Source organism: Syngnathus typhle, linkage group LG5 (genome assembly GCF_033458585.1).
Source record: "Syngnathus typhle isolate RoL2023-S1 ecotype Sweden linkage group LG5, RoL_Styp_1.0, whole genome shotgun sequence".
NCBI classification, from domain to species: domain Eukaryota; kingdom Metazoa; phylum Chordata; class Actinopteri; order Syngnathiformes; family Syngnathidae; genus Syngnathus; species Syngnathus typhle.
This window is the reverse complement of record NC_083742.1, coordinates 18,414,841-18,486,172: the sequence shown is the minus strand read 5'-3', so window position 1 is coordinate 18,486,172 and position 71,332 is coordinate 18,414,841. Positions and strand designations below refer to the sequence as shown.

Genomic DNA, 71,332 nt, shown 5'->3' with positions numbered 1-71,332 from the left:
ATTCTGGCGATTATGTTTCATCTAAAAATAACAAGCCTGACTAAAAAGACAAGAAAAAGAAAGGCAGAGAGAGTCACACTCAAACAGTAAGAGGAAGACAAGCAGCGGAATGTACAGTAGAAAGACAGCTCACTTTAATTATACATAATCGGCAGACGCAGAAGGTATGGAACCCAAATATTCAAATACAGGCAGGTCTCTTTCTCTTCAGGGGACCATTGCATTGGGGATGTACATTTAGATTGTGAAATTGAAAAGTTGATGTGCTTTTGATTATATGCAATTTCAAAACATTAACAGCACCGCATGATGGGAATTGTGAAGTACATTGAGATTATTCGGATTATGACTGCGTGGTTTTGTAGTACAGTACATCAAATACACAGAGAGAGAGAGAGAGACAGAGAGAGAGACAGAGAGACAGAGAGACAGAGAGAGAGAGATAGATAGATAGATAGATAGATAGATAGATAGATAGATAGATAGATAGATAGATAGATAGATAGATAGATAGATAGATAGATAGATAGATAGATAGATAGATAGATAGATAGATAGATAGATAGATAGATAGATAGATAGATAGATAGATAGATAGATAGATAGATCCCTCCATCCAGCTTGTCCCCACGGGGGTCGCGGGCGTGCTGCAGCCTTTCTAAGCAGTCATCGGGCAGTGACTACGGACAAGTGGGAGGACACCAGATTGCCCGGAGCAAACCCACGGGGAACGTGTAGAGTCCACACGGGTGCAGAGGTGGAATCAAACCTGCACCCTCCGAACTATGAGGCGGCGTGCCCACCACCCTCCTTCTCTCTCTCTCTCTCTCTCTCTCTCTCTCTCTCTCTCTCTCTCTCTCTCTCTCTCTCTCTCTCTCTCTCTCTCTCTCTCTCTCTCTCTCTCCATCTCTGTCTCTCTCTCGTACTGTACATACCATTTGACAGGACATGCTTGTCAATAAAGAAAAAAAAAACACTCCTGTCTGCTTGGTCCTTAAACCCTACATAGCGCTACGGTTAAAGCCTGTTCAAATATTTACATTGCAATCAATCCTTGAGGTGTATTTGGATTAACAAAAAAAATATTATCAATATTTTATCAAAATATTATAAGATTCCATATAGAATAACTGTATATAAGAATAAATTCGGCCGGGTTTTCTACAATAAACGTTCAGGCATATCTTTAGACACCTGCTTACCCGGAGTTTCACCGTGACCTCTACTACTGTTGAAAATACTTGGTGGCGGCGCTGCAAACATTTTGACGATGTAAACCGCTCTGGTGGACGCGGTGCAACCTTATCGAAAATAACTCATTCATTTTGTACTTAAACGTCGCAAGAAGGGCTTATGTGCTCCTCGCCGTGTCATCTCCGATTCGGAGTGCTCTGTGTTGTCGGCGTTGAGCAGCCTGTTTCAGCTGCACTGCATCAACATGGTAAGTGTGACAGACAGCGAGCGAGCTATGTCCTGTACTGCTCATCTTTTCTTCTATTTGCTTCATTTAAAGATGATTTAGTTGTCATCGGACGCATTTGTCCTGACTGTCTTGAATAGTGATCCCATTCAATCCATTTTGCAGCAGTGCTACAGGTGTAGCTTCTTGCTCAGCTAACCGGTAGCTAGCTCTGAGGTGCACCTGATCACGATTTCATTCTTTTACGCTGGTGTAAACATTTTAAATAGCCTTTAGGTTTGGCTTCTAAACTTGCTTTCTTCCTGGTGTTTTATTTTGGACGATATTGTGCAATTTAAGTAGTCTGACTTGGTTACTGTGAGTGTTTTAGGGCAGCTAAGGTGTCTGCATACACCTGAAGCATCTTATTTGACCCCTGGATGCCCTTAGAGTGACTATGGTGAAATGTGTGTTAAGATTTTTTCGTGTGAGGTGTTAAATGCATTATCAGAGTCAGAGTCAGCATTATACGGCAAGTAACTGAAAAGCAACTTCATTTGAATGTTTCAGTGCTTTTTGCACAACCTCAGAAGATCCAAACGGTGGTCTGACACTTTGAAAGGCCATTTAAAAGCCAGCTAAGAGTTTAATTGTATTAGAATCTGGAATTTGACTTGTAATTTTTGTTGTTCATCAGGTCGTGCACTCATTCTGTGAATTCAAAAGTTTAGAGGTCAAATTGTGTTCACCTGTCATGTCAGAAATATTCATCCAAAAGCTGAATAAGATTGCACACGTTAGACTTTGTGTATGTGGCACACGGAGACGTAAACAAACACAAATGCCACCAGGTCCCAAACTGTTGACGACTTCATTTATTCATCCATCCAAACTCAAAAGCAGCTCACCTTGTTTGAAGCCCCTACTGACTAACGTAACCAATTTGCCATACAAATATTCCATAATGGCCTTTAAATTGTTTGTTCAGTTTTACAGTGAGAGAAGGGCTTGAACACACAAATTAAAAAATAATAATAAGGTTGGGAGCCGAGCTTCTTGGGTAGAACACCTTCCCCCGCCCACCCCCTACAGATTTCAATTGGTTGTCTGGTGAGGAAGGGGGTCAAGCAGTACGGGCAAGATAAGAGAAAGCATGCTGGCTCAATTTCCTCGAGGTGCGAGAGATCCTTGCAGGTTCCCTATGACCATATCTGCGTCCATCCAAGCAACCTGAGGTGGTGGGCTTTTGACCCACATAGCACACACTGGGATGATGTGAGGTTAGGGGGTCTTCTGTTTGGCCATCAGTCCCCTCTGAGGAAAGATAATTGCCACGTTATTGGCACTCTCTCCTCTCTGGTTGACTTGAGAAGAAGTATTGACATATGGTTTTGGAGCTTAGACCAGGTGAAGTGTGCGTGAGCCCTGTGACCAATTCCATATGTAGGTCTTGTGTGTTGCTCCAGTCTGTAATTCCCATTAAAATATATTTTGTGGGGTTATATTTGGAAGTACAACAGCAGTTTTATAAACTATTTTTAAACTTTTTTCCGAAGAACTGTGTCAGTTGAGTAGCTGTAAGCATTAACCAGTATTTTTTTTTTAAAGGTGATTTAAAGGTTTTCATTCATTGCTTCCCTGTGTGAAAAGCGATTGTGGTATCTGAAGGGTTGAGTCAATTTGCCGAGCTCACTAACAGCGATTGGATTAAAGCTCAGCTTGATGGTGATGATTGAGCCCCTAAGTACTAAGTGAATATTGATCTTTGATATTGAGCTGCTTGTGTTGCCAGCTTTTCGTTCTCTTCCATGCTTTAGTTGGCTGACATTTTTTTTCCGAATCCAATAGAAATAAAACAGTTGGGCAAAAAATCACGTTTTGAGATCGTCATCAAGCCCGTGCAGTCTAATGTTTTGCCAGTCGACAGAATAATATGCAGCTACGCTATGCTATGCTACCAAAACCACGACTCACTCCACCTACTTTAGGTGGAATGTTTGTTCCGTTTCACTGCCACTTAAAGCATTTTGTTTTCACAGGGTGTGATCGGTGTGCAGCTGGTGGTTACCATGGTAATGGCCAGTGTGATACAAAAAATCATACCTCATTATTCCTTTGCAAGATGGCTACTTTGCAGCGGGAGGTAATTTGCCCTATCGCGCCGCTTTGTTGAATGTCTTTTCTTGCGTTTGAAAATGTTTTTTCTCGCTAGTCTGCGGTGGTATCAGCACCCTACGGAAGATGAGTTGAGGAACCTTGCGGGGAAGCAGAAGGGACAGAAGAGGAAAGACAGGTAAGTGTGCCCATGCTGGAAAGATGCTACTCGGTGGAAGAGAAGATGCCATAGTTGGGCTTGGAATGAGATGTTTGGAGTCAAGAGACAAACCTGTTTTTGGTTCCGATCCGAAATTGTCGAAGGAGGCTTTCAGTTGTGACAGTGATCATTTCAGAGGCAACTCGGAATTCCCCCCCAAATTTGCCAAAAGACAATTTTGTCGTCATCGGGCGGGTGTCAAAAGCATCGGTGGCCCACATGAATTTAGTGCTTTATTTCTTAATAGGGGTTTAAATTGAAGTCACCACTGGAAGTTAATCCTCAAAGGGCGGGCGCTGGCTTCCACAATATTCCTTTTCTCTCACCCTGTATGAGGCAGGTCGGTGTTCGGCGGCACCTCATGTTCAGTAATCCCCCCCAAAAGAAAAAGATGGGCCACTGTCTTTTTTTTTTTTTTTTTGCCAGCCGCCCCCTTTTCCATTGTCGGCTCGCCGACTCCCTCGGTGGGGTGAAGCTGAGCCCCTCTTTTTTGGGGGGGCTGTCAGGTACCTCGGGAAAGAAATGTGACTCGGGTGTGTTTTGGCCCAGGACTCTTACAGTGGCATTGTCCTGTGAATGTAGTGCCCACACTGGGCTGAACAAACACAGGGCGGAACCGAGGAGGCCCATCAGATAGTCGTTGACGCTCAAAGGCTAGCTCGCCCTTACCTGCTGCGAGTGCTTTAGTTCTGCCTTTGCCGATAAACCGCACTTTCAAAGAAAAGTACTCATGCGCTCCGCTTTTAAGTATGACTCAAAAAAAAAATAATGAATGTAGAATTCAATTTGACTCATTTTTTTTTTGTTGCTCTTCAGGAAGTACAATGGTCACATAGACAGCAAGCCGCTAACGGTACCCAAGGACATCGATCTTCAACTCGAGACAAAATACATCACTGAGGTCGACACGTTAGGTACAAACAGCTTCTTTTTTTTCTTTTTAGCTTTGGATGTGCCTTCTAAATGTCTTTTTCCTGCGCCCTCAGCATTGCACTACTTCCCCGAGTTCCAGTGGCTGGTTGATTTCACGGTAGCGGCGACTGTGGTCTATCTAATAACGGAGCTCTACTACAGTGTGGCTCAACCCTCAGGAGAGATGAACATCAGTGTTGTCTGGTCCATGCTCGTGCTCGCCTTTGTGGTGTATCCTTCAATCGTCTCGTCAAACGGCCTCTGGAGCGACGGTGTATTCGAATCACATAGACGCTACTTTGTGAGTCATCTGGAAAGCAAAGAACATTTTGAAAGCATCTGCTTTGTGTCGCCGGGCTTTCGAAATGACACCAGAAGATCTTTTTTTTTTTTTTTTTTTCAAAAGCAGCCGCTACAAATCCCTCTCGTTGCCTCTCAGACGGCGAGCGGCTGTAAATAGAAACAACTATCGTGACGGTCCTGTCACAGCGCTGAACAAAATAACCTTTTAATATCAGACGGACGCTGTCCCTGCCAGAGCCACGAGAAAAATATTGTTTCCTCAAAACGCTGCTCTTTGGCTAACGGACAGTGTCTCGATTAGTCGTCGGGTGTCAGGAAGAACTAAACGCCTCTCCTAAAACCGCTTAAATGTGTTACGAGACAATAAACGGCTACAAAGGCTTCGTAAAAAGTGTGATGTCATAGCAGCGCGACTTCATCAATTCGCCGACGAAGCATGGGACGAATTTCCAAACGAGAAACTCGGGGTTGATTCCTCTCCCCTTCATAACGTAAAGCAAATGTGTCGTTACCGTGCGACCAAAAATGTTTTGTTCTCAAAGGAACGCGACTGTTTAAGCAAATGGACACAACTCTCTTTTTCAATCGCCTTTGTCTGTAAGAGAGGTCGAATCAATCCAGCGTGATTATGTCGACCCGAGCGGCAGCGGAGTCTCGGAAATGATGCGGGGGATCTCCTTCTCGCTCGGCCCAACTGCCAGCGGCACCTTTATGGTCCGCAGCTCTCCCGCTATTTTGCTACGCTGAATGATGGCCTAATAATATGCATTATCCGTGCCGCCAAGCACAGGAATCAATCTTTCCCAGCGCTCCTGGTCAACCTCGGCTCGCCGCGGTCAGATGGTGTGTCATTTCCCCGGCTACGTCCGAGATTGGAGACCTAAATTTCCCAGCGCCGGCACCCGACGTGCTCGGTGGGAAGGAATAGAGCAAGGAGCGGGTGACACGGGACTGTGAAGATGAGGGAGCGCGTTTCTTCAATATATGTGCTAATGGAGCACTTGATTTTCAGTTTGCCCGTTTCATTTGCGATGACAACGTTGAAGACGGTCGCGACCCGCGGCCGCCAATACGGTGCCGTTAGCCTTGGCCTAACTGCCGTGGGCTCCTAAAGCACTTTTATAAGATCACTTTGGTGTCTGAAGTCGATAGATACACTCGTCTGCAAAGAGAAATATTCGAGCGAGATGTATCAAAATACGTTGTTGGCTGTACGATCTTGTTTAAATGCAAAGCTTTTGTGATGTTAAAAAAAAAAAAGGATAAACCAGAGTACGCTTTCATACCTTTTATTTATTATTATTATTAGACCTCAAGCCTGTATAAATAAATTAATTATAATAAAACTAAATAATATATTATAATAAAATTTATAATAAATAAATGAAAAAAACAAGAAACAGTGGATGTTTTTGTTTTGTTCCCCAAAAACCTTTTTTTTTTTAATTACTGTCAGTCAGGGGCGGCGCTACATGGTGGCCACGGGGGGCCAGGGATCTCTGACCCTCCTCATCTCTGTATTCTTCGATCCCTTCAAACTCTTTCCTTGACTGTTTCCCTTCCAGCAAGATTCTCTTCTCTCTGACAACTCACTACTTTAAGCTGGAGGAAGGAGGCGAGCGCTCCCTCTGCATAACATTCGGCTTCTTCTTCTTCGTCAAAGCCATGGCCATTCTCATCGTTACGGAGAACTACCTGGAATTTGGTCTGGAAACCGGTGAATACTGCTCCGTCCTCAAGCCTCAACTTTCTGTCGTCCTCAAACTGAACTGTCTTTTTGTCTTCTCTCCGAGGTTTTGCCAACTTCTCTGATAGCGCACTGCAGTTCCTGGAACACCAAGGCTTGGAGTCGCAGTAAGTTTGCTTGAACTCATGTTTATTGCCTTGACAAAGTCTTCCTGACTCCACAATTTCTCCACTTTCCAGGGGTCCCATTTCAAAACTTACCTTCAAGCTAATCCTCGCCTTCCTCTGCGCTCTGATCGGAGCCTTTTTAACCTTCCCAGGTCTGCGATTGGCCCAGATGCACCTCGACGCCCTCAATGTGACCACTGCCAAATTTACGCAGTGAGGCACAGCATTTCATTATGTAGCTTTCAGCAGTTTTTTTTCTTCTTCCCAATATTCTACGCACATATTAACCTTTGACTCTCCTGCTCACTTCAGAACTTTGCTTCATATCAATTTCCTGTCGCCGCTCATCATGGTCCTGCTTTGGGTGAAGCCCATCACCAAGGACTACATCATGAACCCCACCCTGGGAAAGGACAGCTCGCCTTTGTGAGTGAACCAGATCGGAACGGAACAGCTCGTCTCGTTGTTGTCTCGTTGACTCAGCGCTGCTCCGTGTCTCCGTGCCAGGATGGCTGAGCAGACGTACGACACGCTGCGGTTATGGGCCATCATACTGATGTGCGCGCTGCGGCTGGCCATGATGAGGCATCATTTGCAGGCCTACCTCAACCTGGCGCAGAAGGCGGTGGAGCGGATGAAGAAGGAGGCGGGGCGAATAAGTACCGTCGACCTGCAGAAGATGGTGATTGGCGTCATCTGAGTCCCAAAAGCAGCGTTGGCAAACTTGTTTTCATCACCCCCCCCCCTCTCTCGCTCTTTTTTTTTTGTCTTTGTTCCTCAGGTTGCACGTGTTTTTTACTACTTATGTGTAATCGCACTACAGTATGTGACACCGCTGGTGATGTTGCTGCACACGACTTTGCTGCTAAAAACCTTAGGTGAGCCTTCTCGACGACCGTCCTAATAACTCCACAGACTTGAATAGAGGACCTGAAAAAATTCCAAAGAAAAGCCATTTTCAAATCACCCTGACGCCAGACACCCATCTCTTTTGTTCTTTGGAGACAATTTGATAGTGTGATGAAAGCAAACGTGTGAACGCTGACAGGTGTGGAAATCCAAAATTTGTTGAGTGATTGTGCTGCTGCTTAGCGTGATGGAACAAGCACAGGAGAGAAAAAAAAAAAAAAAGTCTTCATTTTTGATTATTTTTGATTATCATGCACACAAATACAAAGGAAAACTTTGACCTGTATATTAAATCAATATTTTTCATTGAAATAAATTGAAATGCCATAATCGGGTCCTCGTGAGCCCGCTTTGATGTAATATGTCGCTTGTTGTCAGGTGGACACTCATGGGGATTCCATGTTGAAGAAGAGCTGCCTTGCACCCATCAGATGGACTCTGCATCATGGGAAGCAACAATAGCGCCCCCGGTGGCGGAGGCGGGAGCGCGGTCCTCCGTCGCCCAACTCTCCGTAGCCCTGGGGGGACTGAAGACCGTCTTCAGCCCTTTACTTTTCCGGGGCCTCTTCTCTTTCTTCACGTGGTGGATCGCTGCCTGCCTGTTCTCCACCTCCCTCTTTGGCCTCTTCTACCATCAGTATCTAATGGCGGCGTAAAACATGACCCCCCCCCCGCCGCACTGACTCGCCATATCATCGGAACTATCGGTTTGACTCCCAGTGCTTCCTCCGCAGATGACAACTGTGTGGTTTTTCCATTCACTCCTTTTTATTCACATTACAAGATTCCTTACATTTCGTAACGATCACAAACACGTGACTGACAAAGTAACAACGGTGGTTAAAGACTGTATATCATGCTGGACATTTATTCTTTTTTATTTTTTTTCACACTCTCCTACAGTTAATTACAAGGAAGTATTTTTGTTTTTTTGACTGAGTTATGGCGGCGAACTTGTTGGGTGCAAGACACGCACCTAAAGAGACACTGAGCTGAGCTGCTCTGTCCAAAAGTGTTTGAAAGAGTCTTAAAGCGACGGCGTATGACGGAGGAGCCAATCGGCCGGCATTCGATCGCTTGAACGTGTCCAAAAGAAGTTCAAGACGTTGAAGACGTTCCAGAAGATGTTGAAAGAGGCAACGTGACCTCTTGTTTTTTTTTTAATAAATATGAAACTGAGCCATTTTGAAACAAGCGCGGAGCTCTTTTCAAGCAGTTTTCAAACTGTTTTCAGAAGGGGAGGGGCCGTGCTCAGATGAGCTGTTTGCATGCACGGAGGAGGGCAAGATGTGTCGCCTACTGTTGTTGATGCGAAAATGCCTTTTATGTTTTTCTTCCCTTGATTGTTTTGCTAACTCTAATCACTTTTTTTTTTCCTCCCCTGTTTGAGTTTTTCTAACAAATCAAGTTGATTGGTGCCAAGTGTTCCCATGCCTGTCTCAAACCACATCTCCACCTTAAGGGCCTTACAGTTCATGAAGAATTGTGTGTGTGTGTGTGTGTTTTTGTATGCACAAATCAAGACCGAAGTGTATTTCTTGACAAAGCTAATACAGATGTCCAAAGCTTTCGAAAAAACAGGGCACAATGTCTTTGTGTCCTTCGCTACCTTTGTTTCGTGGAACGTTCACTTTTCCCACGGGAGACAACTGAACATATTTTGACTTTGACAAATGGGGAAACAACGAATGTATCAAGCCTGCCTGAATTGGATGTGATTCGTTTTTCTTTTGAACCTCTCCACACTTCCTTTTAGTCATTCTGCTACAAACTTAATGCGGTCGCAATTTGATGTCCTAATGACTGTTTTACTGATCTTTTTGTTGTATTTATTAAAGACGTCTAGGCCTGTAAACATATTGACTTGAATCACTTTTGTACATGTTACGACAATTCAATTTCATCTTTTTCTTTTTGCGCGGCCTGTTCGGTTGGGAAGTAGCTGGGATAATTTCAGGCGTCGCTTTTCTTCTGTCCAGTGCCGCTAAAAATTTAGCTTTTATTCCATTTCATGGATTCATAAAGTAATGTACTGATGTTGCTCCCGTATGTATTTATTTCAGCATTGGAATTTCTCCTTCAATAAATTATGTTCTTTTCTTTGTGCATCTGTTCATCCTTCACACTTGACAAATATTGGAAAATGAAAAAAAAAAAACTGATTTGTTGAAATGTATTACAGATAAGAGTGCACAACTGCATTCAAGTAGCACCATTGTGATTTCCACCGCCCTTGTTCATGTCTTTAATACCTCAATAAGACCATTACCACTCCAGTTGAGATATGTGTCCTTGTGTAAACTACTATTGATTAAGATCAATTTAGCTCGCCTTGCCGCTGTGTCCTTGCTGCAAACAGCAAATACTTCCAAAGTCCTCTTAGCGCACGAAAATTACTTATGGCCTCAAGTGCCTTTGTCGGGCCGAGCGGCAAAACTGGACCAATGCATCGGTAGGTCTCGATCAATAAGAGATTATAAGCATTCCGAATAGACTCGACTCGTGAAGAGGTTTCCCCCACTCACTTGATTTAGCGCAGTGCTTCTCAAATAATGGGTATTCGCTCTACAGTGAAGAGCGCAGGGAACATACGCACACGCTAGTGATGTGCATTACAGTTCGTTTAAGTGAACTGAATCTTTGGAATAAGTGTGATTCGCTCGTTAAGTGCACGTTGTTAGGTACACTTGAGAATGGCGGTGTACCTAAAGGAGTGTCCGTGTGGTTCCCTCGTTAAGCGCACCTGCGTGAAAAGTTTTAGCTCCTGCGGAACGTGAAAGTGGCTAAAACTTTTCACGCAGGTGCGCTTAACGAGGGTCACTTGGAAAACATGTTGGAACGCGGCGCCCGCGGACTAGAGCTTGACACCTGTGACCTTTGACCATGATATTTCCCTAATAAAGTGGCCTGTTATTAGGTACACTTGAGAATGGCGGTGTACCTAATGGAGTGTCCGTGTGGTTCCCTCGTTAAGCGCACCTGCGTGAAAAGTTTTAGCTCCTGCAGAACGTGAAAGTGGCTAAAACTTTTCACGCAGGTGCGCTTAACGAGGGTCACTTGGAAAACATGTTGGAACGCGGCCCCCGCGGACTAGAGCTTGACACCTGTGACCTTTGACCATGATATTTCCCTAATAAAGTGGCCTGTTATTAGGTACACTTTGAGAATGGCGGTGTACCTAATGGAGTGTCCGTGTGATTCCCTCGTTAAGCGCACCTGCGTGAAAAGTTTTAGCTCCTGCGGAACGTGAAAGTGGCTAAAACTTTTCACGCAGGTGCGCTTAACGAGGGTCACTTGGAAAACATGTTGGAACGTGGCCCCCGAGGACTAGAGCTTGACACCTTTGACCATGATATTTCCCTAATAAAGTGGCCTGTTATTAGGTACACTTGAGAATGGCGGTGTACCTAATGGAGTGTCTGTGTGATTCCCTCGTTAAGCGCACCTGCGTGAAAAGTTTTAGCCCCTGCAGAACGTGAAAGTGGCTAAAACTTTTCACGCAGGTGTTTTTAACGAGGGTAACTTGGACAACATATTGGAACCCGGCCCCTCGAGGACTGGAGGTCGACACCCCTGGTTTAAGTGAAAAGTGCCACACCCGCCCTCACCCCCACTTTCTGATTGGCTGGTTGATCTGTGACATCACTCGGACACTCCATTAGGTACACCGCCATTTTTAGGTGTACCTAATAACAGGCCAGTTTATTAGGGAAAAATCATGGCCAAAGCTTAACTGAAAGTGAAAAGTGCCACACCCGCCCTCACCCCCACTTTCTGATTGGCTGGTTGATCTGTGACGTCACTCGGACACTCCATTAGGTACACCGCCATTTTTAGGTGTACCTAATAACAGGCCAGTTCATTAGGGAAAAATCATGGCCAAACCTTAACTGAAAGTGAAAAGTGCCACACCCGCCCTCACCCCCACTTTGTGATTGGCTGGTTGATCTGTGACATCACTCGGACACTCCATTAGGTACACCGCCATTTTTAGGTGTACCTAATAACAGGCCAGTTCATTAGGGAAAAATCATGGCCAAAGCTTAACTGAAAGTGAAAAGTGCCACACCCGCCCTCACCCCCACTTTCTGATTGGCTGGTTGATCTGTGACGTCACTCGGACACTCCATTAGGTACACCGCCATTTTTAGGTGTACCTAATAACAGGCCAGTTCATTAGGGAAAAATCATGGCCAAAGCTTAACTGAAAGTGAAAAGTGCCACACCCGCCCTCACCCCCACTTTCTGATTGGCTGGTTGATCTGTGACGTCACACGGACACTCCATTAGGTACACCATTATTTTCAGGTGTACCTAATAACTTTATGTATTTTTTATACGTGTCAAGAATGTGTATTTGACCACTTGCTCTTTATTTGGGGGTACACAAACACGTTACACAACGTAAAACACAAACATATTGTCATATAAAGCAGTTAACCAAATGTCAGATTTTTGTTTTTATGCACAAAAAAAAACAACACCAGACAAGTTTTAACAGGTTTTAATGTTTATTAAAATAATAATAATAGTACATTTCAAACCAGCAATCTAATGTGAAATTGCAGTAGATATATTGGATAACAATATTTAAGATTCAAGTTTTCATTCGCCATGTTTGAGCGTGCCAAAAAAGGAATTTGACTTTGGTACATCACAGCCATGTCTGTTCAACATTTAGGTGACCAACAACACTCAGGACATGTGAAAAATGACAAATATTCTCAAATATCCCCTGATCTTCAACTCCCAGGAGGGCAAGGAAAAACTCAAAACTCCAACTAGGGGAAATGAGAAACCTTGAGAAGAGACCACAAATGCGAGGGTCCCTCTTCCAGGATGACCAGGCTGCAATGGATGCAGAGAGGACACAGTACATAAAAAAGGTGTGGAGAGCAGGATGTTGTTGCACAGCAACGACTCTGAGACTCTAAGAGTGGTGTGAGTTCATCAGAGCAACAGTCTCTCTGTCTGCTGGTTTTGGCGTACAGAGCTCTATAACGCCGTCCGGAGGGGAGTAGTTCAAACCTGCGGAGAGATGGGTAGAATGTGCATACACGTTATTTTAAGTGTTATAAAATCAAGATGACCCAAAGTGAAGCATCATCTCCTGGTTGTTGCATAACGTCAGCCGTTAGCTTGGAGTAAACGTGCATAAAAGAAGTGGTGTTTTAGTGAGTGATCCTTTCTTTCCTTGGCGAATCGTAATACAGACTTCCATAGTTCACGCCAGGAGGGAGACGCAACACGTTCACTGAAGGAAGGCAGTTGACCCATTGACTCGTCCGCGAACGGGAAAGTCAGGATTCGTTCCCTCACTGATCCGTTCACGCGATGAACTGGAAATGCAAATCACTGACTGACTGACTCGTTCACTCACAGACCCGTTCGGTTGGTGAACGGGAAATGCAATTCACAACGTCAACAGGAAGTGACGTCATTGTCTTCTTTGTTTTGTTTTACGGTGAGGTGGCACCAGCTTCAATGCGCATTACTGACACCTACTGGTTGAACTCATATGAACTGAAAAAAAGAATTGGTTCACTTGTTCACTGAAAGGATTCGGTCTTTTGAGCGAATCGTTCACTCACGAGCCAACACTAGCACACAGCACAGACAGGCGCCATGGAAAAATATTGAACAAATACAACAATATAATATTATAATATTGATAATATTGAACTTTTTTATTTCTTTTTTGTTTTTTCTAATGTTAATAATATGGAGGGGGGGGCAAAATGTTTTCTTCTCCCTAAGGGGGGCATCACAGAAAATAATTGAGAAGCACTGATTTAGCGACAATTTTTGGACCATTCCAAACCTAAAGTCATTCAATAGAGATTATGTACACAGTCCTCAATAAAAATCCCCTTGTCGAATGTATTGACAACAATAAAAGCTCATTCTTGGCTGTTGATATTTTTCTGGTTTGATTGGCTCTTCCTTTAGTTGTCATTTAACAAAGCGTGTCCTTGGACAAGCAAGCACTGATTGAGACTGTCAATGGCCGCTTGGATGTAACCTTTTCTATCAAACATCAAAATTCACACATTTAGCGACCGGGCGGGTGTGTCATATATTGACATATTTGTAAGTTATAAGTTTTTATTCAACCAAACTGGGTGAAGCCAGAGGAATGCAAACTGCATGCAACGTTAGGCTCGGGCTAAGGTTAGGGTTAGAGCTAAAGTTAGGGTTTCAAACTAGGGTTAGGGTTTCAAACTAGGGTTTCATACTAAGGTTAGGGTTTCAAAGTAGGGTTTAAAGCAGATATGTGCATATGACATTTATCACACTCTAGCGAAGAAGTAACGTGTAATATAGAGATGAATATTTGTCATCCTGCTGTTGTTCCCATGATCAACCCCCTCCTTTACGCCAAGCATCAGAGTGGAGTGCCCCCTGGTGCCACCAAACAAGCGTGACATTCCAAATTCTCAGGCTCGCTACTCCCAAGGCTGCATTTTCTGACGTCACGCGGCCGAATAATGCGGCCTTCGAGGATGCAGCTTTAGAATATGGATAGAGCTTGAGTGTACGTTTTTTCCTGGCATCCAATCAGTGAGCACTTCAGCATTGCGCTCACAAATCAATTTGATGACTTGGCGGCGAATGCCATTGGTCAGAAATTTTAAGTCCATTTTACAAGGAGACTTTTCTTTACAAATGTTGTTACATTCAGATGATTATTCAAATGACGATGACATGATCCTGTCGGTAGAATTACTTTCCCATTGGCTTGCGTTTGAGAGGGTCACACACACCCGTGACCCCTTGACAGCAAATCGGCGGCATCCGCGACGTGCGCTGACCGGCGGGGTCACCGGCGTCATCTCAAATGAGTCTCTTGGGAGAAAATGAGCCAGAGACATTTGGGAGGGGTCCTTTCCTTTGCTGCGGAGACACTGCAGAAACACTGTAGGTCAAAAAATGTCTGAGAATTTCTTTTTGTCCTGCGATATTTGAGTCTACAACCGAAAATGTAGCAGTCTTTCATCATTATCAATTTAGCTCCTAATGAAAGGAGAGAATTATCTCCCACTTTTACCACATTAGTGAGTATAACATAAAATGTGCGGCTCCTTTTGAAGGCATTGCCTTTATTCTCGAGACAAAAAGACTTATTATCCGGCGTCGGCGGCCGCATATTAAATAAGAAAAGCAAGCATCGGTCACCGTGCACAATGCATGACGCCATTATCTCTGATGTCATAGAGGGAAGCAGGAGGACGTTTCGAATAAAGAAGACGTGACGTGGGGGTGGGAAAAGGCATGAGCACACCCCTTCTACTTGAAGCCAGTACGTAAGAGTTTCCAGTCCAAACTGCGACACAAATGAATATATTGAATTTCCCATCTGCATGTGCTGCTCCACCGTTTGTGGTCAAATATGCGTTATTTGAAGGCTTATAATGCCAACTTGTATTTTAAGGCTTCAATGTATTACGTTCGGAGTATTTCTGGATTCCACAATGGTTCCTATGAGTATTTTTTTTTAGAATGACAGTGGGTGGGATCAAACAGCGGGATGGATTTGGCCCACGGGCCGTAGGTTCCTCACTCATGCTGCATGGGATGGGTGCGGGGCGGGCTTGCATTGTTCAGCACGATGCCCCCCCCCCCACACACACACACACATTCTGAGGCACCCGTGCCACACCAGCCTGCGTGGTGTAACCTAGCAACTATTTAATTAAAACAGCATCAGCGCACATCAGGGCGTTTTCCAGCCTTTGCAAGGATTTCCTCCAATCCCGACGCCTGTGAGCAAATCCAAAGTGACGCCGTGTCTGCCGTGGCTTCGAACAAAACCTACGGCCTGCGTCGCCGACACCTGATTGGCCGGCGAGGCCCTGCTGCTATTTTTTTTCCCCTCTTTAAAGGGCTAGAGATTGAAAGCGGGACATTATTATGCCACAGAGGTGTGCAAACAAGGCCGTCACCTCTCTGTCCTTCAAGAATAATAAACGCGCAAACACGCAGCCATTCCTTCCTTGTCTTTGCGTGCGCCAAACGTACGTTGCCGACTAACTTAACATGCCGAACGTGCAAGGCTGGCGGAGCAATTAGAGGAAATGCGAAGCAGCTTCGTACGTCGCCGCGCATCACCCTCGCTGTCACTCACGCGACTCCGCTGCCTGCACAAACAAATAATGCGGAGCTATATTTCGCATCAAGGGTGTCAAAACAAAAGGCCCGATCGCTAGTTGGCTCTTCTTTTGAAATGTCTCTGTTGTGTCGCAGTGCAGTTGTATCTTAGGAAACCAAATGTATTTGTACTTGACTTGCCCACCACTGAGCAGTAGCTCTCCACACCGAGGCCATTTTGATTACATTTAAGTAACAGCGAGAAGCGACTTTAATGCCCCTTGCAAATGGCGACAAGTATTTCTCTTCCATCACGACCTCTCTTGACCTCTATTTTTCTTCACTCACATTGCAGCAGAGGCTACCATTGTAACATTCAAACCACGGTGAAAGTCAAGAAATGTAAAATAGGCATTTATCAGCACTGGGAAAAATCACTTTGAATCCAATTTGAAGTGCTGTTGACGTCTGACCGTTTAGTAAGATCTGCTCAATCAGTCAAGCAGCAGTGGTGAGAAATTCGCCTTATTTAAAGAAATGTATTCCAGTTTAGTCGAATGTGATTTTTGACATCTAATAATGTGGAAATTTTACAAATGTCAAAATAGGATGACTGTTAATGTTGATACTGTAAGATAAATGTGCTTTTTAAAATGTTGGTATTTTTATTTTATGATATTTAAATGGGTCATGTAATATGAATGAATACGTTTACTGAAAAAGATTATAACAGAATTCTGCAAATCTTCCTCACAATCAAGAAATTGTACATTTCATAAATGAGCACAGTCCATGCAAGGTTAGCAATCATGAAAATTCCCCGTGGCTAACAATAGAAATGTTGGCGAGAGTGTGTTCAAACATCATTTGCATAATGGCGCTTGATTTTGACAAGCAGGACGAGAGAGAGAAGAAGCCCTTGACTTTTGTAAAGGCACTTTAAAGGGTGGGGGTGGGGGGGCAAGGTCAGGTGGGGGGAGGGCTGCTAGCCTGCGAAATATGTGATTGTATTGGCAGAACAAAATAAAAGCACCTCAGTTACAGTTGAAAGGAGATGGCTTCAAAATGGATTTTTGGAAAGGACGTCAAATGATTGACAGGGAAAAGTAGAGCGTAGATATTCAATCAGTGGGTCACATCCTATGAGAGATCTACAAAAGCTATTAAAAAAAAAAAATCATCTCAAATTTGTCACAGTTTGGGAACCTTGTGCCTGATTTTGCAATTTTATTATTTCCCCATATTTTCTTTCTATTTTCTAAAACATGGATGCCAAAAGTCAATTTATAAATATTTCCACGTTAAAATGATGCCGCTCATCTCCTATTTCCAAATCCATATCCTCATTTTTGCATAGCATCTCCTGCCACCGCTAACCAACAAACCACAAAAGCTTTCAAACACATCTTATTTTAAAAGCTTGCTCGACTTTGAAAGTAAAAATGACCTTATTATTGATAATAAGAAGTCTTCAAACGAAGGTAATTCCTTGAAAATCATTTCTCTAGTCTTCCCAAGTGCTTTGAGCCCCTTATTTCTCATCCGTCTCACTCTGTGCCCATCCCGTCATCTTGACATGCAAACACACACACACGCTCAGACACCTCATTAAGGATGCACAAAAAGCATCGCACAATCCTACATAGTCACACGGCGTGCATTAATTAGGATGCTGCTAACAAGCTCGTCTCTCCATTCACACCCTGAGTCTCTTTTATTAGCATGACAGTGGTTAGCAGCAGCCAGGGGCCCGCGAGCTGCATGCTTCTCTCCTCGGGGGCCCCTGATTAAAAACACAACCCCCTAGGACGCAAAGCTCTTGATTCCTTTCATCAACGCGCCCATGCGGTGTCTCTCAGATGATCCCCAAACCGCAAACTGTCAAGTAGACCTCTTTCTATGGGGCCCACAACTCATCCCTTTGATTCTCATGGCCGTCTTTCCACAACTGGCTCGGACCTACTCCGGAGTCCGTTTTTTACCGCCTCCGTTTAATTGCCACGACTGCACGAAGCCTTTTAAGCTTGTCTTTGTATCCAGTCAGGTGGACTAATGCATGTATGGAAAAGGGAGGAGACCTAGCTGGTGTTCACTATTTCTTGGCACGTATGAAAATTACCGAGGTCGATTCAGAGTTGGCCCAGGGAGGGGTGCCTGATCTCAAACGACACATCATCGGTTAAAAAATGATAATAATTAAAACAAAAAATTACCTTTCGTTGTCTCAGACGAGAAGGCCGACATCCGATTCTGGTTTTCTCATCTTCGGGCCTCGCCCGTCCGTCACCACCAGCCTGGATTTCAAGGAAAAGTGTCTCATTAGTTGCAAGCCTTGAAAGAAAAGGCCCTCCGTGTCAAATTCACTTACGCATTCCCTTTGAATGGAAGGACCTGGCATTAGCGAAACTCAGTTGAAGGCTGAGGCCCGCACCCAGATGGAGGCACAACTGAGCGGGGAAAGACATAATTTAACGCTATCCTCACCTCAGTGTGTTTGGGATGGTGATGCTAATATTGTTTCAGCAAAGGAGCACTCGACAGAACATCTCACCACCCACAATTCCTGAACGTCCAGGTTAGTTTAGCATTTTATTGTCACAACAACACGGATTCTACGCTAGCTGTCAGTGAGAATGAATAATACATGTTGACTTCAATGGTGACAAGCCAACCATACCTCCATCAAAGCATCAGACAACACCTGAGAAATGGAAATCACATTCAATCCGACTCGGTCAACCAGTCGCCGAGACGTCGGCAAGATGTCCCGCTAAGCCACACGCTGGACTCGGATTGTTCTTATCTGTAAGATTCCTGATCTGCTTCAGGATGGCCTCCCAGAGCTCTCCAATGCCGCTCCTGAAGCCTCAAGGAGTGCCACCCACGTACGGCATCTCACTCGACTATTGATGGTCATACGGAAGCAGATCCACCCAGCGGGAAGCCAGCTGACTTCCTTCTAACGAGTACCAGTCTCACGGCGAGATGGGTCAAGGGTGTGAGGTCCAGACAGCTATCACATCACCCACTGATGTAGAAAATGTTGTCATCTGCTCATCCGGCCCGAGCTCAACTAATAAGTAGGATTAGTCGATGCTAGCGAGAGCAGGCGGGGGTGCCGGTGGCCCTGCTGGGTCCGGCGGATAATGACCAACACTTGGTAGAAGAGGTTGCGCTGCAATAATGTGGGAATGGATCAGCGCTGACCTCACCGCTGTTCCTCGTCCTGACCTATCGATTATGACACCTATTGATCCGCCTCTCTGCTGTGTTCTGTTGCAGCCGTAGACATCAGAGGTGAGATCAGTGGATGAGAAAGCTTCATGATAGTGGAAAAGAAGAAAGCTTAGCAGCTTGACTTCGTGATGACCTCATCACAACTCGCAAATCTTTAAGGTGACAGGACTGTATCTTTTATTTGGGAGGGAGGGGGCTCAAAAGGCAAATGAAAATGCAATGAATGCAAATGAAACCATTTTTTTTTTTTTGCTCAGTCAGCAAAAACAATTAGACCTACACTACCGTTCAAAAGTTTGGGGTCACAAAATTGTTTGGGTGACCCCAAACTTTTGAACGGTAGTGTAAATATTATTATAATAAAATATTATGAATTAAATATTATAAATTATATCTTATATTTGTATGATTAAAAATAATCTATGAATATAAGTATACATATATACATATATATTTTAATATTATATATTATATATAATTTTTTACAGAGAAGATTATATATATAATCTATAAATAATTATCTAAATAAATATATACACTACCGTTCAAAAGTTTGGGGTCACAAAATTGTTTGGGTGACCCCAAACTTTTGAACGGTAGTGTATTTTGTTTATTAAGAAGCTATTTAACCCCCCCAATAAAATAAGTAAATACACCCAAAACCTCGATAGATAATATTTTTTTATGGATCTCGTGTCTAACTGCTTTCTTTGTCAAATAAAATTATGATTGCCTGTCAGCGAGCTTGAATTTAGCAGCAGAGGATCTTAGTAAGTGCCAATCACGATAAGGCCACACATTCATGAGATGATTTGATTTCCTACCAAGCGAGGGCTCCTCACCTCCAGACACTGATAAAAATTTGTAAAAGTGTGCATACTTTAGTATAATGGCTGTCAAAAGTCAATTTCTCCCTCCTCGAGCCCTCTCTTACTGCCGCAAATTGAACTGGGCGACGTAGATACGGCATGTCAGAGCCACGCCGGGTGGCTGCTGCCAGTTAGCCAGCCGCACTGGAAGGCGAGCGCTTGTGCCCTGCAGCAAACTGCAGGGGCTCAAACGCTTCTCCACATCCATGCGGGCAGCTAAGCGACTGGAGGCATACACGGGATTACCTCGTGTGTTATTGCCTCAGGCACTAACCACGAGCGGCCATTACGCATAAACGCAAACATGTGCCACACATGAGCAACCTTGCCAAATCCAGAACATTGGCTTTGCTACGAGTCTGACCTTTCGAAAACACACTTTTGCCGTTTCACATTTATATCAAGTTCATGGGCTCTATTTTCCTGCAAGGCACAACTCTGCACAGGTTAGACTCGACGTTTGGTGATTTCACAAATGAGCACAGGGCAGTAAATTTGCAAAGGGGAGGACTGCGCCGCTGTGGGAGTGGTCAGCTTTAGATAAGCCGTATATGAAATTATTGTTTCTACGTTTTTCTTATAATAAACATTCAAGTAATGTGACATTTCCTGTGGAAAACAAAATTCATGTTTCTAATCTTAGAGGTCAAACTAAATTCTGAAGTGTTGAAGACAATTGTTGGGTTTGACTTAAGTCACACACACACACATTGTGTAGATTAATCGTACACATTTTGTTTTAGAAAAGGTTAAGGTTCATTTATGCTTTACTTTCCACATTAAGATGTGTTGGAGTGCCATTTTAGATATAAAGGAAAATGTCAAAAACATTTCTCTTTGTCTCCCGACCCCGGTGCCGCTGAACGGTTAGCGCTGGAAATAATTGTGATGTGAATGTAACCTCAAACCGGTTTAATGAGCGTGATGATCCGTGGAGAGAGCACAGGTAAGGTGCTTTTAACAAGAGGGCCTTTATTTTAGCGATCGAAGCGCTCAAATTCGGCTTCAAAGTGTGCCGGCGAGACTTTGTTTCCTCTCATCTCCTCGCGTGACGGCCCTCCGGAGTTAGCAAATGAGACAAAATGGCGACTGAGAACTTGGGCGGCGCACGGTGAGACGAGAGGACCCAAATGAGCTGGCGAAATGAAGATTGTTGGACTTTACAGATTCAGGCATGAGATCTCTCTAACCAGTTCCGTTCTCCTAAAAAAAGGACTTCACCAAGAGAAAGACCTGAGCTGATGAAGCCAAACGTCTAAGACATTGGTGTCAAAGTCAAGGCCCGGGGGCCAAAGACAAAGACAAACTTCATGTGTCAATACTAAAATGACAAATTGTCCACTTTTAAAAAATACAGATATTGCTAGCAATTATTGTTACCATTGATCTTTTAGAAATATTTTAACAGTATTTACTAGTCTCCGATTTCAAACTTAATTATTCATCGGTTTGTTGACGGTCACAATGGCCCTCCGAAGGAAACTATGACAACTCAGTTGTGATTAAAAACTATCAAATAAATCTCCGTCTGTTTGCTAACTGGATGATTCTGCACAAAAGAAGTCAAAGTGAAATAAAGCGATTCACCTCACCAGCGTAAAGTTTCAGTATGCACGGGATATCAAAATGTAGATTTTGGCCACAGCTAAATCTCCTGGTGTTCCATTACCTCGTGATTGAAATCGCAGTGAGTAACTAGAGCCAAGTAGAATTCTAGCCAGCGCACAACAAAGCGCCTCGGACGGAAAAAGAAATAGCGCAGGGAACCTTTGAGGTTGGATTGAACGAATGAAAATCGAGAAAATGTCACCTATTCCATCTGGGGAGATTTTACATAGAGTCTGACAATGAAAGTACATCAAAGCCAGACGCGGACCCCACAGTCTTCAAAAGACTGCGTGAGCGCCACATTCAGGGTTATTAAATAGATGAATATTGACAGGCTCTTCCTGTTTGAGCTCGAACGACACCTCGGCTATCTCCACACATCCAACAGGACAAAAGAGATGACGCCGAGCCCACTTCACCTCCGGGCGTCGTCGGCGGGAGGCTTTAATTGACAGGCGGCAGCCCTCAAATAACCCCCCCGCAACTCCACCGTCCAAACTGATTGGACCGAGTTGTCGCTGAGCCAATCAGGAGAGGTTGTGTTTGCCGAAGTGGTGTGTCCTTCAGCAGTTTGGCTGCTGTCGACTCACCAAACAATCTCGCTAAAGAATTTAACTGCTGGGCAAACACACACGGTGTGGGTAATGATGAAGGGGGCACCTTGGCTTGGTGTGTGTATTTACCCGGCCGTCAATGGAGGCACATGCATATAAATCTACATTTTTATAACCTAGGTTGAGGTGGAAGCTCTGCGTGAAAAAAGAATGCACACATTTAGTCGGACCGGATGAAGAAAATGATGATTAATACAAGGCTGCTATTTTGGGCATGTATAAAAAAGTGATATAAAAGAAGACTACTTAGAGAGCTGCGGTAATATTTTCAGAAAGGTTAAAGAATATATACACTACCGTTCAAAAGTTTGGGGTCACCCAAACAATTTTGTAACCCCAAACTTTTGAACGGTAGTGTATATATGTATTTAGATAATTATTTATAGATTATATATATAATCTTCTGTGTAAAAAATCTTATAATATATATGTATACTTATATTCATAGATTATTTATAATCTTATACAAATATAAGATATAATTTATAATATTTAATTCATAATATTTTATTATAATAATATTTACACTACCGTTCAAAAGTTTGGGGTCACCCAAACAATTTTGTGACCCCAAACTTTTGAACGGTAGTATACCTGTGAGTATTGACCGATTGTCTGTTTACATGTTTCGCTGCAGACTTTGTGGTCATGAGCACAATGCGAATGGATTGGCAGATGATTTTGAAAATCCCAGCCTGGCACTTTTGCCACGTTTTCACTGAACATAAATGTTTTGCTTCCAGACAACAACAAAAATTGCTGATTTAAGTTTTGCAAAAGTTGTTTCACTGAATATTTTATTTTGATGGAATCTGTAGTTTTATATATATAATGAAAAAACACACACACACACACACATTCGCCAGACTCACTTCGAAGGACCAGGAAACAATTTTGCTCAGGAAAGAGGCAAGCAAATATCTACAATCAGCCAACACAGAGCTGTTTTGTCTACAATTTACAAAAGTGGAGCATTTCCATCAATGTAGTTCCTGTTTGGTATTAAGTTCAGCCCAGGCCAATTTAAAATGTGTTGCTGCACCGTTTGTGTTCCAATATCAGTTTTTTTTAGGACTATGCTGGGGGAGAGGGGGGGGGGGTTCAGTGACCAGCATGTGTCTCAAAGGCTGTCAGCACACTCGGCCCACTTGTGAAACGCTGTGCTCTAACATAGGAGAACACGTCGTTTCCTGACAGCCAGCCTGAAGATACCAGCAGATGACTATTAAAAAAAGGATGACCTTATTAGAAGTTAGAACGTGGGCTGTTTCTTTCCTTTTCGGCGTGTAGATGGTGAAAAGAGTGGCAGAATGGAATGTTTTATTTATTCATTTTGCTGTTGTCAATTTATTATTCAATAGCTGCGTGTTTGGGGGCGCAACGACACCCTCGGACGACACTCGGCGAAATGTAAACGCGCGTCTACTTAGCGGAAGAAAGACGGAATACGTGTTAACGTCGCAAGACAGTGCTGTTTCTTAAATATGCATTAGAGGGAAAAAAATGAACAGCGTGCATAAGTGACGTTATTTGCTTTACTGTCTGCGTAAATGACATCTTGGCGCAGCTCGGCTCCAAATTCATTTATCAGAGTAAGGCATTCTATTGCATCAGCTTTGAACGGAAATGATGACAAATGCAATGGTGCCTTGAGAGAAAAGTTGAATTCATTCTTGGAACACTTTGATTTCAAATGATCTATGTATATGATCTGTCTGCATGAATTGCTGCACCGTTTGTGTTCAAATATCTATTATTTGTTAGCATTAAGCTAAGTGAACTTGGGCCAATGTTTTGTGTTTTTTAAACAACACATTTAACTGTCTTTAAAAAAAAAAATGGTGTTAACGTCAACTGGGAGCAAAGATTTTTTTTTCCATTTGAACTATTGTTCATTTTATGCCAAACTACTGCCTCAGATTCTTATAATGAATCAATTAAACTCTCATGTATTATTGTACTTCCTCAGCTATGATGACAATTAGTTATTCATAAATTCAGAGGACACGCACACACACACAAACATCTCCACAGACACGAACACATAGACAAAGGCCTTTGTACCATCTTCCACACCATCTCTCCTCCAGGGGCCAATCCAGGGCTCCAAAGCCCTTAAGAGGGGCAGCAAGCCGGAAAATGACCCCATGCTGTCTGCGCTCGCCTCAGCCCCGCCTGGTTACGCCCGTTTCCCAGGGACCCGCTGAGGGTCCAATACCCCGAGGCCTCCCTCTCACGCCACACTACCTCCTAGGGCCAAACGTTAAAGGGGGCTCCCGGTGGCAGACAATAGAAGACTCGGAACGTGGGAAAGAAATGTCACAAGGCTCTCTGACAAGCTCGTTTCGACCTGCTGACCTGCGGGCCTGGTCCCACTGGGCCTCTTTATGTAAACACTAAACAAAGGCAAACCGCGCGTTAATCAGATTCATAACCCATGTGAGGAGATGTTATGAAGGCGCCGAGTCCTGACACCGGCTCGGACTCAAATCACAATTTTCATTTGAGGGAAACTGATTCAGGCAAAACTAGAAGAAAAAAAGAGTGCAACACGAAGTAAAGACATAAACGGACCGGGAAGAACAACCGTTTGAACTGCCCATCATTTTGTAAACAGTCCTGGTCATTTAACCTTTAACCTCCCATCTTGTTCGCCATCCAGGTCAATTGAGCCAAGGCTACACTCCATATGGCTTTGAGGGGTCAAATGAGGATATCTAAAAGGTCAAGGGGCGCTGCACCCGATGGACACGGACAGGCTTATTACTGATGGTCAGGGGGCAATTTGTTATGAAGTAAGGGCTTAATGAGGGAATGATTAGCATGAAGCAACTGACCCCGCCCCGACCTATTGGCCGGCCACCGTTTAGCTGGAATTTTATTTATTTATTTATTTTTTTAAACAGAACTTGCTGCACTGAATGATGCCAATTTAACCAGTGAACATTGCAAAGCTATGTAATAAAAAACGATAACTAAAATAAACAGTACATTTGAAGAGAAAAAATACGTAAGTAAAAATGTTGACACAAAACTAACATGTGAAAGAAAAGGTCAAAATAAATCAGAATGAGGTTCTTTGACATACTGACTTCATCCTAACATTAGAATCTTATAACTCTAAATAAATCTTTGCAACTATAGGGTATACTGCAAAATTCACATTTTATTCGCCCACTTCATCTTTATTCTGGTTACTGTCCAAGCAAGAGACTCTTGCGTCTGCTTCCTTTCTGCCACGCAGCATCATAATGACGCCGATGGGCAGTGAGGCAGCTGGTCATCCTATTTAGCAAACAATGCACTTAATGGGTTTTCTCCAGGCCCTTGACAAGGTTCCATTGATGACCTCATTGCTACACAGGCAACATGTGTGGGTCAGACCACTGTGGTCACTGCGGGTCAAGGGTCGCGAACCCAGCACCACGACCTAATTCCCAGAGGGATGCTAGCGATGGACTCCCGAGTCAGTACACAACATTAATCCTTACAATTAATGTTGAGGGTCAAGTTTGACCCAGTTTGACATCAATAAAAATATCTTAAATGAAATCTTTCACCCTGAAATTTTATTATTTAATATTTTCCGATTTTTCTAACGTGATAAATAAATAAATAAATAAATAAATAAATAAATAAATAAATAAATAAATAAATAAATAAATAAATAAATAAATAAATAAACTAAGAGGAAAATGCTGCCACCCTCTGCTGTAGTTGCACCAAACTAGCGTTGACCTTGAGCCACAACTAAACCTCAGTTATAGTTTCTGGAACAGACAGGTGGAGGGCAAATCTACAGCGCGCACAGGGAGGCATTAATGCAGAACATCATCATTAACTCTTTTTTTTTTTTTTTTTTTAGAGAGAGAAAAAATAATCAGCACTTTAGAAGGGTCTTCGGATATAGCGCTTTCCATCATTGATGTGGAGGTTAATTAGCCAACTTGGAAATAAGAGGCCAAAGGGGCGGCATTTCCTGACCATTAGCTCCGCTCATTTGTGTGGGGTGTTCCACATGAGCATCCACAAAGTACTTTCCATCGGAAATAGCACCAAATCAGTCAGTCATCACGGCAACATCATCCCAACCGCAACGCCTTATATTACGGCCGGGGCCCTTCCTTCTCACCTCCACTTCCTTCTCATCATCGCCATCATCATGAGCGACCGCAGACAAACCCCAAAGCTAGCCGAGTGTCCCGTTTATGTGAGTTAAGATGAGATGGCGCATTGTCCCACATCTCCTTGTAACCCGCTGCCCATAAATCTGCCCGCGTGGCCTGTGAACGTTTATGAGCACTTTACATGAAGATCACTCTCGCAAACAACGCCCTTCAAGATGGTAATGAAAGGCGAGCGGCAAAGGTGGAGATCAATGTCAGGTTTGGGGATTGGTGACAGGGCCCGCTAGCTCGCAGATGTGAGATAAATTAAAGGGGGGGGGGGCTAAAGAGGAGAGTGCAAAATCATAACAAATGTAGACAGAAAAGAGGCGATACGAAGAGTTTGAAAATAAGGTGAGGCATATGTCATCGTCTCCGTGGTCGCCGTGCCAAAACACTGATGCAAGTTGACACCCCACCAAATTATGTTGAAAAAAATGACAGCATCTTTCAAAACCTCAGCCGAAACATTTACGTCCATAAAAATAATAAATGCTCCAAAGGCCAAGGGCCAAATGAAATAAAACGAATCCCCAGACTGTGGCTTGCTGTCAGCCGACGGTCGAGGTCAGGGGTTAAATGGGGTCAAAGAGTCTTGAACCAGAGTCCAGGGACACGCGAGATCGATGAAAAGATGTTGAACATGAGAGTTCATAATGGGTGACTGATGGGAAGAAAAATATGTCATGTGGGTCAGTGTTGGGGAATAATTGTTCATTTTTACACAAATGTTCAAATGTCTTTTTTTGCAGCAAATGCCAAGTTCAGCATGATCTCATTCGACTGGACGAATAAAAAAATAAGAAAAATTGTGTAGTTTGGCAAATTGAATAACTAATAAATGAGGAAGGCTTTTTTCTTTCCATCCCCTTTCATGCCTGCTTTTGACCCGATGCTGTGCAAGGACTTGGTTCTGGCTGTTTTCAGGCAGGTACCAGCTCAGGTCAACCCAGCCAGCCACCGATTAAATCACGTCTCCACTTTCATCTGCAGCCAGGAGTCCGGCCGAGCATGCCCCTTTGCACAGACCGGGGGGGGTCACGCAGGGACAAACTGGGTTCCCGAAAAGAGGAAGAAAACAGGAGGGGAAGGACGATTGAAGGGTTGGGGAGGGCTGTGGAAGAAAGGAGGCGAGGAGAAAAGAAGAAATGCACATTGTACTTTTCAAATGGATGGGAAATGATTCGCTGGGATTTGCTGACAATTATACGGTGGGGTTTAATCAATTCGCAGCATTCACAGCGTGGAGAGGCCTGATCCTCCAGTACAAAGGAACAGACCGTGGGAGGGCGGTACCTGAGAAAGCGGCGGCCCGGTGTAAGTAACATGAGGCAACACTCCCTTCCCCACGCATTGCACTGCAGCATATGGCCCCTTTCTGAACTTATTATCTAGCGGATTAAGGCCAATTGCAGGGACCCAAGGGCCTGTGGCTACCTCCATGGCACCGCCCCCCTCCCCCCCAGGAATGAGGCTGACTGACAAGGGCCATTGTGCTGGGCACCTAGACCGCCACACCCCTCACTTAGCCTGTCACGCCGCATAGCGTGATGAGGTTATTTGCTAGCCAGAACAGCATCTGACCGTTAGCTGTGTAGCGACATGGCTTACTGTAAACGCGCTTAGAAACACCTCAACGCTTCTTCCCGATGTTTCATGAAATCACGTCGCCGCCTTGACGACAGGCATAATAGCCGCAAATGAGCAAAACGCTCGCGTGGATTAAAAGCACCTGAATGGGAACACGCAGATTAGGCCGGCGGCAGATACACCAGGGCTAATTAGCATATCATTGCAAGTCGACATGCAGGATCAACCTGAGTGCAGACATGCTGGGAGAAAAGACTCCGTTGGTTGATTATGGCTCCATTATGCACACAGTACTTTAGTGAAGGGCTGAGAGTACGAATTAAGATCTTGATGACCACTGTGAGGGGACCTAGGCTACATATTGATGTTAGAAGTGGACAGGCTCAGGGGTCCGCTGGAGGCTGAGACTGCGGGAGGGGGGTACGGTAGTTTGTGGCCTTCCATGGTGAGAGGTTTGACAAGAGAGGAGCCCCTCTTTAAGCCCTCATTTGATCTGGCAATGGGCAGGTGATCCCGTGCTTGCTTTTGTGTCCCACCGCAGGGGTTTATCCACCCCGTCATACCTGGCGCCCTTATTTGGAGAGACGCTAATTCAGGTCCGGCCATCCCCGCCGTCACAGAGGTCCACCCGATCATAGGCTGGCAGGGTCAGCGCCACGCTGAGTCAGCAGGGAGGCCCGATGCCTGCTTCGTTAATCCCCCTCACATACTGGGAGGTGTCGGAGGGGCAAAGTTCAGAGATGGAGCAGTGAAGCCATCTTCCTGGTTCTTTTAGACAGGATTAGCGGGCCCGCTAGGGGGTTCGTCCTCAGAAGCGAGGTCTCTCTCTGGTCATCGAGGGCCACGTCTGAGGAGAGCAGACGGTGGTCTGACTATGGTTTTCTTCCGTTGTCAGACCAGATGTCCACAAAGTATGCTTCAGAATGGCAAACCCTGATCGATCTGCAAATTATGAAATGATTTGTCATGAAAATGCAAAATCTTTGCCGATCTAACCCAGCCAATCAGATCTGTCTCAAGTCTAGTACCAAGACCTGGCCAACTGTTAATAGTCCCGATTAGCTAGCGTGCAACCTCAGGGTTCATTCGCTCACTCTCATTATCAAGTGGATAAACCGAGCTGCTCGATGTCGCGGCGCTTCATCCAAGCCCACTCAAATCACGTTAGCTCGTCAAATCAGATTAGCCCATCTTGCGGCAAACGCGCTATTAATTCCGAGCGTCGCCGGTTACGTCGGCATCCTCGCCGTCGTCAGAGCCACATCCGACGGGGTCAGGTGTGTGTGACTAAAGAGATATTTTAACAGTCTGTGACAAGGTGGCAGTCCTTCGCGCTAGCATGTGTGTTTAGCGGCACACACAACACGTTGTCACCTCTGTGACCCGGCGCTGTCACAAAGGGTCGAGCTGGTGACAAAGTGCTGCTGTTTGTGCTGTGGAGGACCACGCTTTGTTGAGTGTGGGTGGTGGCAAGGACAAAGGTTCTTGGAGGAGTGAGTCTGGTGCTAAGGACAAAAGTTGTTTCTGCGGTGCCAGTTACTGTGAAGCCGCAAACGCGCAGTGAATTTGAATTTTCAGATTGAGGTTATGATAGTTTTTTTTTTTCCTGTGATCGTTTTTCATTTGTTTGAGTTTTATTTAGTTTGTTCAGAGCAGGTTGGTTTGTTTTTAGATTTACAAAAATTTACTTTGTTTGGTTTTTATTAGTTTTAGTGTTAGAGTTTCAATTTTAGTGAGTTTTGTAAATGTAAAATGTAGTTTCATATATTTCTACCTATTTCTTTAGCAACCATTTTTACTTTTATTTTCATTAACTATAATAACTGTGGACTAGACCACTGTTTATAAATAAAACAATCCACAATACATCCATTTTTCGAATGACTTGTTCATGGCTTATCTAAAGAAACCGTAAATATAATACCTTAAATATTCTTCTGTCTAAAGTTGGAGGCAAATAAAGCAATTTGTTCCATATTCAACAAATGCCGTCTCCAAAGACTCTCTCATAACTTTCCTCCGCCCAAAATAGAATGATGTGTTCCCCTGTTCAATTTCCCCGAATTCCGAGTAACGCGCTGATGCACGGCTTCCACACGAAACAATTACACTCTTGGACAAGAAGTGAGAACGAAGGTCGTTGTGACTCATATGCATGCCGGGAGGTGGAGTCAGCCAGTCTGAGTGTCTGAGGCTAATAACAGTAGAGTGGGAGGACGAGGTGCACCGAGTTAAAAAGGCTTCGGGAGGCTGGAGGCGAATGTCTCCGAATAAGCGCGCACCTCTCCACGTAAACTGTTCTGATAAATGGTGATGGGCCTTCACTGTAGTGCGGTGCTGAAGGCCGTTGAAGAGCAACTTGCTCTTTACTCCTCCGTATTGCGAAACCGAAATGTTTTAATGAACGTATTTCCTCCAATAGCGACTATTTACTCAACGGGTACAGGATTTGAAGAAGTAAATTCTGTGTGAATGTGGTGGCGACAAAGACAGTTCTCAGGAGGGCTGATTAAAAAAAAAAAAATCAGTTTATGGCATGCAGAATCTTAAAGTTCCAAGATCACCACAATTTGCCTTCATTTAAAACACACTGGTAAATGTCAAATTCCCGGGTCAGCGTAAGTACACACACCAGCATCAAATTTTAAAATATATATATTTTTTCATTCCCTTCAGGAAAAGCCATCAAATTTCAAGGTGAAAGAATAATCTTTAGGGTTATTGCTTTTAAATATCAAACTGGTTCAAATTTGTATGTAGGAGATAAACTACACAGACTGGCAAATAATGCTAATGCATGACGTCAGCTAGCTGTTTTGTTATCAGCTGTAAAACTGCAACCGAAGAATTAAAAATTTGAAAAAAAATCACCAGAACTGATAAGCTTAAAACACGACTGGAATCAAATCATGTGTGTACAATGGGTATGAGGAGACACACACACACACAATATAGTGTTTTGCTTTTTTTTTTTTCGATGGAATAATTGTCAGGATGAGCCGTTTGGAAGACGACTGACAAAAGCAGAGCTACGACAGTGAAATTTGTTGCGGAAACATGAAAACGTGTCACACATTCATCTCCAGAAGAAATGCAATATTTATGAATCATCCGAGAACTCTCGGTTTTGCCCACACACACATGCACACACACACATGCACACACACAGCTTGTTTAAGTATTCTCAGCAAATCTTTTCCCACATCTTTATGCGTCTCCCTTATAGCGTTCCTTCATAAAGGGATTAACATGCAGAAAGGCTCCGTTAACATAACAATGATAGAAGTGTTTAAAAATCCATATTTTAAAATGGGAATGTAATAATCACCGTGTGAAAGTGACTGTACATCAAAGGCGCTCGCTCAACTCTGATGATGAGAATAAAAAAAAACAAGCCCCCGCCCTTTTTCTCATGGTTGTCACAGTAAATATAATATGAATTAAAAAAAAAAAAAAAAAATCAGCAGCTCATTTCAGACGTGCTGACTGGTCGCAAACTCATAATTACAAGGACTCGATCAAATATTTGACCTTTATAAAAATATGATGGTGTTTAGTTTCATGGAATGTTTATTATTGTAATATGCTCAAGGGCATCCATTCTGCTTCCAATGTCTCCCTGCTTGTGTCACAATAAAAAAAAAAAAAAGTTTTTCTACATTGATTAAATAATGACGTGACAGTCCGACATTGTGTGAGAAATATGATTTGTGGAAAAACTCAAAATTTACAAGAAACAAGGAAGAACAATCAGAGATTGAAGTAGTGTCACTTATTAGACGTCTGTCATCCAAATAAAAACTGATACCATTTAGCATTATGCTAATACTCCAGTAGCTAACAAGAATATTAGAACCAGTGTGAAAAAAAAAATAGCATTATTTTAAAGGTAGACATTTGGACACAGCCATTGTCAACACACTCCTGAAAAATAAAGGGTTTTTTTTCTGTTTCTATTTTTTTTCTATTAGGTGTACCCGAGAGTAGCCAGTGAGTGCATTAAATATTATTAAACAAGATTCTACATTACATATGGCACACACACTGAACAAAGACGCGTACCGTCTCTGCTAATTGCAATGGAAAGCCTTGAAAGTAAAGCGAGGATCTTACAAATTTTCAGCCATTAATTGGAGCTATCTGTTTGAAGACCTCCTGCTATGGTTAGACAAGCGGCTCCTTCGTCTTAAAACGCAAGCACGCCCGCCTGCACGCCGCCCGCACACTCGCGGGGCTACTAAGAAAACAAAGCCCCACTAATCATTTGAAGCCCCGCGCTTTGTAGGTGGGACTCCATCATTATCAGACGGCAGCAGTGTGGGGTTTTGTTGGTTTTAGCTTTGCATCTTCAATCAATGGCTCACAGGAAGAGCTTTAATCAGCCTCCTAATGCAGCTGTACAAGAGGTGGGCCGGCCCATTGTCTGGCCCTGAAAGGCCCATCCGGGGGGAGTCCTCTCGCGTTTCTTTACATTCACCTGCTGGGCCCTATTGGCTCTCTTTCTGGGAGAAAAGGACAAGGGGGAATGAATAAAGAACACGGGCAAAGTGTGGCTGGGCTCAGTCGGACTTTAGGTTCATTAAGGAGCTCCTTGTCATCGCCGCGGTTCGCCCGGTTAAGCCCGGGTCGTCTCTTTCCCAGGCCAATTCAGACGCTCCGAGGAGCCGGCCGGCCGGCCGGGACCACGGGCGACGACCAACGGCGAGACGCAACACGGCCATGAGCTAATGATATGCTACTTGGGGAGGGGGGATGGAGCAAGTACGAGCATTAGGAACTAGAATCGTCACAAAGAAACATTCTTTAAATCTACAGAGAAGAAATAATAGATTTGGAATAATGTATCGCAGGAACATCGTTTTAGAGGTTAAAAGCACAAAAATGCTAAAATACGTAAAGTGATTTGAGTGCAGTACTTGGCTGCAACCAGCAGAGGCACTCTTGGTCTGGTCGTAAGCAGAACATGTCAGCTGTGCTATTTCTTAGCAGTCTTTAATGTGTCATGTTTCATTATAATGTTTTTCAAAAATCACTATAATCCATGATTGATTTCTATGAATTATTTTCGATTAAGTTTTTGGTTGATTCTGAAGAAAATGATATGGCGACTTTGCTATTGTTACATGTTAGATAAATAAATCTGACTTGACTTAGATAATAATAATAATATGATATATTATATTATAATGTTTGATTGGTTGAAAAACATTTTCCTTGATATGCTTCTTTACATTCCCTAAAATGAAAAATAAAAATCTTGATCCATTGTGCATGATTTTCAAGAACAATTAAGGTCCAGTCTAGAAAAAAAGCTCAGTTGCCAAGCCCATTGAATGATGTTCTTACCCCATCTAGTGAAGAGCGAGAGTAATTCATTTGCGTTTGTGCGCATGTGTGTGTGTGTGTGTGTGCACGCGCACGGACGTGTGCGTGCAGTCCTATAAATGAACCCTTCAGAAAAAAATTAAACAAAATGAAAATGCATCGAGTACTGCTCAAAATTATTTGTCATAATATAAATGATATTATTTTCACATTACTGGTTTTAGCACGGCCAGAGAATTTAATTTAAGGCTGGCATGGATTTAAAGCACATCAAAAATTGGTGAACAAAATGTTTGGCTCTCTGGTCAATTTTATGACAGGGTCGTGAAAATATTCAAAATGACATCTAACATTTCTGATAACATATCATCATGTCCCATCTCTTCGCAATGTAATGCTCATGACATTTCCAGATTTTAAAATGCACGTAATTTGCACGGAGCGAGCGCTTTGGAATGATGAGTGCGTTTTCCGCCACAATGAAAAGTATAGTGCAGCTAATGGCTGCGACCACCTGACAGGGTTTTTTGTGGGGCGTCTACAGGAGGCCAAAGAAGAACTCCTACACTCAGACAAAAGGGGGATGGCAACAATTAGGGGAACAAAAGATGGCTGGTTGCAGAGATTAAACAAGAATCAGTGCGAGCGGCAACACAACACAAGCGGGAATTATTACCGACAATAAAAAAAAAAACTTTCTGCTGAAAATAAAAATGTGTTTCATTTTATCCACTGAAAAGAGTACATATTTAAAACCTATCTTGCCTAATTTGGGTGATTTTGATAGCCACTTGCTGGCGAAGGTCAGCTATTCACCTGTAAGTAGCAAAATTACCCCTCATCTAATTCCTGCAGTCTTTCAGGTGCAGCCGACAGCCTGCTTTGCATTTTAATGCCCACAACCTGATTATTAAATCTCAGGGGTTTTTTTTTTTTGGTCTGAAAAAATGATTTGGGTTGCTTGGCAACCAGCCTTGATCAAGCAGGCCACATTCTCGACCTTAAACAACCAATTCTTATATTCAAGCATGCCGCTACTAATTAGAATGCACACTATTAACCTTTCCACGGCACCAGTGGATATTTGAACTCTGGAAAATTATGAAGTAAAAAGGAAATACATAACTGCTTTTTGAAATAATAATAGTAATGATGGTATGTCGGGAAGATCGTGATTCTACGTGTCTTCTATATATTTACTTTTAGGGTATTATCATTGCCATTATTGCTGATGGCTCCTTCACCTATTAAAGGTTATCAATCAATCAACTTGGTTTTTTTTTTTACTATGTTGTGTCATTATCACATGACAAGGAAGATTAAATACAAATGCAAAATGATTGTTGACAATTAACATATAATTTAAGGTGCGGTAAAAAATTAATTAAAGCCAAAAATAATAGCGTTGCATATACTGTACGGGATTACACCGAAACACACACACACACATACACACTGCAGGGCCTTACAGACGGTAAAAAAAAAAAGAAAAATGAACGTGTAACAAAGATAGGAAACACGAGCTGAGCATACTCAATCTCATACTCAATTAGATCAAATGTACCGACTTTAAATACGTGACAGCCTATTTATACTGCAAGTGTTTACTGCACACGTGAGATGTGTCAACACACACACACACACACACACACGCACAATTCTTTACATCCAAAAAGACTGATTGAAATATTCGCATTTATTTACAAATGAACACGAGTGACCCAGATTTCCAAATATTTGCTATGTGAAATTCAAGTCCCATTTCACTGCATTTCTTTCCCACGATCCCCTTCATGAATCTTAAAATAAGAAAAAGATAATGAAGTAAAAATAAACGTTTTGTTTTTGAAGTTTCCATAAACTTAACATGTGCTTTTAAGTGTGATATGAAAAATGCATGATAATTGTGTCTCTGTGCACCGAAGCAAGCCGGCGCTGGGCTGGAAGACAGCTTGTGACATCTGAACTCTGTGATGTGGTACAGGCGTGTTCGGCCAGAAAACACGGAGGAATCATAAAAATGTTTGCAAGAAGCAACTACTATTTATTTTATTTTTTTTGGCTAAACCCATGCCCCCCTAAAAATAATCTTAGCACCCCTGGCTACTATTTTCTAATGTCAGTGGGACTCAGACAGAGTGTGATACTGTACGGGTACAAAGAAAAAAAATACAGGCTATTAATTTGCACTTAATTATAGGTTTTCTTAAAATAATTGTTATCCTAACAGCATTCTTGTCATGCTGACTGAGAGTTTTTTTTTTAAAGTGATATTATGACAGTAAGCTAAATATAACTTGGACAGATCAGAAATTAGGCTAATCAATGTTGTCTTTACGTTGTTCCAAAGTGAATAAGAAGTATCAATCCTTGAACTGCTGTTTGCACGACACAAATCCTACAGCTCCTTTCCGTGAATTCATAAAACAAAACATTTTGACACCCAAAAGTGTGTATGTCTTTCCAGGTTGCTCAGTGTGAATCCATTGATTTGCTTTTCTTGCTCATCTCTCAGGTGCTTGTTGTATTTTCCGGAAACATTGACAAGGATGCGCGGGCTGCTTAGTATTCACTTCACGTAAAGTGGGTCTGTGTTCCTCATTTAGTTCTCTACTGTACAGCTGGGGAGCTGTCCGTGGTGCTGCAGTGCTATGCAAATGAGGCTGTGTTTGAATAGAGATGGAGGTAGACACAAAGCTCAATTAGAGAGCGAGTGGGGGGCGCGTTAAAATGTCTGCAGGGAAGGGGGAAGGGAGGACAAAAAAACAATGGCAACCAGAGGAAAGCAAACACATTCACAGCAATTTCTAATTTCTTTTCCCAAACCTGTGGCTCTCTGAGGGGCTTTCACCCGCCCGCACTCCACAAATCAAACCAGCATGCACTTCCTGCTTTGTTTCAAGCTCAAAGTCACACTCACCCATGCGGCAAAATACACGAGAGGGCGGGAGGTGATTGGTGGCCATCTTGGTGTCGATGCCCGGCTTCGCCGCACATGACCCAGTGCCTGGATGAGTGTCCTTGGAGGTGGCGCTGACATCAAGCACCGGTTGCCGTGGTAACGGCTGCACAAAAAAACAGAAAGGGGTTATAATGGAGGGAAGAATAATTAATATGCACACGGAGGGGGTGGGATTTAGAATCAGGCTTTAATTGCATTTGTTGGCGCGTGAAGCTGAGCTGCTTAACAAAAATGAAATTGAATGATTTTTTTGTGAGCTCATTGGTCAGAGAAATCATTTGCATGGCTGCCAAGGTTATTTCCAAATGATTTCCTTTGATACAAGAGAGACGGGCTTCGTACATGTGGCGGTAACTATTGTATCAGTCTTCCTCCTCCCAGATGTGTACGGCCAAGGTGACAATGTAGCAATCCATCAGTCTGTGCTTGGATTTCAGGTGACATTGTATCCATAAATTGCAATCTTTTCATATTTTGTGCATGAAAGGGTTTGTCATATGCCAGCAAAGACACCATTCAAGGTGGAGGTTAACTTGATTCACTAAAGAGGCACTAAAATCAAGAATATGACAGCAGGGGCGAATCTATGACGGAAACTCAAGTGAGACTCCGAAACATAATCGGAATTAATGCATTCACAAAATAACGGTCCTAATAAAATTGACAAAACTAGGAAAATTAGTTTAAAACTATATTTGTATTTTTAAGACCTATTATATTAACTAACTTAATTAGATAACGACCTTGCATCTTTGAGACACAATGTAGAGATGAAAAAAAAAAATGCAGCAGTCAACCGTACCTACTTTACATAATGCGTTTCAAATTGAAATGAGGCACCACTCATTACGTGTCACAAAATGAACACTTAAAACAGATTCAAACAAGCTATAAGAGCAAGCTTCCAAGGCAGAGGAGGAGCCTGTAATTCTAAGAACGAAAGCACAGACAAACAGCCCCAAAACATTTACTCGACCAACATTCATAATACACTGTATAATAATAATAAACATTGCTTCAATCTTCTTTTTCCTTTCATATGGCCCTAAGAGGACTTTATAACACCTGAAATGGTCCCTGATAGGTCCAAAGGCAGGGTTTGAGGATCATATTATACATTGATAATAATAAAAATAGAGTACATCATAACTACATTTATCACCTGTGGTATTTTCGGAGTGCTGGTTTAAATATGCCCCTGTCTTGCAAAGTGATCTCACAGTTTCCCATAAAACATTGGCGAGAGTATAAAACACACACACACAATGGCAGTTTTGGCCATCCAGCAGAAACAGGCAAATGCTTAGGGCCCGAGATTTCCAGGGCCCCCCCAAAAGTCTCATAACAACTGCATTGTTCTATGATTTAAGCTAATAATTATTTTTTCGGTCTTAATGTGTCCACTAAGTTGGGATGGGCGAGTACCAGTACCAGTTCTTGGCCTTATTTCAAAAGTATCCTTGCCTGCACGCACGCGCACACGCGCTGCAATGATCTCATCAATATTGCATGATTCCTTATGTTTATGCAATGCAGGAACGGCGCAAAGGGCTGAGTTGGGGTAAACGCGCACAGTACTCCCACGAACAAGCATTACACAGACAGACTTAACTTGTAATGGCAGAATACAAGAAATTTGGGGTTTGTTTGTTTTCTCCAAGAAAACACATACCCGTTCAAGCTCAGTAATTCCTCACTTGTGGTTGCAGGCAGGCAGGGTTGTTAAGGACAACAACACCGAGCACCGAAATCAAACCATAGCTCGTGCCGGTATGCAAATGAGCGGCTTCTGCTGAATGCATGTGCATTCATTATTCATAAATGACTCCTGTTTATGCAAATTGCGGTGTGCGGTATTTCGGGCGGGGTGTTGAGTGGCGACGTTTCAAACAGCCTGTGATCACTGATCAAGCGCATGCTGGTTCAACTAATGCACGTTTTGTGCAAACGGACCAAAAGGTACATTGAGTAGTGAACTGTAAAGAAGAAGAAAAACACAGTAAATAATATATTGGTGATAAGTGCAATCTATAGAGTAATATTATATATATCTTTCTATCTTTTAGTGTGTCAATGTTTATTATAAAAATAAAAGAATTAGATTCAGACGGTAAAACGAACAAAAATAAGATTTTTGATGCGCAGTCCAATCAGCATTACGGTAGCGTCATCAGCAAGCGACGACATGGTGTGACGTAAACACATGAGACTATCATCACATGCAAGCCATTTCATGAAATTAACGGATGCAAACGAGCTGCTATCTGACAAATTGTAGTCGTCAAGGGTAAATATTTATTTTCTAAATCTCGAGTATTAGGTAGGACTTACTGGGAGATGACGTAACTTAACATGCACGACAACCGTAGCTGAACGATGCTTCGAAACCATTGCACACGAACAAATAAACGCAACAGCTAAGCAATTTGTTTCTCGTTTTTTTTTTTATCACTGGTAACAAAGGCTGTAAAATAAAATGTTTTTGTTTGCTATATCTGCAAAACGTATCGCAATACATGATAACTTACTTGCTGTGACGTCTTCTCTTGCAGCCATGTTCCATAACAGTTCACAAAGAAAATATTGGACGTTTAACAACGAAGACGAGTTGGAACAATTGAGATATGAAGCCAACCAGAAGTTCAGGAAGAAGATAAAAGAAAGCGGAAAGGTTAATTACAGTAATAAAACCACAAATCTTGCAATTTCATCCTGCCTACCTGAATTTGACCAAGCCTCATGTTGTGCGTCTCCACAGCACCTGCTCAGTGAGTCCATGTTCCTGGACCGTCACGAAGAAGAAGTTCTCTTCCGAAACTATGAAAGGACACTGCTGGACTTCTGCAATGTGTTCAAACCTGCAATGCCCAAGTCTGTTATTGTATGTATTTTCCATTTTAGAACAAATGACAGTGAACCCGTTTATTTGGATACGTGCAATGAGATTCATCACTTCCAGTTGACCGTGTAAATTGTTTTGCACGCAGGGTACGGCTATCATGTACTTCAGAAGATTCTACATGAACAACTCTCTAATGGAGTACCATCCAAAGATTATTATGTGAGTGGCTGCTGACATAGTTTTTTTTGTTTTAAATGCAAAGATTTACACTTTACTACTGCTTTGTCAAGAGTTAGTGGCAGACTATAGCGCTCTTCAAAGGAGCAGGACGGGGTTCGTCATTTCTTACGTCTTTTTGCTTTCTTCTCCGTTTCAGGCTGACGTGCGCCTATCTAGCCTGCAAGGTGGAAGAGTTTAACGTATCCAGTAGCCAGTTCGTGGGCAACCTGGTACAGGAGAGCCCGGCCGAACAAGAACGTGCTTCGGAGCAGATTCTGGAGTACGAGCTGCTGCTCATCCAGCAACTCAACTTTCACTTGGTGGTCCACAACCCCTATAGACCCCTGGAGGGGCTGCTGATTGACCTCAAGGTGGGCCCGCTCCCAAAATGAAACAAATACAATAGAACTTAAAGAACTAAACAGTTTCCCCGCTTTATCTCAACTCTGACTGTCCAGACCAGATACCATACCCTGGAGAACCCAGAGTCTCTGAGGAAGAACGTGGATGACTTCCTGGCATATGCAGCCATGACTGACGCGGGGCTGCTCTTCTCCCCCTCGCAAATTGCACTCACTGCTATTCTGAGCAGTGCTTCGAGAGCTGGGCTCAACGTAGAAAGGTGGGCCGCTTTGAGACATGGGAGTCAATTTTGGTTTCAAAGTTCTTACATCAGAAATATATGCAACAATGTGTTGTTCTCCAGCTACCTTACTGAATGCTTGGGACTCAAGGGCGAGCAAGAGGCCTTGTCCAAGATGTACGACTCCATGAGACGTGAGTAACCCGTCCACAAGATGGCGATGTTGCCTCTTCTCCATGACTAAACCGCCACACTTCCGCTGCAGGGATCAAAAGCCTCCTGAAACGATATGAACTTCCAAAAGCTGACGAGGTGATGGCTTGCAAGCAGAAGCTGGCGAGGATCCACGCGGAATTGGGTCCAAGTTCAAGCAAGTAAGGATCATCTTGATTGACGTAAAATGAAGCCTGCGTGGAATCTCAGAGACAAACATGGCTCAGTGTTGAGCGACAGCGAGTGAACTGAGTTTGCGTCATGTCACAACTGTTGTTTTTATTTGACTAGGTTGTCATATCTAAGATGCAAAAAAGGTTCGAGTTTCAGGTAGAAAAATAAAAAGGAACACATCATCAAGCATATGAAAGAACAAGAAAGTACAGTGCGGCACGTGGCGTCGCCGCCGGGTCTCCCGTACCTGGTGGGACAGCAGACGGCGGTGGTGGTCCTACCTCCCTCCCTCCCTCCCTCGCTCGTTGAGGTCTGTGGTATCGTTACGTGCACACTTTGACCTACATGACAGGCACAAATTCAGACAAGGAGGCAAAGCCAGACTATGGACCAGCAAGGCGTGCTAGGTGTGGGGAAGTTTCAGTTGGAAGCTTTCCGTGGAGGTATCTTCCATTTCTTTAGAAGTTTATAGGAAATGACACACACACACACCCTTTTTGCAACCCTAGCGTGGAAGACAACAGAGATGTGGTGATGCGGGCCACGTGAGAAACTGCAGATGAAGCGGGGTACATGCGTACTGGCATTTGTCGTGACGGAATTAAAAGCGGGCCCGAGTAGCGCTCCTTTTAATGTGGCTACATAGTCCAACTATGGAAAAACGGCATTCGAGATTAGAGCAAAGATCTTCAGTACAATTGCCCCCTCTAGTGGTACGCAATATTATTAAATGTGCAAAATGTTACAGTGGGCCATTTTACTTTAACCAGACGTAAATTAGAGTCAAGCTTACTCGTATTTAACGTTTAGGCAGAATGGAGTTGGATTTGCTGGTTTAGTTTAAAACCGTGACTCGAGCTCCTTGTATTTTCATTTTCCGTCGGGTCTCGACATCAGTACGCGCGTACCCCGCTTAAGTGAAAAGGTCAATCAACGCGCCGACATCTTTAGTTGAGAAGAACAGCGTTTCTGTAGCAGGATCAACACATGCACAAGACAAGTTACACACGTCTCCTAAACAAGACTACCGTTCTGCCGTTTAGCTACGTCATACAAACACATTTTGATTCTCTATCGCCAAAAGCAGCATATTAAAAAAAAATGTAACAAGTGTCGTGGGTGGTTTGTCCAAAGGGGAATTAAGGCTTGTGTAGTCTCCCGTTCAAATTCCCTGACGACTCCAAACGATGCTACTTTACTGCTTCACCCCCCCCCCCCTTTATGTCCATATCCATGGAAGGGAGTTCATACAGTTCTGCAGCTGAACGTAGCTCAGGTCCATCATCGATCGCTCCAACACAGTGTCTATAGCATATTTTGGGAAAGGCTTTGGAAGTAAAATGTTGACATATGCAGCCACGGTGTTTCCACCCACCCCCTTGCTCTCATCTCAGTAGGGGGGGGGGGGGGGGGGGCAGCTATTATTGCATTTGAACTATGGAGATAGTAGGCCACATGCTGAGAAATAACCCGAGGGCCCCCGGACAAGGCCTAGGCTCTTTCTGGCCAGCACTTTGACTCTCAGGTGTGATTCCACGGAATTCACATGACCTGGATGGCGGCTGCCAGTGACATGATGGTGCACTCTGTCCTGGAAGATAAAGTGGAAGGTACACGCTGTCAATACGCGGGTGGGAGTCGCTACTCTAGTGCAGTGATTCCCAACCGGTGTCAATCATCCATAATCTATGGTCGCGTTTTATGAAGACAGCTAAATGCTCTACCACGAGATGGCACACCACATTGTATTTTTTGGCTCAAAGGTTGGAAAACACTGCATCTAGTCTATATATGTACTTACTTGAAATGGAGTGATGGAGTGAGGGGGAACAACTACTCCTAATGAAAACTACGATCTAAGGTTGCATCAATGGAAATGGAAGATGTGTGGACACAACACTGATCAGAGCTCAACAACAGTCAACTGGTTTTTTTTTTGTGTGGCAGCAAACGCAAGCGGGGGTACGAGGAGGAAGGCCATGTGGCGAAAGAGCCGCGAATACAAGAAGAGGTGAGACTCCGTTTTGAATTGATATGGTTCCAAATCAGCTTTTTGTCTTCATGTGTTGTTTTGTTTCACAGGATTGGTCGGATGAAGACCTCATGTGACCAATCGTCCTCAAAGTGACCAATTTGAAGTCGTGACAAAATGTCATTGTGCATTCGAAATAAAATGTTTTTTTTTTTACACCCTGTCTTGAATATGACAAAGAACAAGCCCATCAACTATTAAAAAAAAAAAACAGTTTAATAAGTGCATGCATGTCTGATACAGTCTGTACTATTTTCCCCCAAAAAAATCTGTTGTAAACACTTTGCATTCTCAGATTGTTTTTTGCCTCGATTGCAAAATTTTGGAGGAGAAAAAAAAAAAAAGATCTTAACCAATTAAAACAGCTAGTACAATCCGACGAAGAATAATTCAGCTCATCTCTCTTAAATGCTCATGATTCCAGCAAGAGAGTTTATTCTTATATAAAATAACCAGACATTTTCCTCCAAAGACTTGGATTCAATCTAGAAAACTTAACAAAACAAAAAGAAGCATGCTCATTTCAGCGCTTCGCCTTACATTGTCACAAACTTAAAAAGTCAGTCACTACTTACAGTATAAAAGCATCCTCGCTCGCAATCCAGTTTCAACAAGCTTCTTCATGTCAGTTTCCTCATACGAAGCGGGAGAGGGTACACTTTGGCAATTTGTGCTAGAAAAGCATGGCGGGTACTGAGAAAGCTTTCAGAATCCAAAACACTGTCCCTTATGTGCAAGGGAACCGATTGTACCCAAAGTTGGAATCATTCACACAGTTCTAAAAAGGGGGGGGGGGGGGGTCCAGTGCAGCCAGCTGTCAGTCACTGGTGCATTGTTTGTACTCAGCTGTTGTTGCATAGCTCTCATGGTGAATGGGACAACACGGATGGGTATGGGCGGGACTATCCGACACCTACGTTATGGTGGGCGGTGGATGGGGTTGCCATGGAGATGAGGGTAGAACATGCGAAGTCTCCCCAGTGCGGCACCCCCCAGTGGCGGAGACTTGTCGTAGGGGAGGGGAGATGGGAGTGAAGTAAGATGCAGGGGAGGGGGGGGTTCGGTGGTGATGCGGTACTACCTGTTGCTGTTGGACATGGCATACTGAGCCTGCTTCTGTTGGAGGAGCTCTGTGATGGCCAGCAGCTTTTTTAACACATGCTGGAACAGGAAGAAAATGACACCGGTTCATTTTTTTTTGCCTTCCTACAGCAGATACGTTGGTTTCAGCACTCGTGTCTCACCTGCTGAGCCCCCCTCTCGTTACTGAGCGTCCGAAGCTCGTCTGAGTGCGTGGCGCAGAGCTCGTGCAACGCGGCCAGGTCTCGGGACAGATCCGTCCTAAAGTGCTCTGTGGTTTCGGGGAGATCACGAACGTTCTGCAAAGAAAGTCCCAACGTGTGAAGAGTCTGATATTTAAAGTGTGTGATTGGCGACAGCGGCTATCCTCCGCCAAGAAGTGCTGTTTTAAAAAAAAAAAATAAAAAAAATTAGATGGTACTCACCCCCAACTCATCCAGAAACATGATCATCCTATGCTTATTGTTTTTGATAAAGGGATTCACACCCTCCATATAAGGCTCCTGTGTGTGGACACGACGACACGATGTCAGACGATCACACAATGTCGTTTTGGGTCGGTTTCATACCTTAGCACCGAATTCCACAAGGTTGGCAAGGTTCTGAACGGACTTTGCCACCAGTGTGAGGGTCCTGCCGGCTGTTGATGACGGAGGGTCTGCAAGGGGAGAGAAAGGAAATTAGAATCACGTTCAGACATTCATTAAACGGAAATGAAAACACGCTCAAAGAGCTAGACGACCAATCGAATTTATTGACGGGCGCTTTGTGTGTGTGGCTTTGGACGGCTGCTCACCGGCAATGATATTGAACATTCGCGGGTTGAGGATCGCGGGACCGATGAGTCTGAGAAAGACGAAACCACTGGAGGACAAAAGACAGGTGAGGGAGACAAATGGTTAGCTTAGCTATGAAAAGCAAACTATCTTTGAATGCCTTGAGATCTTTATTTGCGACCAATTAAGTAATTGCAACATTATAAAAGGTTAGTGCCTCCATTTTTCGGACGTGTGAAAATCCAGTTATTTTTCTTTCCGTGTTGTAAGCACTGTTTTCAATTCAACGAGGCGAGTGAGCAGCAAGAAGTTCATTTTCATCAGCAATAATAAAGCAAGAAAACTGTATTTACCTTACAACTCTGGTCCTCATGGTGGTATTAGTTGGCCATTTCTGCTGCACAGATTTTTGCAAGCAGCCATAAATGAATCTTAGCGTCCTGGAACGATAACAATAAGAGTTTTATTGGGGCCCCTTTGAGACATTGCCTTCGTGTTATCCGAGCTCAAACGTGAAAAGGCGCTTCATTGGTGCGCTTACGGTGGTAGTATCTCAGCAGCCATGAAGATCTTTTCTACCAGTTCTGACAGGATGTTGAGGAGGTGAGCCAGGTTCAGGTTGACATCCTCATTCTTTTCCAGTTTGGAGGGGTTCAACTTGAAATGGGAGAGATGGAAACCATTGCATTTCCATCATTTATTTACAGTTTCCGTGCGAATATTGGCCGCTTCGGTAGAAATATGAATAATTGTGTCGCTTATCTTTCCGTTTTTTTACCAATGTGTGTGGTGAATGGTTATTTCCAAAAAAAATTGCTGCGGTATAAGTAGAGACGTTGGCTTTACCTCACAGGACTGTTTGCTCTCCATGATCTTGAGGATGGTGTCCTTGAGAGCGTGATGGACGAAGGGCGTGGCCGTGGCTTTCATGTACTGCTCCATCAGTGTGCTGGCCAATGTGGTCGCCCGGAACAACGTTGTGGCTTCATCTGTCCGCAAGCAGAGTTAGCTCGATCCAAATTGATTATGCAAAGCATTCTTCCCACTTCCTTACCCTCCATGCTAATCTCTCGATCGTTGAGAGTCCTGAGAAGAGGGGCTTCGGCCTTCTCGTGCCTGAAGATCCTCAGGAGGAGACTTGCCAGTAAGGTGCGGTCCTGACCGCACACGTGCGCCAGAGCATAGATGACGTGGAACTCTTTCTGCAGGATCATCTACGTGAAGACACACATGTGGTCATTACAGCACTTAAGAGTGAATCGCAGTGGAACTGACCTCTTTAAACTCGCTGTACTCTTCTTCGGGCATGATCTTCTCCATGGAGTAGCGTGCGCGGACTCGTAAGGAGCCCGGCTCGATGCCCTTCAGAGGCACGTGGGAGCTGAGAGGGAACCACTCGTCAATCATCTGGCCCTTCTGCAGACGGCTCAGCTGGCAACGCATGAATACTACGGCGTAGAAGCGGCATCCGAGGAAGAGCAGAACCAAAATGTTGGAAAGATGAAATCATAACAAACAGAATTGGCGGGCTACATTTGGCGTCGAAAACAGACGGATGCACGTACAGATGTCGCTTTCTTTGCTTTTTTTCGTCTTGTTGCTCAGGCTGATCTCAAATCTGTTGATTTCACTCGAGAGGTCGCTGGAAACAGACAAAGGCGATGATTTCTAATGAAGTAGGCAAGGCGCTCCAATGTGAAGCGTGAAAAGGGGGGCTCACTCAAAAATGAACTCCTCGGTGAAGACGGGGTTGGGCCCCTCCCTCGGGTGCGTTTTGGCCACCTGGACGTTGTTCAGGTAGATGTTGCAGTAAGGGTTGGTGAAATACTTCCCCGGCAGCTTATGGGCCTCCTCCACGTAGAGCACCAGGCTGCTCACCTAAGATAGAAGGGACCAGCTCAGACTTCAAACAATAAGATGCTAACTCATTTGCGTTGTCTTTTTTGTAAAATACGTTCACCGATTCTCAAAATGGTTTCTGTCAGGTGAGGAGCAGTCACTCTCGCATACCTGTCTCAACCTTTTGTTGGAGGTGGGCTGAGTTGTCTTCCTTAAATTGCTGCAGAACGTTTGAAGGCATTTCATCCAATCCTGGAACAGAAAGAAAAAACATTAAAATCACAAGAAACTTTGTCCCAAAAAAAAGGTCATAGAATATTATTATAAATAAATATTATTGATATATATATTATTAACACTATTATTATAAATAAATATTTTATAAATATAAAATATTTTATATAATATATTTAAATATTTTAGCACTAAGTGCTTGACGACTCGGGAGGTCTTATTACCTGCGCATGCTCTGGAGCTTCCCCGGCGAAGTAGAAAATGTATTGTTCCTCACTAAAGTGCTGGACAACAATCTGGAAACAGTTTGGCCTGAAAATGAGCAATAAAAAAAAAAAAAGAAGAGCATTGAAATACGCAATACTTTCTCCAAACAGCCTCACCAAAAAAAGAACATACCTGCCAAAAAGGCTGTCATGAACGCCATATACTGAGCACACGCTTAGGTCGATCAGCCCTTTGGGTTTGGTGGCTCTTTTCTCGCTCTCAAAGTAGATGAGCTGGGCATCGTTACCCTCCAGGATAAAATAGAGGTTCTTCCACCGTTTGCCTTTACCTGGAAGCGTTCAAAGTAAAAGGAAAATCATCCCCACGGCGAGACATTGGTGCGGGGGGGGACAAAAACCATTCGTGCAACACACCTTTGTTGAAGAGGAGGTAGCCTTTTTTCACAATGTTTTTGTAGAACGCATCTTTTGGTTTTCGCCTGATTGTATTGTAAATTTCTCTCCCGTCCACCGTGTCAGTGATGACTTGTTCTTGGTGCTAATTGAATACAAACAAGAAGTTACAACCGGACACCAAGATCATTGCTATATCATTTGAAATCCACTACCTGGACTGAAACGGGATCTTTCAAGTTGTAACCCTCGACAATCTGCTCTTTCTTGTAATGGTCGATGATGTCGTCGACGCTACCGGACACGACGGCGCAAAGGAGAAATTAAATTGTGATCATTGCGAGCGTACGTTTTTTTTCCGGCCACACACCTGTTATAGTACCTCCCTCCCATCATGTACTGGTTGTTAGGGGTGGGAGAGATCTTAAACCTTTGGATGTTCTCATTGGTACGAAAGAAGAGGGAGTAGTCCCCAGGCGTGTTGTCTGACGGCCGCACGAGGAAACTGCACACCTGGCCAACTATGCACGAGAGTCATTATTCACTTTTTTGATAAAAACAACTTTGGCGTGTGGGAGTGAAAGAAAAGAGTTACCCGTCATCAGCAGGTTGTAGGCTTCTTGTTTTGTGATCTTTCCATGATACCAGCTGGGGAGGATCAACATACATAATAATATTGGTCAGTTTATTCACATTTAACTATAAATGGCAACCAGAAAATAATCGTGATCGGAAAACCTACATTTTTCCCTCGTGTGGATCCTCCTCCCGGCACTGAAAGTTGTCAAAAAACGTTTTTTGTTGTAAAAAGTGTATAACGTTTGGAATGGATTGTTTTTGCTACTCTTAGAGTTGCAATGAAATAAAACGAGTCAATGCCGGATCCGCTTACCACCTCCTCCACCAGATCCTCCACGATGAGGCCCTGCTCCTCCGTGCGAACGTTGGTCACCCACATCCAGCCGTCGTCCAGTTCGTTGTGAACGATGAACATGTCTCCCTTCAGGAAGCTGGAGATGCATAGTTTGGTTGCGTAAGCGGGACTATGTCACGTAAAATGGAGCTGGTTGCAATCATCCCCACTAACCACGGCCCACTTCCTGGTATTTCTGATGTAGCACAAACTAACCAGTAGAGGTCGGGCTTGAGCAACATTTGAAGTGCTCAGCCGTTCGACCACATTGCACATTTCTGCCCTACGTGCAATTTGAATATGAATGCTTACCTGATCTCATCAGTATCTGGCACTTTGGTGTATGGCAGTATGGCCCTTACTCTCCTCCTGTCTTCTACAGGCTAAACAAAGAGAGAAAAATTCAGGCAATTATGGTCTCTCACCTTCTGAATGTGACATTTACAATACGCTACATTTTCTCCCGAATCATTATGCAAATTCCTCAAATTGCTCTACCAAATGTCAAGTGTCGAATGAATGTAGTTTAGCGCTTTCCGGATATTTTCGTACAATGTCAACAATATTTCAGTCGAACCTCTGGAGGGGCCACGGGCCACTGCAGCTTCTCTCCTTTGAGCAGGCAAGACACGTAGCTGTAGTAACCAATAAGGTCGGATAAGGAAGAGAACCGCCTTCCGCCTATGTAATAGTCCCCACACATGGCAATTATCCTGAAACAAAAACACAAAACAATGAGAACAAGTATTCCATCATCACAGTAATGTTTGCTGATATTCGGCAGAAATGTGGGAGACGATAAAAAAGTTTGCAATTGTGTATCCCCCCCCCCAAAAAAGAAAAAGGCTACAAATGTATTCCAGCTAGTTCTTTGATTGCGTTTAAATTAAACTGCACCGAGCATTTGAAGTTGTGCAATTAACCTGATGTTTATAATTCATTTAAAGGGGCCCCCTCCCCGGCAATAATTACATTATGGCCTCACACTAATGCAATGAGTGAAATATATGAAGTCATTGATACGAAATTAGAACAGCATACTTTGTCCGGGGCACAAAATATAAGTCGGAAAACAAACAGTAAATCATCGTCGTTAAGATGAGTTGAAGGAGACAATACAAGGAAATATTGCGTAACACTGTACATTCTCACGCACAACTAGCGTCAGCTTGACACGAAAATCGTCCGCCGGAAACTATAGCTCCTTGCCGTATCGTCGCTTCAGTTTCGGTGGTTTTCCAACCACAATCGAATGCGGCAAAATGATTGCGCGATACGTGAAGTCAAACTAGCCAGCGACGTGATAGCGTTTACGAATTGGACCTAAGACGCTATCCCTTGTGGTTTCCCAAATGACCGGTGGAAAATATGATCGATGCTTTATTTACATCCGAAGACATCTACTGCAAGTCATTGTCGTTCGTGTAACTTTTTTTTTTTTTTTACAGCTCGTGCCACACCGTGTCCATTTTCCATGTGTGGAAACGTACCTGAAATGGTTGACCACATTGGTCATGCTGAGGAAAGACAGGACAAAGGAACCGGGCCGGCGGTCACTCTCCCTGATGAGGTAGCTGCCGTGGGTCCGAGCCTGGCGCAGCCGCTCCTCAGCAATGGTTCGGTCCAGCTTGCCATGGTACCACCTGGGAGAACCAAACGAGGCGATTTAGGGGTGGCTGCTGACTGGTTGTTTTTATTCGCAATTACTTTAACAGCAAGACGTATAAACTAGTTGGTTGTAATAAATCACGTCCAATTCTGAAAACCGAACTCGTTTATTCAAAAGCGGCAAGAAAAGATCCGAGCGGTCCTCCAAAGCAAAAACCTCAAAAGACGACTTGATCTCCTGCTTACTGGCTTTTAGAAATCTTATTCAAATTTTCATCAGGTGAGGCTGTCCTGTCTCAACGGAGTTAAAAAATGAACATGCTCTATCCAAATTTAGACCACGAGTGCCTTAAAGGGCAACCATTCAGGTGAAGAAGAAGAAAAAAAAACTAATCCTGCAGCACTTCTTGTAACAGGAGAGCTAAAAGGGCTCCCGTGTAGTTCTGAAGCAGCGAGTCGTTTTTTGGAAAGAAAACGGCTGCAAGCAAGGAGGAGGAAAGTGAAGTGGGGCTTGGAGTGATAAGAGTATTGAAGTGCAGCTTAAGAGTTGGGCCAAGTTGCAGCAAGGAGCCAAGAGGACGGTGGGTGGCAAATCACTCTGAAGGACGAGCCAACGGGGAAAGACAAAAAAAAAGTGTCAGAAAGCAGCACTCAGCACATCACTTTACAAGTTTGCCTCCGATTATGACCGCTATTAATTACACGTGTAACATTTAAAGAACACAAATTATACCTTCGACGCGTGAGCTTCATTTCATGGCCCGGTTGCATTGCAAATTTTGAATTTGGAATAATGTGATTTTCCACTTTCATACATCAACTTCCAAAGTCACCCTTAAATGATACGCGACATAGCCATGCTGGTGGTTATAGGAATAGACCCTACTCTCGACTTAAGGAATGCCCGTCATGTCTGAACATGAACAGCGAGCGGCACGGCACGGTGACGTTCTGTTTCTCTCCATGACTGACAGCCCACTCAAGGGAAGGTCATGCATTCTGCATTCCCCCCCCCACTCGCTAAACAAAAGCAGAACGGGGACGTTTTTAACGATATGAGGTCGTGTATGAGAGTGGAGGGAGACCCACCACAGCGCAGTGGCACCGAAATATGTGGAGCGGCCCAGTGTCATGTTATCATGAGGCGAGATGAAAAGGCAGATCATTTTAGCGTTTCCTGCGAGCAAGGTTGACTGCCTGTTGGCTGTCAAGTATCACTTAAGAGTGTTGAAATTGAATCTGACGAAATAATAAGGCCGTAACCTCGGCGGGCCCGCTTTAGCGAGTTTGAGGGACACGAAATGGCGACCAAGATGGGTAGTCGAAGGCAGCTCAAGATGAATTAATGATAATAATTTTGTGTTTGCATGTAGACTTGACCTAGAAAATATTCTACGGTGTCTCACGCAAAAATGGAAAAAATATGGCCCACTTTTTGGTACTTGATCGTCCTGTGTGCAACTTAACAAAAGTATCAAAATCGTCAATTTGTGAGTATTAAATGTGCACACCACTCGTTAACGGGTATTTTAAGGATTAGCAACAGTTTCTATGCTTGCCCTAAATATGATTAGGCAATCGCCAATAAATTGATTAGCTTGTGCACTTGTAATTATTTTGAAGTCATCAGTGAACTCTATGCTTGTGTACTGAAATGGCAACGTCAAGTTTGCATGACTTTTGATTCGTGTTGTCTCACTGGAGCTGCCAAGATTCATTAGGGGGGTGGGGGGGGGGACAATACACGAAGACAGAATGGTAACAAATCGTCCCGTGAACGTCCCGTCGACTCGAAGGATGTAACGCATATTATGGAGTCAAGAAACCGGATGTTAAGAGTCGAAGATGAATCTGGAGCAAATCAGCAGGTGCCGTCAGGGAAGCTGCTCGGTAACGTAGCGACGACTTACGGACGCCCCACTTACGATGAGTTCACCCTCTGCTGCATTTCCCTCCGCTTCGTCCCGTGCTCTCCCGAGCTGATGCGGTTACCGCGTGGTCGACCGCGAGCTTAGACACGGGGAGCCCAGCCCAGGCGGCTTGAAATCCAAATAAGCCATGAGCGTGCGACGCCGCTGTCGCCTTGATGCGTTCATCCCCGTCGACGTCCGCGGAAATGGGACGAGGGCGCAAAGACGAGCGTCATTCCAGCATTTATTTTGACTAACGGGCTCTTTTATCCATTAGTAGGGTTAATCGTTCTTATGAAGGAGAGTCAAGTAAAGTGTAGCCCTGCAGTTGTTGCTCGTACGTATCCTCCTCTGACTTTCCTGGCTACTTCTCTTCCCTTGCCCCCCACCCCATAGAAACCAGCAGCATGCAGCCGATTGGTTTCTGACTCAGTGGGACACAAATGGTAGGGAGTGGCAATTTGGCACCCACAATACACATTTTCATGCACATGGGCAGATACTCATCTTCCCGTGATGTGCTTAAAGACAATCATTAATATGCCCGTCAGTTAAAATGAATGAATCTAATTGAGGATCCTGTTAAGGTTACAATGAATGGCCGAGAAGTGTTGAAAAACAGGATGCTGGAGAGAAAAGGCAGGGCAGAGAGCCGATTGGAAGGGCACCGCAGGACATTGCATAATGCGTCGAAAATGTATGGAAACTTTAGGCTTCTCCCTCATCAACATCATACATTTCTCCAAAGGGAGACAGGTGGACCGTTTTGGAAATTTGCTAACTCAATCCCACTCGCGGTAATCATCTTCAAACCAAGTCCTCAATAACTCCGGGAAACCCTTCTCTGACTTAGGCGGTCTCTAATCTTCGTGGAAACTTGAAAATCTACGACTGGTTTCCCAGAGTTGTTTGCTTAAGCTCGGGCATTAAGCTGGCGCTTTCTCCAGGCGGTAGCAATCGACCCTTGTGGGACCGATTGGAGCTCGACTTTGCAGACAGCAAGATTATGATCGTCACGCCGCAGAAGGTGTTTATGAAGGTCTCTCGCTCGTGGCGCTCTGTTCAACGTGGCGAGTTAAGCTTTTCACGGTCAGTGTGCAACGCGCACTTCTATGTTTTCCGCTGTCCGCTCTTCTAAAATACACTTCACGAGCCGCTAACTCAAAGGAATTGAACATCAGTCTTGCCCTCGATTGGTGAAAACGTACAGTCGCTCCAAATGGTGCTACTAGAAAAGCAAGAGAAAAATTCGTATCCGTGTATCGAAAATGTAGTTTCAGGTCAAATCTCGAGTGCAGTCAATTTTACGGTCGACTTCGCGGCGCAATCGAAACAGTTGGATGCCGGAGCTCCTGCTTGCTTGTCTCATCAACAGGGCGGGGCGGCACCCAAAATAAAATCTGAATCCGCACTCCAGCTTTTCCATCTCATAGCACGAAGGCCAAAAATGACATAACGCTGCACTTTGCTAATGAGAATAAAACGAATGTCAAGGCTGTATGAGTGCTATCGAGTCATTTCGGTGTTTACAGCGGAGATGGGGAAGTGTTTTGGTTGCAAAACATGTGAATCATTCTGAAATGAGTCACAAATGTTAAAAATATTGATCGCGTAAGCTGATAAGGCAATGGATGACAAAGTCCAAAGTGCAGTTCAGTCACGAAAAGCAATTACAAGCATCGTCAAAATGACTTATTGGATGTTGTCATCTTCCCATGACATCACTAAAGACTGAGCAGCGCAAAGTAGCACGAGAAAAGATTACGGAACGGATCCCGCTGCAGCGTCAAACTATTTAAGACGATTCTGGGGCAAAGCGAAACACTCGGAGGGCTTCTGTCAAGATCTCTCCTCTGTATGTAAATCCACGGCTAAAGCGACAGACTGGATGAAGAAATACATAATGTAAAAGTCTTTTGTGAAAATTTGATTCGTGTTCGGACCACCTTGGTCCCTTTTAGAAAGAAATGACGTGGCTGTTAGCATTTCAGCAATGACCCTAAAAACTAATTGGGAATGTGAAGAAACAAACTGGATCTTTGTCTGAAAGATCATGGAATCCATGTTGGCCTCAGTTGAGCATTTCTGCCGATGTGTTTCCAATTAGTCAATGCGGTTTGTGCAGAAATGCATGCTGGGAGAAAAAGTGTTTATAGATCGGTGGATTGAAATAAAGCAATGATGAAAAAAAAAATCCTCATTTTATGAACACTCAGGATGGTCTGTCCTAACCAAGCCGTGTTGCACGAACCGACGACACCTGTGAAGCATCTTCAAGACAAACAGGGCAATCAAGTTACAATATATCAAATTCACAACTGTCCTCCAACTCTATTTTTGCCAACCCAAACTGTGTATTTGCAACCATCATTACTGTTATTGTACTCACTGGTTTGTAGGCGGTGCAGAGAGGGGGAACACCACCTCTTCCTCCTCGTATTCCGGCCCATCTTGCAGGTCGTTTTCATCTATCGTGCCGCCGCTACCTGTAGAGGGTGGGGGAGGAGGTGGAGGCGGTAGTGGGGGGAAATCCGGGACTGAGGATGTGGGTGAAATCCGACAGGCCGGTGCCTCCGAAGTGGGAGAGCCGCACATGCCGCCCACGTTCCCTGAGCTCGTTCCCTGGAAAAGTGAATGTCCACCTCCGCCACTCCCTGCTGCGGACAGGGACAGGGCAGATCCGCTTATATCCCCACTTGCGAAGGGATAGATCACACTCATGTCTGGGAGCGAGTCCGGAGATGTGTTTAAGTGTTGACGGAGGGCTGGCACAGGTCCCAAATCCGCCGCCCTGACTATGGTTGACCTGGGATAGCAAGGGAACGGGGCAGTCTCCGGGCCTCCTCCGCCCGTCCCCGACGTGACCGAGCCCGTCTCCTCACTACTGACCTCCGCTGCCATCGTTCCGGGGAAATACGTAGAGGGGAACAAGTCCAAAAGGGAGCCCGCCCTTCCCCTCTTTTGTTACGACGCTCCGTCAGTGTTTGGGCTCCCGGGAAACAACAGCAAAAGTTGAGCCAAATATCTTTTAGCCCGTCAGCTAGCGTTAGCCCACAAGCTAACTTTGCTAGCACGCGTTAGCTTTACCTCGCATTGCTAGCAGGTCCGAGACACTTGATGACTTCTTTCTTGACTAGGTCCCTCATTGTTTCCTGAGATTAAAGTTCGCACCGTAAAAGCACATGTTGAGTCTTCCAAACTGAACATCAAGTCTCGAGTCTGCTTCTTCGCTTGGACCTCACCTTCGCCACTATCGTTGTGTTGTTTTATTGTCACTGTTGTGTGTGTAATCCTCGTCTCTCTCTCTCTTTCTCTCTCTCCCTCCCTCTCTCTCTTTTAAACCACTGATCTTGCTTTCTTGCGTCCAGAGTCCGCTCGTCGCGAGCGTTGTCCACAAAGCCACCCGCTCCTGTCGCCTAAACTCACGACGCGGTGAGTTGGTTGGCAACCCCGAGCATATCGCTATGTCCAAGTGGACATTTTTTGCGCTCCGGGAGCGAAGTTTGCGTTGATTTCCAGGTTTTTTTGCGCTGCTGGCTTACTCGCTCTCCCCCTCCCCTTTCTCTCCGCTCCCTCGCCCACTCCCCTCTAGACACTGAGCAGACCAAACCAATCGAGCACAGAGCGACACCGCTTCCTTCAATCCATGCAGTCTGCGATCACTAGCGGGGCTGAACTGCATTTCGTTTATTTATTTATTTATTTATTTATTTATTTATTTATTTATTTATTTATTTATTTACTTACTTACTTATTGATTTATTTATTGATTGATTTATGGGGGATTACTCTTGATTTTAATGAAGATAAATCGATGGGGACATTTTGGCATTATAGCAAAGAGTGTTTATTCTTCATTCATATAATAATATATAATAATTAATAATAATATAATTAATATTTAGGCAATAATTACCGGAAAACAATGCTACAGCTGTATTGTCATTTATTTATGTATGTATCTGTAAAATAGAAAAGATACACACATACGAGTGAAAAAAAATCAATGTATTCTGATTTGCAGTGTTCTCTGAGTTAATGTTAATCTATCAATCCAGCTTGCAAGCAATGGCTCTAAATGTGACATAAAAATGGATGGGCCTAAATGTGCAAAAAGCCTTGTGTTCCCATGGGACATTCAGAGAGCTCCTGTTTTTTTTCAGTTTTTCTTTTCAGAGACTTATTTACCCTCTCTTGCACGAGGCAGAAGAATGAGTTCCAAACGTCCAAATAAACAAACGCTTACTGCTGCTTGGCCCATTAGTCACCATAGTCTGCCTGAATGTGACAGCCAGTGTGCTGTGGATCCTCAAAATGTGGGTGATAAGATTTTGGACAGGATGCGGATAATTGGTTTTCCCTGACTGACTGAAGAATCTTGAGAGTAAGCTTTACCTGAGAATGAAAATATCAAGGTTTGACTTGAATACCATGATTTTATTTTCTGCTGTCAAACAAAACAAACGCATTTAAACGTTCTGAAATGATTTCTCAGCTGTATTAACGTAGCTTGACAGCAAATATTTTATTCTTGAATAGCCTGTTTATGTCGTGGCTACTGATCATATCTAATCTTCTTTTGATTAAATCTCACAAGTGTGTGTCCACAGTCAGACATTTGCTGCGGTGTATGAGTCCACTTGGTTACGTCAGATTTTAGAGTGAATAATTCACAGCCTTGACATGAAATTTTTAAAAACGCCAGTGAGCGACAAATGCATGACTAACGAGAGCAAAGGGTGTGATTTTCCAACATGGGATTTATGAAATAATGATTTATGCTCATGCCGTGCACAATACAATGTCAAGCAGGTGGTTAAACTTTAATATGTCATATGAGATTGCTCAAATGGAATATGTCATTTGTAATTCTCTAAAAAAACACTTGCTTGAGTGAGATCATGTTTTGAACCATGTTTTCCTGTTAATATCGACAACACTATCATTTTAGGCTAAACAGTACCGTAATTTCCGGACTATAAGTCGCGTTTTTTTTCATAGTTTGGGTGGGGGGGGGGGCGACTTATACTCAGGAGCGACTTATATACATATATATGTTTTTTTTTTCTTTTTTTGGGGCATTTTATGGCTGGTGCGACTTATACTCCGGTGCGATTTATAGTCCGAAAATTACGGTATTATGGATTCCTAATTATCCGATCTTGCTGCTGCTTTAAAATAAATTGAAAATATTTAGTTTTTATTCCAACTCCTTGTTAGTGCGATGTTAACATCCATATAAGTGCATCATTTTATTCTGGAGGAAAGTTGGAAATTGAAATTGTGCAAAAACGTTTCAGTGGTTTACAATAAGAATAATGTTGGTCATGATTGATGATTTTTCTTGGACCATTCGTGTAATACTGGTTATTTTTCCCCCCTCAGCTTTCTTTCTTCAAAAGGCAAGTGAGGAAGTTTGCAGCTGCTACTTGAGTGCACATATGAGCAAAGTGTTGGGGGTGGGTTCTTGGCGAAGCACATGTCCTGCTCAGTCACACTCTTGACAGGGATGCTGGCAACTCCAAGCATAACTTTGTCACAGGAGATACTTACTGCAGAAGCCTTGCTCAAAACAAGACCTAAGGGAGGTTCAATTGTCACATGAAGTCATGCATGATGACATTTGACCTCCAAGGCTCTTGAGGTATATTTCCCTAATGATGAAGTTTCAAATGAAGCTTCAAATTTGAACCAACTGTTATATTTTTGGACTCCTCTAGAAAGCACTGTTGGTTCAAAGAAAGGGGTATAAGAAATAACAACTTCACGTTGAACGGAGAGCTCAATAAAACACAACTGGTTCGCGAATCATCTTGAAGCTTCATTTTCACGACCCAAAATTGATGAGCAAAATGAAGTAGTGGCATTCAACTTTGAAGGTTCTACATTCTTTTTATCAATTTCCATTCTCACCATGATTGTTTAATTATGCAACATTTACAAAGGTCTCTAAATGTCATTGTGGTGTCTGTCCTTCCTGATAAAGGCAAGTTTACAGTCGCACTGGCGTGTGATGTCGAAATGATGAATGACACTGAAATTATATTAAATGTCAAATATCTGCTTCTTTCTACTGGAATTCTTTTGAACAACATCGAGCTTTAAGAATAATAGATGACTAATAATAGACTTTGCATGCTGTCATGTCACTGCTAACATGTCATTAATTCGTTTTGTAACATAAAAGCTTGGATGCATTTCTGCATTTCCATATTTGTGCTTTGTCATACTTCGGGGAAAGAGTCTTGTCCAGATGGACTCCAGGGGGGATTAAAAGCACTCAAGTACACGTAGATGGACAAGTGATACACCAAAGGGCGACTACAATTACAACTAATGGACAACATCGATAAAACAAGCTCTGTTAAGCTTCACGGGGTCGGAGTCATATTTGACTATTCAAATTGATACGACTAATTTACTTTCAGATCTAGAACGCTCACAAATCCACATTTTATAAGACAATCTATATAATATTTTGAAGGGAGGGGGTGTTAATTACCGTAATTTTCGGACTATTTTTTTCATAGTTTGGGGGGGGGCGACTTATACTCAGGAGCGACTTATGTACATATATATGGTTTTTTTTTTCACTTTTTTGGGCATTTTTATGGCTGGTGCAACTTATACTCCGGTGCGACTTATAGTCCGAAAATTACGGTATATGAGTGGAAAGTCTGGGATGAGGTCTTTCCTCGATATGAAAATGGCTCAGTGCCCGTGTTTTAGGTATGATATCACCCTGGCACTGAATGTCTGGACGGGTTCTTAATCTACCATCAGTGATGTGAAGTAAAGACGCTCTCTAAGGGCCAATGAAGCGAACGGATATTAGAAGCAAAAAAGAAAGCTATACTCATATATCATTAAAGCCAAAACTGGTGTGTGTGCATCTTTAAGGATGAGAGAAGAAAAATCTATAAATCTCCAGCCGCAGGGCTCATCCTGCCTGCTTGGGTTTGTTTAATGGATTAGAATTTGCTATTATTACACCAATTAAATTTCAAATCTTCTGCTTGGCTTTTTCCCGACATTTGTGTTTTGGCTTCTGAGTAGAAGCCTCGTGCTCCTAATTAATCTTCACTTGTTTATTCTTGCGAAATGCGTTGAAGAAAATTTTCGGGGTGGAATTCAAGAAAGTTGGAGGACAATAATTATCTACGTCCCTTTTTTTTTCAACCACAAAATCTGGCATTTGAACAGGGGTGTGTAGACTTTTTATATGTAAATAAAAAATGTTTTGCACCAACTAATTTCCTCATGCCCCTCCCATTTAGTTTTTTGTAGCTTCTATAAGTAGATTTTGCCTGCAAATACTATTTCCCTTTGTGATTTTGTTCAACCAATACAAAGAAACCCTAATATAATACAAATATGCGTCATGGGATCACAACAAACAAAACATTGAGCTCGACAAATCGCCACGTGTTTGCAAAACCTTCGCGTTTCAACCCACTCCTGTGTGTACACAAAGCGAGGCAAAGCCTGAGCATCCATCAAATTGCACGTGACCTCAAGAGCCATTAGTCAAATTGTATTACTTCACTCATACGATGGATGTGCTCCCCCCCCCCCCCTTTTTTTTATGGCCTTCAGCTTCTGCATGCTGCTTTGCTGCATGAGTGAGTAAGTGTCTAAATGAGGTTATCCCATCCATCCCGTCTGAGCATGCCGGATGACACCAGAAGCCGGCCGGCCGGCCTATTTGAGCAACAGCTGAGACATCGCACTCCCCGCTGACTGTCCGCTCAATGTATGACATCATCTTTGCTGCTGTGTTTTATGTGCATCAGGAAGGGATTCATGTCTCTCTGGCTAAATTAAGGCTGCTGTTGCTAGTTGGCCCATTCCTCTTCCCCCAGTGTGCTTCATTGTAGCCTCCTAATAGCATGCTGTTGCTTAACCACCCCCCACCATTTCTCTTACATCCTCTGACTACTTATTTTCCAAAAGCCTCACAGAACTCTCATCTTCCCTACATCCCTTCCTTCCTGCTTCACCTCCCTTCAGCGCCTCAGGCCGTGCGCGATGCTCGTCTGCAGACTTCTGTCTTTGCCAGTCCTCGCCATCACCCCGGTACCTTCCCCCTCTTGTGCTTTTAGGCCCCTCTGTTTAATTTATGAGCTTCCCGTAGCTCCTGTCATGTCTTATCGGGGTCACAGGAAGACACAGTGTAAATAATGGAGCGTCCCCAAAGACGCGTTGACAGTCACAGCTGCACCATGTGCTCCCATGGAGAGGACACGTACCTCTGTCGCCTTCACACATATGTTATGCTCAAAACATGATCTCATGTGGGACCCCCAAAGCACCGCTAAGGTAGCTATGTATAAATAGTATATTCGCAAGCATAAGAATATTAATCGATTAGTTTTTATTCTCACTATTTACAGCACAGGTGGAATCAATGAGATCTCCGCCTGAATCCCCAACAACAACAACTCGATAGGATGCTGCAAGTATTGCTGAATAAATAAAATACATATCAAATATGTGCTTTTTCAAACATGGTATACGAGTAGACGGAATGACTCCGCCTTTAAAAACAATTGTAGTGTTCATGTGTTGTCTATACGTGTTTGATGATTAACAGTCCTTAGGGAGTCACAACCTGTTCAACACAGCTTAATGTCTATTGATCGGTGGAGCCATTCAGCAGATCCATCGCTTAGGTCGACTGTGTTTTACAATCACCTGTGCAACCTCGCCACTGCTGTGGATGCTTTTTAACACGGCGTGATATGCCCCCTGTGGATAAACCATGTGATGCAACACATTTGGCCATGCACTGTATACATAATGTCATTTTCTTTTATATTGCACAGTTCATATTATTGTGGGGAAAAAAAATTGACAGATTGCAATGAAAGGTCAGATGCCAAATTTACATTAGCTAGATTAAAAATCACTACACAGCTTGGTGGCTGCTCGGCATTCGTTTTATTTAATCCACTTCCTGGAATGGGAATTTACAATGTGACAATATAGGCCAAAGATGGTTCATACATAATCTGCAAAATATTTTGGGATTGAAAGCTTTTGTTTTGTATTATGTTAGGAGGAGGAGCAATGCTGGATGTGAGAGGGGATAAAAAAAAAAACTAGGATACTGCAGGTAGAGAAATCTAGGACATGTCTTCAAATGAGGAATGGCGCTTATATTTTTACCATGACAATTATTCTCAGAGGTACATCGAGCAGAGGATTTGAATTGAACTGATTGATGACTGCTCCATTTGAATTTCTCACCATTAAAATTGTGCATCGGTACTGAATTTACGACTTGATGAGTCATCTCACCTCCTTCGGCTCTTCCCTCTACTCACCTTAAATTGCTTTTTAATCTTTAAAAGCATCTCTCAGAGTCCCTCTGCGACAGACCAGCCGCACCCTAAACAAACAAACAATATGGAACATAATGAAAAGTAAATCTGTACTGCATTAAATCGCTATTCCTCTGAGATTTCATGTTCCTTCTTTTTCACAGTAACTGTTGATGTACACCTACACTACCGTTCAAAAATTTGGGGTCACAAAATTGTTTGGGTGACCCCAAACTTTTGAACTGTAGTGTAAATATTATTATAATAAAATATTATGAATTAAATATTATAAATTATATTTTATATTTGTATAAGATTATATATAATCTATGAATATAAGTATACATATATATTATAAGATAATGTACACAGAGGATTATATATATAATCTATAAATAATTAGCTAAATAAATATATACACTACCGTTCAAAAGTTTGGGGTCACCCAAACAATTTTGTGACCCCAAACTTTTGAACGGTAGTGTACCACAACAAAACAAACACAGCTTCGGAGTCTAGTCTAGTTTGAGTTATCTGGACCTTTATTCTAAAGTATTTACTTGAAATGGTTTCAGTGTTTTCTAAATGTACCATCAAGAAATAGAAGAGGGAGGAAAACACTGATGTGGCAATTCTAAAAAAACTGGAGATAAGGCGTCCTCTCCTGGACACACTTGGAAAAAATAAATATACTATGCAGTATACTGTGCAGTCCAGCACTTGAACAGTGCACACTATTAAATGCTCTTTTTAATATTGCCTTCATGAGTTTTTTTTTCAATTTTAATCTCAAAACATTTTTATTTCATTATTTAGCAATACATGGATGCCTGCAATATTTTTGAGACATTTATTTCCAAAAATAATTAATTAATGGTGCCGAACAATTTTAAATTGCAGTTATTTTATGTAACTAATGTGCTCCCATTTTAAATCGTCCAGTAGGCGGCGCTGCTGATGCAATTATCTCACGCCGCATTGCCAAGATGCCGCACATTACCACATCTCATTAGGCAAGACTCATCTTCTCTTAAATTAGGGGAAGAAGATTGGTTGATAACAAAAATAGGATACCATAAAGATGAATCCATCATATATTATGTTATTTCCAAAGCAGATATGACCTACCAGAGCTGATAGAATTCTAAATCGGATTGTGACTCCATTCCATAAATGTAAAATTGTGACTCAATTCAAACAGGTAATTGTACACACTCACCAAAGTTGTTTTTAAAACAACAAGCTCTGTTTGGCTCCCACTGCCAGTCTGCCACGGTTTCCCTCGTTGCCTGCTGCTCGCAGCTGTAAATAAAGATAATTGTGCGAAACCTTAATTAAATGGCATAAATTCTTTTTACAACGGCTGTGATTTATTTAGAGAGCCATAAATCGTGAGGGCGGGTTGCAACGTGTGCACGTTTTTGCAACAACTTCTCTTCCTGCTTTAAACTGTACGTACACTATTTCACACATTTTATCATTGCTGAGGTATTGTGTCTTGGGGATCATGACTTTGTGACCGCACAAGAACCTGCTGAGCAAGTACCCAAAGCAATTTATACTGCATTGTTCACAAAACAGTACGATCTACATCTCGGCCTTTTCTCCACTCAGCACCTCTTAGTGATTTAGCCAAATGAAATGATTAGATGATAGATTAGCGTGTTGTTTCAGGACCATTACGATACTGATTGGGCTTTAATTTTTAATGAAAAGTGCGATAACAATCTAAAGTTTCCGTGCGGCGAGTTCACGCAATTCTGCTTTGCGTCATTAGCGACTCTCACGGAGACAAATTGGTTGCATTACCAGCTGTCTGATGTTTCATTGTTATTTGTCATAATAATGTGATCATTGATTATGTGACATCTGGGTGTGTTAGTTTTTCTAATGGGATAAATATATTTGGGTTTCCGCCCTATAAAATATTGTGGTGAGAACTCGGCACATGCACTGTGTGGTTAAAAAAAAATAAAGTGCAAAGAGAGTTTTTAAATCAGGGGGGGGTAGTGTAAATTTAACAAGGGCAAGTGAAGTGGGAATCGCCGCATTGGAAAACCTCAACGCACCGCTGGATGGAAGAGAGAGGAAAAAGTGCAGCCCAAAGCAAAGACGCCGGAACAAATCTTTAAAACGATTCAAGCGTTCTCGGTGAGCCGAGGCATCCCGTTTTCCTTTTTAAGAGTGAAAATAAATGAATTCCAACATAATCGGCGGAGCTGCGAGACTAAGAGATACAACGTGTACAAGAGCACGAGTCCATCGGGGTGATGAGGCCTACATCCTTCCCAAGATTATCATTCTCAGCCAGCGTTCTGTTCACTTGAGTGAAAAGCTTCAATATTAAGACCTGCTCAGCTTCCCCTTGCAGTGGATTACGATTGTATGTCGCTATTCTCTCAAAGGTCAAGAGAAGCGATTAGTCTCTCTCCCGCTCGGAATCCCCGTGGCGTCTGAGCGGGAACGATAGAGCGGTCGTCAGTTCCCCGACTTCCTCGTTTTTTTTGCACCTCCTCATCCAAATAATGTTAAGTCATAAAAATGTGTGTAATTATGTGTTTTGTTTGAATTTGCTCTTCAGTTGATGGCAGGGTTCCCAAGCGTTTGTGTCGTCGCATCACCCCTGGAACTCAGCCAGCGTTTGTCTGAGGCTTATTCCCCCCCCCTCCCCCCACAGTGCATTGAGGGAAAGTTTTCTCCTCGACTCGCACTATTCTTCTATTTGTCTCCCAAGCCACCATATTTCTTTTTGTTGTTTGCAGCTGCTGCCACAGATTGGATTCAGCCAAAATTCCCAAATGCTCCACCTTCTTCGTTTCCTTCAAAGATGGCAGCTGAAAGGAATCCAAAGCCAGGGAATCCTTTGCAGACTTGCATCCTCTGCATCCAAAGCTTTATTTGTATCCTCTTTGCTTCACCCTGACAGACGTCCTTTATAGGGCAAAGATCATACTGCAATTAAATACGATAAAGTGTGCATGGGGAATCGAAAAAATAAAAAACTACCGTAATTTTCGGACTATAACTCGCGTTTTTTTTCATAGTTTGGGTGGGGGGGCGACTTTTTTTCACTTTTTTGGGCATTTTATGGCTGGTGCGACTTATACTCCGGTGCGATTTATAGTCCGAAAATTACGGTATTTCATTTGACAAGTTAAAGCGTTGCAGTTTTTCTGAGCACACCAGTTGACATTGGAGCAGCGTTGCAAAATTGCTCCCTGGCAAGAAGCCTTTCTATCTCTGACTCGCAGCTCAGAGACAATTCCACAAGCTTTATGCTCCTGCAATGTATTCTACAATACAGTTTACAATATCCATGGCAAGTTCCTCAAAACTGGATTTGTTTTGGATAACATTGATTGATGGATTTTTCTCACTTGTGCTGCTGATGATGCAATTGAAAGGCATTTTAACACCAATCTCATTTCACTCTTTAGTATTATAATGAAGATTATACATGAGCTACTCCAAGAGCAATTCATGAAAGAAAGCAATAATAGCTTCTCCACAAGGCGGCGAGAATTAATTTCACCTCGCAGCCAAGGTATTTGACAACAGGGCAGCCGAATAAACCATATAGGCTCAATCCCATAAATGGCCATTATGTACTGCTGAACAACACCCGCTGAGAAATAAATGAACGTATGAGAATAGGCATTAAGAAGAAAGACACTTCAGACCCCAATCGCATTTAAAGTCCAAGAACTTTACTTAATTGCGTTAGCCCAACTTTGAAGTATAGGTGAAATCCAATTTCAAAGTCGAAAAGAGCAAAGCTGCATCAAATTAAGTCTGCTCACTTGCTTGAACGTATTCCAGTGGAAATGACAGCAAAGTAGTGCCATCTGTTTGATATAAATGGGGGGCGTTGGGGGGGGGCTTCTGAAGGATGGATGGAAACAATTACCGTATTTTCCGTACCTTAAAACCTCCAATTTTCTCAAAAGCCGACAGTGCGCCTTATAATCAGGTGCGCCTTATATATGGACCAATATTGAGCTCTACAGCGGGCGTGTCCAAAGTCTGGTCCGCGGACCAAATGTATATATCTAATACATGGACAAAGTTTTAAAATGGGCCATTCATTGAAGGTGCGTCTTATAATCCAGTGCGCTTTATAGTGCGGAAAATACGGTAAATGGAATTCACTGTATGACAAGATTGCATTGAGACAATCCCACCACTAAAAATGATGAAACAATCGAGTAATTCTGGTCACATTGGACTATAAAATGATTTTTTTAAATTGGATCGTAGGTCATCACTCTCTTCATACTGCCAACTGTCAATTAATAAAAATGCAAAGACTGTGAACGATCGAAGAGATGTTTTACGATGACGTCGTACAACAAAATAAAAAATAGTATGCTGGAACCTAATTCAAGAAAATCCAATGTCATTGAGGATTCTGGTCCGGGTCTTTGTTTTCCAACGTCACTCTCACTTGGAGTGATCTCATTACACATTCAGCAGATGTTTCTCTTCACTCAGTTTCCTCATTTGCCATGCAAGCTGAGCTGTCAGGAGGAGGCCCGCAATCTTTCCTTCAGTCCTTATCGTGCTTCCTCTCATCCATCCTTTTCTCTTTGCTTCACTTTTCCCTGAGTGGCTGCCCACCCCTGCCATGACTTTGTTCACCAAATTAACTTGGGCACCTACTGTGATTGGAATCACCCAGCGGAAAGTCAACTTTAACCTTGCTTATTAATTGGATATCACAACCTCTTCTATGAGAGTAAGAGTGTTTTAAGAAGATAGGGTGAGCACACACACACATATATACACACAAGCGCTTGAAGAGACCACAACCCTGTGACATGTGCTAAACAAAATCTATACCATCTCTGACATCAATTCCAAAACTGCTATTTTGTCTGCAGTGAGAAATCCGGATAACTCTGGAATCATTTTTTCCCATTTCTTTTCTATGCCCATTTTTTTTTTTGTGCTCAAGGAATGAAAAAGACATCAGCACGGTGGGCTAGTGGTTATTCAGAGGTTTGAGCTTCAACTCTAAGCTCTTGTTTGCAGAAAGTTTCCATGCTTGGGAGGGTCTATTCTATTGCGGCTTTTCCCTATATTATTAAAAAAAGAAAACATGCATGCGAGCTTCATTACCGACCATATTGCGCATCGGCTACATTATTTAATAGTTGGATTCGCATTCAGGAATATATATTCAGGGGTAGAATTGAATGATTCAACTCAGGATGCAGCCGATTTTAACAGAGGTGGCCAACATCCCGGAATAAAATGAAAATTTAAAGAGGGAGCCTATCAATAAAAATATTGTGGCAAGCTCCATTCAAACGGTGCTTCTGTAAACTTTGACCCCAAATGATTTCATTAATATAAAACTGGGGCAATTAATTAAGCATGCACTTACTTTCTCATTATGTAGAGAAAAGTCAGACTGAATTCTGAATTATATATATATTTATCTACGTGTAAAGTTACGTTTGTCCAAATGGGGGCGCTATTGAGCTGTTCCGCAGAAGCAAAGGAAGGCTTTTAACCTCTTTGGCATCTGAGACCGTCACACCACAGTTGAAGCTCAACGAAAGATCCAGAAATGACGGCAAACAGACTTGCTGACTCTCACACTTCACAATGACTGACGCAAATAGAGGCCAATGACACTGTAGATTCAAAAAGATGCTAGCTAACTTTTGCAACTACTTTTTCTTTTGCAAATATGGCATCGATTCAACAGGAAATGCTGATTGCTGACAAAAGCCTGTTTAATTTATGCAATGCATAAACAGATGTACTCGCAAACACATGGCCTTGGCATAAATGTGACAGATTAGAGTGGGCCGCTTGCCTGTCTGTTTGTTTCAGCACACAAAGCACACACTGTTTGAGTGGCAAGTACTCTAGCAGTGTTTGTACATCTGTTTGGAGGCTTAAATATGTGCAAACACAGATGTGAATAGTGGCGGCGAGATTTCGCCGAGTGCATCGAGACCGTGGGCGTGCAGGAAGGAGGGAGGGATAACATTGGACACTTTGCAAAAAAAAATTGATAAATACTTTCTCTCTAAATGATGGTTCAAAAGAAATCTGTGACTGTTAAGAATAATAACGGTTTGGCTTTTGTGGCTTTTGTTCTTACTCTCCATCTGGCATGACCTCACATTGCATGCATGCTGTTCCAACATATCTGAAGAGATGGTTCACTTGAGGAAATAATATCATTCACTGTTGGCTTTTTCTCGAGTCAGTGCAAGGCGTGTAACAGCAGAACATCACAGAAAGGTTTCACTTTTTTTAGTTTAAAATGGTTTACATTACCGTAATTTCCGCACTATAAGGCGCACCTAAAAACCCCCAATTTTCTCAGTGCGCCTTATATATAGACCAATATGGATTCGTGTATGAGGACTAATTTATTAAAGTAAGCTTTACGTGTTTATTTTGTGCGTTGTGTGATATTAACGTTTGAGCAATGTTGAGTTATTGATCTATTGTTATTGTTTTCACTATTTCGAGTGTTACTATATTGTGATTGCATTAACGTTTGAGCAACGTTGAGTTATTTATTTTATGCGCCTTATAATCCGGTGCGCCTTGTATATGGACAAAGTTTTAAAATGGGCCATTCATTGAAGGGGCGCCTTATAATCCGGTGTACCTTATAGTGCGGAAAATACGGTATCTTCCAGGATCCAGCTAAGCTAACCTGTCATCACCCGTATTTTCACTTTTCGTCATGATGTTGATACCTATCCAGCAAAAGTATTTTATTATTATTTTATTGCGTGTAAAAAGTTTAAGAAGCAGTGAATTAAAGCGTCAAACACAGTGTGACTAAGAGCACATTTTACAAACAGTCTCTTGATACATCTTGACAGTGAAGCGTTTCTGCATGACTGAGGCCTTCTCTACCAGAGTGGAATGTGCAGGTGGCTTCATTTTTCTGCATGGGCAGTTCCGCACTTCCTCCCGACTCAGCATTTCTGAGCTCCAGCACGGTAAACAGAGACAGTAGCGGATAAGTGGATGTGATTAACAGGAAACTTGAGTGTGTCCTTGAAACTCGGAAGGACTTGCAGAAGCTGCTCATCTCTCAATGCATCTCTCGCGGCAATCCTGACATCACAACGGTGCGAGATGACCATTAGAGCTCATCAAATCAATTTGTCAGACACCCACTCTCATTTGGGCTAATGTCAAACATCACAGACTTTTAATGTCATCCTAAAATCCATCCAACTAACGTGAAAGAGGAAGAGAATCGTAAAATATTGAGTTTGTCTTTCTATTAGACGGCTGCGCCGAGCCAAGTTCTGCTCAGAAGTGCAAATGAGTCCTATAATTAGATTCAATGTGTGTGATGTGGAAAAGCCGAGTAGTGAACCCTCCACGCGCGATGAATGGCCGCAGATGCTGCAAATATGGCGACTTATCAAGGACGGCACATAAAACAGCATTTAACCACTTGGAGAAAATCTCCAAGGAATTGCTGCAGCGGAGATTACGATGTGAAGACGTACCTTTCTTTAGTTGCTGCCGTAATGAGGGTAACCTACTTATTTTATTAGCATGCATGACGTTAAGCAATCTTTGAATGAGTATAAACTGGCATGCAATTGATCTTTAATGACTACACTTTGTTTTAATTAGAGCCTGTACGCCCGGGATTGCAAAGCATTCGGTGCAACAATTACAATAATGAGTTGACTTGCTTTAATGAAGATGCAAATGCTGGCATAACCACACACACACACACACACACAAAAGAGCAGAAATGCACAAAGCATACATTTCCTAATACTTGCATAGTGGATATGGCGTGACAAATTCCCGCAATAGACTTGGCATGTATGCTACTCTGCGTTTCCCTCCCCCAGTTCCACACCGAGGAACCCAACTGAAATGTGTCATGTGCACCCCTGCTGCAACATGCCCTCCTCCAGCAGACTTTTGCTAAGTCGCTTGAAATGCTTTTGCAGCTTGGCTAGCGTGTGGAGCGGATAACACCACTGTGTCTAATTTGTCCACACTGATGGAGTGGGGCATCACCTAGCCTTCTTAAAAGCCCCACTCGGAAGGGTAATGCTCGATAATAGATCAAACATTTATACCATAAACGCCCAAAGAGTGCACTTCTCCCTCGGAGGCGCCCAAATAATGTGATTTTCCACTCCATTTAATCCTAAATTTGTACTTTCTCGAGGCAGAGATTCACATCCAGTGTCATTTTTTTTCAGGGAAAAGGATTCCAAATATAGAAATACTTTTGAATTGGCGCGGAAAGTCAAACACATGACAATGGTTGACAAGGTCAAAATATAACTCGGGTAAAACGATTCAGGCAATGTGGAGTTCAGAACAAAGTGATCAGTGTGGCCTTGCATTAAAATTGTACATAAAAAGGTCAATTATTCAATGAATTGATCATACATTTTATTTTCCAACCAATCAAGCCACAGAAAAAGCAACGTAAAGGCAAATATAGCCAGCGCTAGTTTTGTACTTTCACATTGCCAAAGTTCAGGGAACAAAAGTTCATCTTTTGGAAGATTCCAAAAGGTAGAGCGGAAAAATCTACTGCGTTTCTTGTCTGACAAATGGCATCATGAAAAGTCGCATATTCAAAGCCTCTTGTCGAGCACTCAGTGGAGGGCGGCGGGATGAAACATCACTTCAGAGACACGTATTTGTCTCAGATGCCTCGAGAGCTCTTAAGAGGTGTCTGCAAAAAGAATGAGCCACATGAAGGATGGCTCATTACACGCTATGAGGGAACATTGTGAGAAGAGATTCTTGTTCGCGGTGACGACGGGCTCGGCGAGAAAAGATACGTCGGAATTCTAATGTCATGCATTATGCAGTGTTGACAATTTCTCACGAGACGCCCATGTTGTTTCCTCACGTGCGGAAACAAGGAAAATTAAAGGTTGCTACGAGTGTTAAATGTAGCTTTAAGTGTAAAGTCTTTGGAGAGGTCATGTCAGGGCACATTTTCTCTCTCTCCCCTTGAGCAAAGGACAACCTATTCTACGTGGAACATACACTACCGTTCAAAAGTTTGGGGTCACAAAATTGTTTGGGTGACCCCAAACTTTTGAACGGTAGTGTATATATTTATTTAGATAATTATTTATAGATTATATATATCTTCTGTGTAAAAAATCTTATAATATATATGTATATTTATATTCATAGATTATATATAATCTGATACAAATATAAAATATAATTTATAATATTTAATCCATAATATTTTATTATAATAATATTTACACTACCGTTCAAAAGTTTGGGGTCACCCAAACAATTTTGTGACCCCAAACTTTTGAACGGTAGTGTCTGATATTTTTTGGAGCCACGCAAGAGCAGTGCACACAAAATATAAAACATTATATATTCCACACACACGAGCAAGTAGCTGGCAGGCTCGCAAGTTACTATTAGGGATGTTTGCGAGACACAAAAAGGTCTGCCAGGTTGTTTTTCACGCTCGTATCGGCTCGAGTGCCTCTCGTGCATTCGTGCCAACTCGGGCGCTGCGCGGTGAATAAAAAAAAATAAAAAATCACATTACCGCCGAGCTTTTCAATACTTTGTCCTTGGATAATTATCGCCATGAGCACAAGGTTAATTGAATGGGAAATAAGTTGGTTGGAGTTCAACTGAGTGGAGCCGTATAGCCATCAGGAGGCAAGAATAAAAGTCCCAACACAGCTTTAATTTTTAATGTTTAAAAGTACTTTGGAGCAGTGATGTTATACGCGAGCTGATTAATGCAGATTCTAGGTCAAAGGACAACTATATGCATGAGGTTTTCAGGCGCATTTAAGTTCCTGTAGACAAGGCCAAACCCCCGACAGCAGTGCAGTCTCCGTGTATATATATATATATATTTCCACAATTATCAAATGGTACAGCCTGCTCGCTCTATTTTCATGGTGAATTGTTTTAAAGTTATTTTCTTATTTGTTGGTCTCTGGCAAACTGTTTATCAGTTAAGTCAGATTTAAAATGATTTGGCTTCAAATCAAATTCATAATGGGGATTCATTTGGCTACAATAAAACAATGCAGTTTGTTTAAAGATAAAAAAGACATGATCATATTTGAGGGAATTTTATTTACATAGACTTAAGTTAGTCCCAATGTTCTGCACATGTAGAAGTCTGATGACCAAACCTGTAAATAGAAGAAAAAGAATGAGTAAATGCACTTGATGATAAAATATTTGTCATCAATAATAAAAGTGCACGACTACCTGGAAGACAACATTTGACATTTTCCAAAAACAAATAAGCCATAATTACCTCTGAAGACATTTTACTTCTTCAGGATCTGGTGTCTGACGACAATAAAGGGGAATGCAAAGCCGCTGCCAAAGAACATCACCATCATACCCAGCAGACGCCACTTGTTTTCCACAGAAAATGGAAGGTTCTGTACAAACACAAAAGCAAGTCGGTCAAATGGAATGACAACCGCAAAATAAAAAAAGTACACCTATGTTTATCAAGCTGCTCGTGATAGTAAGACATGCTACATGCTAATTGTTTTGTTGACACCTAGTCAAACGACAACTAGCTTTAGCCACGAAGCTAACGCTAACTGCATTTAGCCTGTCAAGAGCAATCGTACACCACCTTCATAACAACTTCAATTACAACATTGATATTAATATATAACATTTACACGGCACTATTTGTAGTCGATTCTGCTTTAGGAAATTCGGAATCATAATGTTGGGAAGTTTACGGCATGACCTCCAGGTTAGCTTAGCAATTAAGGTCCGGACATATAGGCCGCGGTTTAAAAAACACATCACATTGAACCGTTTACTTTTG

The 71,332-nt window shown here is 42.9% G+C and overlaps 4 protein-coding genes across 6 annotated transcripts in view; 2 read left to right on the top strand and 2 right to left on the bottom strand.

The window, feature by feature from the left end:
• Nucleotides 1-1,210: 1,210 nt before the first annotated feature.
• tmem161b (transmembrane protein 161B) lies at nt 1,211-9,797 on the top strand. Its single transcript, XM_061279329.1, has 12 exons — nt 1,211-1,441; nt 3,439-3,542; nt 3,612-3,692; nt 4,530-4,627; nt 4,700-4,856; nt 6,494-6,645; nt 6,722-6,782; nt 6,855-6,995; nt 7,095-7,208; nt 7,290-7,464; nt 7,564-7,660; nt 8,070-9,797. Exons 1-12 carry the CDS (start codon nt 1,439-1,441, stop codon nt 8,345-8,347), a joined length of 1,461 nt encoding a protein of 486 aa, XP_061135313.1. The 5' UTR covers nt 1,211-1,438; the 3' UTR covers nt 8,348-9,797.
• Nucleotides 9,798-38,310: 28,513 nt separating this feature from the next.
• Nucleotides 38,311-42,369, top strand: ccnh (cyclin H). Its single transcript, XM_061278306.1, has 10 exons — nt 38,311-38,437; nt 38,703-38,821; nt 38,909-39,031; nt 39,138-39,211; nt 39,369-39,582; nt 39,670-39,833; nt 39,918-39,988; nt 40,060-40,168; nt 42,129-42,192; nt 42,264-42,369. The coding sequence occupies exons 2-10, from the start codon at nt 38,705-38,707 to the stop codon at nt 42,288-42,290; spliced, it is 963 nt and encodes a 320-aa protein (XP_061134290.1). The 5' UTR covers nt 38,311-38,437; nt 38,703-38,704; the 3' UTR covers nt 42,291-42,369.
• On the bottom strand, nt 40,071-54,747 carry LOC133153955 (ras GTPase-activating protein 1-like). 3 transcript variants are annotated; one of them, XM_061278304.1, is made up of 26 exons: nt 53,583-54,747; nt 49,166-49,318; nt 48,253-48,388; nt 47,988-48,058; nt 47,655-47,772; nt 47,505-47,536; nt 47,358-47,410; nt 47,133-47,283; nt 46,978-47,056; nt 46,784-46,907; nt 46,542-46,698; nt 46,367-46,454; nt 46,080-46,160; nt 45,790-45,947; nt 45,635-45,711; nt 45,345-45,517; nt 45,124-45,283; nt 44,916-45,058; nt 44,611-44,726; nt 44,423-44,509; nt 44,090-44,157; nt 43,863-43,951; nt 43,719-43,796; nt 43,458-43,592; nt 43,295-43,374; nt 40,071-41,772 (listed from the first exon to the last, which is right to left on the bottom strand). In XM_061278304.1, the coding sequence occupies exons 1-26, from the start codon at nt 54,092-54,094 to the stop codon at nt 41,724-41,726; spliced, it is 3,168 nt and encodes a 1,055-aa protein (XP_061134288.1). In that variant the 5' UTR covers nt 54,095-54,747; the 3' UTR covers nt 40,071-41,723. The 3 variants fall into 3 exon arrangements, with proteins under 3 accessions (XP_061134288.1, XP_061134287.1, XP_061134289.1); XM_061278303.1 differs by lacking the exon at nt 40,071-41,772 and adding an exon at nt 42,409-43,218; XM_061278305.1 differs by lacking the exons at nt 40,071-41,772; nt 53,583-54,747 and adding exons at nt 42,409-43,218; nt 51,209-51,246.
• A 15,844-nt stretch (nt 54,748-70,591) lies between these two features.
• The window catches only part of LOC133154021 (cytochrome c oxidase subunit 7C, mitochondrial), a 925-nt gene continuing 184 nt past the window's right edge, over nt 70,592-71,332 (bottom strand). Inside the window, exons 2-3 of the mRNA XM_061278401.1 lie at nt 70,799-70,928; nt 70,592-70,670 (exon numbers count right to left, since the gene is read on the bottom strand). Coding sequence (XP_061134385.1) covers nt 70,812-70,928 — 117 coding nt within the window. The 3' untranslated portion in view covers nt 70,592-70,670; nt 70,799-70,811. The remainder of the gene's footprint in view (nt 70,671-70,798; nt 70,929-71,332) is intronic.

Bases quoted from the DNA above. Each gene is read 5' to 3' on its own strand.
- tmem161b (XM_061279329.1), top strand. The intron at 3,693-4,529 runs GTAAGTGTGCCC...GTTGCTCTTCAG, and splicing joins GGACAGAAGAGGAAAGACAG to GAAGTACAATGGTCACATAG. The intron at 6,783-6,854 runs GTAAGTTTGCTT...TCCACTTTCCAG, and splicing joins CACCAAGGCTTGGAGTCGCA to GGGTCCCATTTCAAAACTTA.
- LOC133153955 (XM_061278303.1), bottom strand. From the start codon at position 54,094: ATGGCAGCGGAGGTCAGTAGTGAGGAGACGGGCTCGGTCACGTCGGGG. The intron at 46,908-46,977 runs GTAGTGGATTTC...GTATTCAATTAG, and splicing joins AAGATCCCGTTTCAGTCCAG to CACCAAGAACAAGTCATCAC. The intron at 46,161-46,366 runs GTAATAAGACCT...TTTCTGTTCCAG, and splicing joins AAGCTCCAGAGCATGCGCAG to GATTGGATGAAATGCCTTCA.
- ccnh (XM_061278306.1), top strand. From the start codon at position 38,705: ATGTTCCATAACAGTTCACAAAGAAAATATTGGACGTTTAACAACGAA. The intron at 39,212-39,368 runs GTGAGTGGCTGC...TCTCCGTTTCAG, and splicing joins TACCATCCAAAGATTATTAT to GCTGACGTGCGCCTATCTAG. The intron at 42,193-42,263 runs GTGAGACTCCGT...TTTGTTTCACAG, and splicing joins AGCCGCGAATACAAGAAGAG to GATTGGTCGGATGAAGACCT.